The 72,089-nt window shown below is 38.4% G+C and overlaps 3 protein-coding genes across 3 annotated transcripts in view; 1 reads left to right on the top strand and 2 right to left on the bottom strand.

Moving 5' to 3' along the window:
- The window catches only part of plpp2b (phospholipid phosphatase 2b), a 16,057-nt gene extending 11,701 nt beyond the window's left edge, over positions 1-4,356 (bottom strand). The window contains exon 1 of the mRNA XM_079245769.1: positions 3,998-4,356. Coding sequence (XP_079101895.1) covers positions 3,998-4,073 — 76 coding nt within the window. The 5' untranslated portion in view covers positions 4,074-4,356. The remainder of the gene's footprint in view (positions 1-3,997) is intronic.
- A 10,707-nt stretch (positions 4,357-15,063) lies between these two features.
- mier2 (mesoderm induction early response 1, family member 2) lies at positions 15,064-26,045 on the bottom strand. The gene is made up of 11 exons (XM_079244695.1): positions 25,942-26,045; positions 24,532-24,645; positions 24,145-24,244; positions 23,683-23,762; positions 20,481-20,550; positions 19,945-20,090; positions 19,135-19,216; positions 18,414-18,508; positions 18,151-18,281; positions 17,903-18,045; positions 15,064-16,082 (listed from the first exon to the last, which is right to left on the bottom strand). The coding sequence occupies exons 1-11, from the start codon at positions 25,966-25,968 to the stop codon at positions 15,643-15,645; spliced, it is 1,428 nt and encodes a 475-aa protein (XP_079100821.1). The 5' UTR covers positions 25,969-26,045; the 3' UTR covers positions 15,064-15,642.
- A 32,267-nt stretch (positions 26,046-58,312) lies between these two features.
- Positions 58,313-61,441, top strand: s1pr3a (sphingosine-1-phosphate receptor 3a). Its single transcript, XM_079245003.1, has 2 exons — positions 58,313-58,541; positions 59,168-61,441. The coding sequence occupies exon 2, from the start codon at positions 59,286-59,288 to the stop codon at positions 60,483-60,485; it is 1,200 nt and encodes a 399-aa protein (XP_079101129.1). The 5' UTR covers positions 58,313-58,541; positions 59,168-59,285; the 3' UTR covers positions 60,486-61,441.
- Positions 61,442-72,089: the final 10,648 nt, after the last annotated feature.

The following is a 72,089-nucleotide window of genomic DNA, read 5'->3' on the forward strand; positions in this document are numbered from 1 at the left end:
GGTAATAGGCAAAGTAAACAGAAAAGCATGGTAGGAATAACACTGGCAACAAATGGTCTATGTGAATGCAAGGCTACAAATGAAAGAATATTAACAGCCTAAATTATATTCTGGATTATTTTCTATTTTACTCTACATGAGAATACAATCATGCTCTCTAAAAGATAAAGGGGGAAAAAAAAACTTCTTATTTAACTCAATAGGAAGTTCAGCGGATGTCCCCTGTTGGGTTTCCGATAAAATGCAAAGTTCATGCGATCAAACCTTTAAAACCAGAAGCGCCCAAAGTCGGTCCTTGAGGGTCGCTGCCCTGCAGGTTATTTATGTATCCCTGTTCTAACACATCTGGCCTACATTAAAGAGATCCAACAGCCAATGAAGTTCTGCACAATGTGTGATTAGTTTGAGTCAGGTGTGCTGGAACAGGAATACATGGAAAACCAGCAGGATTGTGGCCCTCTAGGACCAGAGCTGGGCACCCCTGTTTAAAACTCACCTGTTATATCTTTGTTGTCAGTTTAATACATTTACAATTATTATTATAACAAACGTTTTGAATACATTGTAGGAATGATCAAACTATGAATAATCATAGATTAAAGCAATATTCTAAATTATACTTGGAATCTTATTTACAGCTACGCATTTAAAATCATCTTTAAATGGCAAGAAAAACGACAAAAACAAAACGGGTTCATTTTTCTCAGAGGGGTGTGCTTGTTTGTTCCCGTAGTTTCCATGACACAAGTCTCCAGAGGAAAACCATTCCCACTATGCATCTTCATAGCTTTTCTCTGAGAACTCAGGACAATGAGTCTTCCCAACATAACCCACATGAGAGGCCCAGCTCCCAGGAGACACTGAAACACGTTTCTACCAACAAGCTCCAACCAGCAAACACTACGCTCACAACAACCAGTCTAATGAGAAGAAAATAGCACACAAACAGCACAAACATTTGAAAGCGCTGGGAGAATACTCAACTATTTTAGGTAAAAATTCAGTCAATATTCAAACAAAACAATGAGAATTACGTTTTTTGATGTAGCAGATGAGAAACAGCTGAAAACAAACCCAACTTTGTTGGTATGCTCCCCCCCTTCCCATGGTATCTTTTATTAAGAGCTGTGACTCTGCAAAGTTAAATAGTAAATAACAGGTATGTCACCGCCTGCGGCGAATAACGGCACAACAAAGAGAGAACAGAGAAAACCCAAAGGTTGCGTGAGTGTGTGCAACACCAGGGTTTCGCCTAAAGGCCATGAGTCACATATAATTGCCATTTATTTTGCCTGCAGCAGCGCTTGAGTCATGCAGTAGTTTGAACTTCCCACTGTTGCCAGTGTGCTTGCTCAGGATGGGAGATTGAGTTGGACTCAACTCAATCTGTTGGTTTCCTTATATAGGCTATTATGAATTGGCCTTCATTATGTTTTCCCCTCTGTCTGTAAAGCGTCTTGAGATGGCATTGCCGTGATTTGACGCTATATAAATAAAGTTGAATTGAATTGAATTGAACTGTGACTCCTCCTACAGCTCCTCCACCTGCAGCGCTGCACCTATGAGCATGAGCTGTGGGCAGGGAAAGGTGCCTGGTGTGTCCTCTCTGCTCACTGGGCAAAAACCCACCATATTTGTGCTGAGTGTTAACTTACACCGACACGGGGAGGGGAGGGGGAGGGAGGACACTGAGAAGAAAAACAGCATTAGAGAAGAGACGCTGAGAACTCACAATGAATGCCAAATTTCAAGACAGCGACGCAGATTTGAAAAACTCAGATGGTGCAAATGTAAGTGGCAACAAAGTCAGACAGGAGACAAGGCCGACAGTACGCCAGGAAGAAAGAGCTAAGCTAACACTTAAGATTTCTACATTAACCTGTTTAGTTAGGTGTCATATGTGGAAAATAAAGGAGAGAAGATTCATTCATTCATAAAATCAACAACTGATAGTTTGACCTGGGCAGGGCAGGGTGTGAGCAGCAGCGCGCAAGCCAAAGAAATCTCTGTATTATTGTGGCTGCTGTTGTAATTAGGTCGTTGGATTTCCAAACAAAAGGAAATCAAAGAGACACTGACACAATCTGCTCACTAAGTACTGTACAGGCCAATAAAATGAAAGTATTAATAATTCCAAAACACAGACAAAACCTTATTCCAAACTGTGTTTCTGTTTATGGTAATGGTCAGCATAATTACAAGCTCTCATGCTGTTATTACATGTCTGGTGCAACCTCACATAAGCTTGGGGTTAGGTCGATGATTATTTAGGTGAATGATGTGGGTGGCAAGAAGGAAGCTGGAGGAAAAAGGGTGGGTTACTGTCATCCAGACACGACCGACCAACCCAACCCAGGCATTAATTCCAGACTTGTGCTGGCAAAATGTCCGTGGATGTTCCACAGATGGAAAAATTCCCCAAGCTTTCTAAAAGTTGGAGGCAGAACCTAATCGGTACCACCGTTCACCTTCCAGCTTCAGCACCATCACCAGCGCAGACACAAGAGACGGACACACCAGCAAACACCAGAACACTGCATAACACAAGCCTGCCGTGGGCTTGTAGCATTACCACAGAAAACCAATATTCCACCACAGTGGTACATTTCACAAACGCACTCCAGCACTGCGGCTGCGCTTCAAAACAACGTCTCGGGGGTGTTGGTGAGAAACCCTTCACACATTTGTTATTTTTTTCCGACATAAAGAGAATTATCATCATCTCTATGAGGGACCATGTTGTCATGTAAACAGTCAGAAACCACTTCGATTTATTTTAGTCATTTAGATAAAATCACACATTCATGGTCATGGTTTAGTTTTTCATGACTTGTCTTTTTGTACTGTCTTGAGTCTTCTCTGTGTTAGAAGTCCTCTTGAATATCTATTGTCACAAAGAAGTAGTTTTCAGTTTCTTTGGAAAAAATACAAAAAAAACCTTCTGTGTTGGGTTATTTGGATTATTTTATGCTTAGTCATTTTTAATCTATTTGAATTAATTTAAGTTGTCTAAGAGATCCTATAGGTTGTTTGGAATACATTTTTCATTGAAAAAATAGTTTTAAGTGTCTATGAAGCTTCGTTGAGTGATTTTAAGTTATTTATTGTAGTGAGTCTCTTTGTAGTGAGCTGTTCAATTTACTAACAATACTGAGAAGCTGATATTCTGGAGGAAGAAGAGAAAGAAATTGTGAATAGTTGCATGTTTTTATGTTTAAAAAATCTGAATAAACAGCACTGGAAAAAAAATTCATGACAATGTGCATAATGTAACCAAAACATATATATTTTTTTTTATAGGTATGGAATCACTTTGTAAAAATGCTTGTCCCTTTGAAAAATGACAGGGGGGTGAAGATACACTCAAAAGAACCTCTGTGAAACACAAGTGGAAGTCATATATGGAAAATCTGCACCGTGTGGCAAGTGGGAACATTCTTCACAAGACTTTTGGCAGACAAAATATTGCAGAAAATGAGGAAAATGCAGGGTGCACACATGCATATCAAATTTCCATAAACAAACATTTTGCTTCCTGAGGATCAGTCAGGTCCTGCAGAGTTGTTGGTGAGTATGTAGGCTGCAGTTTGCAGCGTGTGAGAGCAACAAAAGCGAATCGTGAGGAGGACCACTGGGAGTTTTCCTTGTTTTGACATGCATGCTGCCCTTTAATGTCCCTTTACAGTGTGGATCATTTCCAAAGCGTGACATACTTTTTCCTTTAGTAAACAGGAACAAAGTAAAGAAAAACCTCAAATGGAGGCAAAATGTAGATGTCAGATTAAAGTGCAAAGAAACAAACATCCGCTTTTATTATTAAACTAGTCGCCAAGTTTTTGTTCTCAGTGCCAAACAGAAACACATTTCTTTACGGTCAGAACTGGTGGAAATGAAAATATTGTCACAATGACTTGCTGACAACACTAACACGCAGTCCTTGGATAAAAGAAGCACAAAACGCTGACGCACAGCTCAACACTTAGTGTCCAGAACTTACCAACAAGTACGCACAGCACATCCATCACCACATACAGGGTCTTCTTCCTCGTGTCCTTCATTTTCTTTGTGTTCATTACTTATCAAATCTGACAGAGAAAGAACTACTTTTCGGACAGCGTAAACATGCCCATTGATGTTTTCTCACTTTGGAATAAAAGAACAAGCTATGCAAATGACCTGGCAACCTGCCCGACGTGTTCTTCCGGGATCCCTTCTACCTGTGCTGGCATCGACAATAGAAGTGCGGAAATTTCCTTAAAAAAATAAATAGATAAATATAATAAGTGGAAAAAGATACCACACGTTTTAGCAGATATACGCAACGCCTCTTAATTCTTGCGCCGCTTAGCGCGCATGTCAGCCCAACTTCTCAGCTCCGGAGGCGTCCGGAGAGTCCAGCAAACACTCTTCCCTCTGCTCACTCCACGCCAGGGCTTCTGGTCCCTCCTCCTGACTTCCTCGTCTGCCTCCTCTTTGGCTATCTGATAGTTTGACGCGTTTACGCACAGCCGAGCATCCAGAGAGACGAACACGATCCCCTCAGCGGTTCCCCTCCATTCCTCTCTACAGATCATTGATCCTAAGTTTTGATGACTCAAGCACAATGTGGATGAGAAAAGTGGAAGGAGATGCCAGGGAGCTTTGAAACTAAACTATATTCCTCAACCTTATACAGCATCGTAATGTTATACACAGGATACACAAATAAATAGAAGGAGAAAATGACCATCTGAGCAGACGCATGGAGAGTAAAACAGTGGCTTACTGGTTGGGCATGAAGTCAGTTTTGCATGCGTTAACACCAGTATGACTCGGCTGAGGTGCCTGTGACTCTCAGGCAGTCTGGATGTTTCCCACTAACGGTCACACACAAGGCTACCCACTGCTTGTTGCATTCAGCCATGTGTGTAATACTTTGCCTCATGAGTATGCATTAACACTGAACCCTGTTTGCATGACAAACACCATGCCCCCCCCCCCAATATTAGTTTTGCCCCATGGAGCTAAGTAGGTAATCTTATGTGCACATACCCTGATTTGCAGCTTTATTTGACTTTTGCAAATTTCTAAACAACGCTGAATGCATTAAAAAGCTGGTTGCGTCCAGAAATTCACAAATGTTTTACAACATGTTAATCAAATAGAGAGTATTGCATGGAAAGGGAACAGCAGGGGGACTGCATGGTGAAAGAATCCATTTTAAAGCTGAGACTTCTCTGCCATCTTCTGGTCATAACTAAGATTTTTTTCAACAACCGAAGTTGTTAGGAGCAATTTTGAATATGTTTTATTTATTTATTTATGTTTTACATGTATCATCAAACCTGCCTAAATTATATTCAGTATTGTTGTACTGTAGTTGTTTTGATTAACATGTAAGCTGCTTTGAACACTTTGTAGATTTTTTTCATTTCATGAATGTTTCTGTTTTACTTTTGAGTAGTTTTTCTTTTCCTTTTATTGGAGCTTGATTGAATAATGATTGACTAGCAAGCGAGGTTAAGGAAGGCCTCACCCATCTTTGAAGGCATTATCAACTTTAGATGTTGGTCAACCACCAACATGGTTAAAGCCACCAATAATATGATCAAAAGGAATAATAGGAGTGAAAGAAAGTGCCTTTTTGGGTGTAGTTTTAAAAAGCATAAATTAAAGTTGGTCACCTCATTAAACTGTTCACATCTGTAGTTTTTTTTTTAAAAAAAACAAAAAACATTTTTGTGTCAGTTTTTCTGTGGATGACTTTGCTTGTTTTGTGTTGTGTTATTGTCTCAGCTAGGTTTGATGATTGATTTCTCAGGTCAGCTTGTTTGAAGGGAAACTCCTCAGGGAGCTTCAGCCACATTATTTCACAAGTTCCAAGTTCCAAATGAAAAGTCGGAAATTGGGCAAATTCTTGTGCAAGTTAACATTTAACTCCGTGACCCAAACCCTACTTACAGCATCTTTAAAAGGAAACTCTAAGATGATGAGGGACAGCAGACGTCCAAACTGCAACTGCATATACTGGTGTACTGGTGCCTGGATCTAAAAAAAACATCCAAGAAAGCATCCATGGACTCTAGTAGAGCTGTAAAAGTGGTGTCAGGGAAAAACCCCCATTTAAGTCACACATCACTACATTTCTAGCAATGTTAAATCTTTTTATCTTTATATTCATCTTTTCACTTTTAAATAAGGGGATATTTTAGCTGTTCTCTTCATCTGTGGGTGTTTAGTTTGGATATTAAAGTGTCTCTCTAAAGCAGAAGAGGTTTGTGTTTTTCCAATCAAAGTTGTAGATCCTTTTTAGTCTGTCTGCAGAGTACAAGGTTGGAGCTGGATCGTTATAATCTGGCAACAAGATACAAGGTAGCGTACATTTAGTTCCTGGGTCATTGATAGAGAATACACCCTCTACATTGATTCAGTAAACTGATCTCTTGCTGACCAAATGGTCCCTTTCAATGAAAACTTTGCTTCTTAATGCTTTAGTTAGATGGTCCTTCAAGTGTCTGCTGTGACCTCTTTTCAATGTTTTAATCAAGATAAACTCCACATACAGTTCTGATTTTCTCATTTTTTACATACCTTGTAAATCAAAGAGCAATGCAGCTGGAACTCCACTTTTAGACATAATTAAACGCATTCAATACTCTTCTCCATTTCCACACTCAGTAAAGTGACGACTTGACTGTAATATCACAGTCTCTGTTGTGGCTTGTTGGACAATCAGCTGGTTTAGAGATGTTCAGTTATTTCATAGCAACAAATGAGTTAACAGTTACCATAGTGAAATATGACATAAAGACATATAAAACTGTATGTAAGTTATATTAGCAGTTGCAATAGGATTTGGTCTCTGTTGCACAATACAATTGCCTGTTCATCAACACATAGTCCTTTATTTGTTCTTTTAGATATCCAGCAAGAAGACAATACATACTTGAGAATGCAGATTGTGTCACTTCCTTTCTCAAAATAAAACTGCAAACATTTGGGACTTTAATCACCAACAACATGATATGAAATATGAACAATCAGAGGAAGTCAAACCTTTAATAGTTCTCAGTCATGGTTTGAATAGAGGTCTAAATTTTGTGCTTTATTGTGATACATATGAGACTATATTCGTTTTGTTCATTTAGTTCCTGTAAATATAATAAACAAACTGTTTAAATGAAATATATCAAATTCTGAATTAAAATAGTCACTTCCGTTTATATAAATTCCCAAAAGCAACTAAAATAACACTTGATATCTGTTTTCCTGATCTCATTGAGGCCTTTAAATGGAAAGAAAATCTGTTCCTTCAACAAAAAGAGTCTGTGCCAAATTCTGAATATCAAGCTTTAAAACTTTCACATAATGTAAAGGAAAACTGAAAGAATCACATTTTAATGAGTAAGATGAATTAACCTTAGTCCTAATAAGAGTCTCAGACAAAACATCTTTAAAACTTATTATAATAACCGAGGTATAATAACCATATGTGACCAGTATTTTTATTTAGATTGATGCTAATGACCTGTTGATCATTGAGTTACTGTATGTTGTTCAGTACCAGCTTATTTGTGCTGATGTTGACCAGTTCACTCTTAATTTCTGTTTTAATATCATTGTTTTCTCTTACTGCGATGGACTGGCGAGCTGTCCAGGGTGTACCCTGCCTGTCGCCCAAAGCCGGCTGGGATAGGCTCCAGCTTCCCCGCGACCCTGAATTGGAATAAGCGGCTCGGAAAATGAATGAATGAATGAATGAATGTTTTCTCTTATGTAGCCCCGCCCCCCCTTAGCCTGTACAGGACTGTGGTTTGTAGTGTACTATTATTCACACAATATACAAAACAGGAAACAGGCTACCATCATGCTATCAGCATGTTTTTTTTTTTCTTGTTTTATTATTTTTCTGGGAAAGATGTTTGAGCAATTACAAGTTGACTATAACTTTTTATTTTTTATATTTAATTTTTTTTATCCCAGAAAATAAAGAAGGCAAATCACATTTTTTTTCTTTAACATTATAGAAAAACTTTAATTTTGCTATATTTTCGCCAGAGGAATTCTTAAAGCTTCATGGTTTAATAAACTGATTGCTTTTTGCACAATTACGTTTTTTCTTGCCATGAAGTGAAATTTGTGAAATTAATTTTCCTGTCAAGATAATTTTCAGTCAACAAACTCCACCCTACACCTGAACTAATGAAAATAAGCAGATCTGTTCATGTTTGTGTGCGTGATTTAAGAAATGCTCTCTTTTATGAAATAAATCCGTTTTTGTTTTTGTTTTTTTTGTAAATTTAGTGCTGTGTAAGAGCACAGGAGCGCGACCTGGGTTTCAATTAAAGTAATTGTTCACTCTAAATTCTCCCTAGGAATGAGTGGTTGTTGTTCTTCTGACTAACATGTATCTGATATCTGGCAGGGAGAAGACAGAAAGCAGCACAACTGCAGTTTTTAGACAGCCAACAGTACACTTTAGTTTTAGCCTGTCTACCTTTGTTAGCTGGTTTAACTCCCGTTAGCTGCAGGTTAGCTCGGTTAGTGCTTAGCTACAGGCAACTCAGAGTTTGATTAATGTCATTCATCTACTACCCCTCAACCTTTTAGCCTATTTCGGATTTGCCCACCAAGATTCAATTTAGCTGTCCAGAATCCTACAGGTAATGTGGCATTCCAAATCAGGATCCCTATTGTTTGTTTCTATTATTTTGTCTAAACTGTATTGTATCTACCGCTTCGTGTCAAAGAGAACTGCAGCCGTGAAGGAATGGAAGGTCACTGATTGCATCTGTTATCTAGTTTGTTTCTGTTCTTTGCTCCTTGCTATACCTGGGCTTGGTTTATGAGCTGAAATGCTCAGTTAGTTTCAATGTTTCGTCAGTTTTTCCCACGGTCAAATCTTAATGGTGTTAGAACGCTTCTTATGTATGTAAATTTCCTAAATAAATACATATAATATGAACACTAAAGTATCCATTCTCATTTTATTTATCTGCCCAGATATGGTACTTTACTTCCCATTACAAACTGTTAATGGCACAAATTTGCTCTTTCACCCTTACAAATGTTGGCTCTTGCACTTTTTTCTGATAATGGCCTGCAAGGTTTTTCCTCATCTTTGTCATTTAGACTGGCCTCTTTCCTTATGAACGACAATTTCTGGCAATTTTTTTCAGATGCAGTGACAGTCTGTGTTGATCCAATGGAATCTTTTATGGTACTTTGGATAAGGACTGAAAGGTCATATGTATCCAGCTGTTCTTTCTGGCTGTGACCTTTATGCACTGAGATCTGTGAATATATTCACAACTTTGAACACTGTGACAAACCTGAACGCTTTGGAATTTAAAATTGAGATTTAATTTTCTGTTGTTTTGAGCTTGTCTCCATTTCTCTGATGGAGTTTGGCGTAAAGCTTGATCAGGGAACACTAGCCCTCTTCCTGAATTTTTTTTTCTTTGTTCCAACACACCAGATTCAAATGAATGAATCGCCGTGCAGATCTTGATAAGCTGTTGAATCCATTTGATTTCAATCAAGAGTGCAGGACCAGGAATGGATGGAAAACATGCATGATTCTGGACCTTGAGGACCAGGGTTCTCCACCCCTGGTGAAATGTAATGGGCAACACTCATTTTTTGGAAAGACACCTGACTGGTTGGAAGTCATGATAAGGACAACGATCCACCCTTGCTAGGAAATACTAAGTCCTGGATGAATGTTCCTTTTATACCCAATCTTGACACCCTTATTGCTGACATGTTAATCTGCAGACTGTAGAATGGTGTTGTATAGAGATGAATGATTTCAAAGTATAATAAAATGCTTTTTCTTTTCTTTTTTTTGCTTCCCCAAGCTCCCTTGTTTTTGATGAAGTGCCCACACAACAAGCTAAAACTTATAATGTATTTTGTTTTAAACTTTCTATTTAGAGAAATTCATTCATTCATTCTCTGAATTGCTTAATCCAATCAATGGTCACGGGGGAGCTGGAGTACTCAGAGACATATTCAGGTGAATTATGTGCAAGCAGTGGTGACAGATAACACTGACAGTCTAACTAGAGTACCAAGTGTAGAAGTAAGCCATGTCAACAATATCAAACATATAAGTGAAATCAGCACCATGAAAAGCAGAATGGAGCTTTCTTTGCCTAATTGTTCAACTCAGGCTATGTATACTCTGATACTGGGTTTACTAAAATGCTGAATCCAGCTGGGATAAAAGAGCACACTTCAAGAAACAATGCTGCCACAGAAACGTGAAGCTCCAAGTTTAAATAAATAAATAAAAAAAAGCACAGTTATCTATCATTTAGAAAGTGAAGTTTCTTATTGCTGGGAAGCACTTGAAAAATGCACATACTGATGACAAGTGCATACACACGGAATGATTTCTGTAAAACTTAGTGTAACACATGAAGGGCCACAACAAAGAAAATAAAAGTGGAATGATTGGTAAAGAATTCTCTTATATTTCCTGACTAAAACAGCCAAAGAAATCTGTTGAACCGAAGAGACTAAAAGCAATGTTACTAGATTAACATTGCTTTTACAATGGATGAAATTTTGCAGGCTTTGACAAATAATCCAAAACTTTGGGTGCTTATAACCGAATCAGTAAGATATACTGGGAGATGTCCAGTGTTATTTTAATAGCAATCTTTGGACATTACTGTTTATTGTTCAGTTTACAATTTATATTTCAGTATTCTGACTTTTACAGTGTTTTACACCAACAAGTTTTTTTTTTAGCTGTCTTGGTGGTCTGTGTGTGTAAACATGCTGGCTAATCATTGCCAGCATGTAGCTCATCGGATACAGTGTATGTACAGTCTGTGATTCTGACACAAATGATGTGCCTGTCAAACACATTCTTCTCTGCCTTGTCCTTGGCTGTCCAGCTCACTGGCTCCCTCTATAGACCCCCACCTGCAGGAAAAAGGCACAACCAGCTCTCCTGACATGGAACCTTGTGTTTGTGGAGGAGCAGAATGCAGAAGTGTGCTTGATGATCAATGTTCCTTACAAAAATTAAAAAAAACAAAACAAACAATAACAGACAAAAAACACAAATACAGGAAAGGCCACAACATCATTTTACTGGTCTAAATGTAGTTTGATCCTTAAAGGAAACTGTGGATAGAATACACACTTAGACTGCTAGTTTTTAGTAGATGCTCCTGTTAAATTGTTCACTAACATAAACAGTTAATCAGCTAATGACAGCAGCAACTATATGCATATGTACGCATGGTCAAGATGACCAAATGATCAAACTGAGTAGTTGAATGTGAAAGAAAGTGGATTTAAGTTACTTTGAATGCTGGGTGTGTTGCTAGATGGGTTGTTCTTAGTATTTCAGAGACTCCTGATCACTGGAATTTTCCCATACAACCAGGTTTACAGGGATGCTCTGCAAAAGAGAAACTATCCAATAAGAAGTATTTGTATTCACTAAAATGTGTTGTGGGTGTCACAGGAGAATGGGTGGGCTGGTTTGTTTGATGATAGAAAAACAAAAGTAATTCAAATAACTACATATAAATACTTGTCACAACCAAGTTTTGCATAACACCATCTATGAATGTACAAGTCCAAACTTAAAGGTCTACAGCAGCAGAAGACCAAAGCAGGTACCACTCCTGTCTGCTAAGATCAGGAAACTGAGGTTACAATACAGACTCACCAAAACCAGACAGCAGAAGATCAGAAAACGTTGTTTGGTTTTGAAGTCTCCATTTCAGCCGTGGTGTTCAGTTAGGATCATAAATGGCACAAACGCATGGATCCATCCTGCTTTGTATCAATGTTTCAGGCTGCTGCTGGTGTGTGGAACATTTTCTTGGCAAATTTTGGGACTCTTAGAACCAACTGAGCATCATATTCATGCCACAGCCTTTAGTATTGTTGCCAACCATGTATCCTCTATGGTGTATCCACTTTCTGGTGGCTACTACAAGCAGGAAAACACCCCTTGTTACAAAGTTCAAATCATCATCTGGTTTATTAAACAACGAGTTCACTATACTCCATTGGCCTCCACAGTCACTGTTTCTCCAATAGCACCTTTGGGATGTGATGGAACAAGAAATTGTCAACATGGATGTTCACCTGACAAACCTACAGCAACTGCGTGGGATTTTAGGATAGAATACATGGGCCAAGATTTCTGAGGAAAAAATATTCAACACTTTGTTGAATCCATGCAATAAAGAACTAAGAAAGTTCTGAAGGTAAAAAGGGGTCCAATCCAATGCTAGCAAGGTACTTGTAAATTTCCACTAGTTCATGTTCTTGAGATAAACGGCTGGTCTGAACATATCCATGCCTGATTGGCTGAATAACTTTACAGGATTTGTAGCTTTTGGTGTCATTGGTTTGACCAATTTAGTAAGCTGCTGTGTTAGCCTGTAAATTTAACAATCTTTAAACTACAATTATGGAAACATGTGCAAGAATTATGTGTGCCACCAGACAAAATCCAAATTGGAAAACAAAAACAAGCTTTAAAATGTAAAAAAATCTAGTCCTTCCTCTCAGGAAATCATTGTTTTCAAAAGCTAAAGCTACTATACAAGTTTAGCTCACAGCGTAACAGAGTAGCTACTGACTGTGCATCCCAGCTGCTCCCACAATGCCTTAGTTCTGTACTACACTTGCAATGATCAACTTTTAAATACATTCACATTTTCAAAAAATTGTATTTGACAATTTTCATTAAATTAATTATTTAATGTTTTTTTACATTTCCTTCTTTCATCACATTATCCTTTTGTTAAAAGGACTTAACACACTAGGAACTGAGACTAAAATAGCAGCTTGTGTAGCAAAAGCAGCATTGTTTCTCATTTCTTTGTCATAGTTTTACTTTGCAGGGTGAATGTTTTTCATGCTGTGATTTGCATTTTATTACACAAAATTGTGTGTACTGCTTTTATCATTTTTAATTATGCTAAAGCTTAACTATTTTAAAATTGTTTGGATACTTGAGCTCATCTGTGAAATGTGCCCTTTTTTAAACCAAAGAGGTGACAGTCAATAGAAAAATTACAAGCACCTAAATTGGGCAACAAGTTCTATATTTCAAGAACATGTTTGCGGACACAAACAAAAAGATTCCCAGGTAACTGTCAAAGGTCAATGACCTGTATTATGTTGATAACAGAGATCTAACGTAAAGTGCAAACATCTTTTCTGTGTGTTTAAAGCTTAATTGAAACTGTAACTAGTTTCAGGTAATTTGGAAAATTCAGTGGCACCAGATAAATGAATGAGGAATTTTACAAGGATTCAGAATTACAGACAACACAATATCTACCCAGATTCACCAGGACAGATCAAAATACACAAGCATCTCAGTTCTTATGTACTTTCACTTTCTCCTGGTATGACTTTCACATGAAACTGCCAACATTTTACAATTCACTCCTAACATTAAAAGATGTTATTGTCAGAGGTTTTCCAGCTCATGAGACTGTCCATTTTACAAGTGCTGAAGTTGCAGAAACCATCAAAGTATCTCAGCAACAATACATGTAAGTATTTCCACTGCTTAATTGAATAATTGAATAAACTTAATTTTTTTACTTTAAAAATATACTAATTTCAAATAAACATAAGGGAGGAAGTATGAAATAGAAATATAAGTTAAAATAAAGAATAAACAAAAGGCAGTGAATTTCACTCCTTTACCTGCCTTGGTGGCTTTACCTGGAACACCCTACATGTAAACAAAGTCCATACAAAAACTGATCTGAAATGACTTATATTTTAAAAAGGATTACAGGAAGAGCTGAAGCGTTTACAGAGAAAATGCATGAAAAATACAAGAAAATATGGAAAGCGGATCTAAATCCTCCCCTCTGTTGGACTTTTTCTTCTTCTCATTAGAGATTCACTAAACTTTCGAGACATATGAGTTTAAGCAAATGCATAAATAAATACATAATTTTCACCTCCAATAAGAAGTAAAGAAACAGATATGCATCTCCTTATTTATATATAAATAAGCAACAACAATTCCTGATGGCCACCACCTGTCCCAGTCTGAAATCTTACCACGTTCACTTCAGTCATGACTCACAAGATGTTTCACAGAATCTTGTTACTGTTTTGTTATTGTCATCATTTTCATGTAGACCTTGTTCTAATAAAGCAAACTGGCAATCTGAAATAAGGCGGAATTATCTGAAGCATAATCTGTTCTAACGAAATAAACTTTAGTGCAGCGGTGTCCAGCTCTGGTCCTTGAGGGCCACATTCCTCCAGGTTTTCTATGTCTACCTGTTCCAACACACTTGATTAAAACTAATGAGATAATTTTGTAGAACTTCATAAGCTGGGTGGTCCATTTAATTTAAGTCAGGTGTGTTGGGGCATTAATACATTGAAAACTTGTAAACTAGGATTGTGGCCCCCAAGGACCAACGTTGGACACCCCTACTTTAAAGGCTTGTTAGGAAGCTTGTTTAGTACACCTGTCTTTTCAATAAAATTATGCTATTTACTGTTTTAATAAAGGGCAGGAAGAAACAACAAGTAGTGCTAGTAGGAAGCTGGAACCATGCTGGAAAATTGAGACAAAACAGAAGATGACTAAAGTTCCATTTTATGATAAGATTTAAACGACATCATCATCTCGGGGCCAAAAAAGCTGTAAAAATACAATCATTTTTCTTACTGGATAAACAGGATGATATCTGTTCAGGAAGATGACTGACAAATAAATTATTTTGAAGATCAAAATTTATGCTATGACTGATAAGTTGTACCACTTAACCTTTTTCTTTCTTTTCTGGTTGATATCAATTTAACATACTAAAAATGAGAAGTTATTGCCGAAGCAGGGAATCTTTATACATTTAGAAGTGAAAGTTCCAAGGAAGCGCAAGAATCAATAATTTCTATTAAAAAAAAAAAAAAAAAAAAAAGTGGAATACTGCAAAATAATCCTAGTTGCTCCTACGTGGCTCCACATCCTCATGGGGTGTACACAACACATGTGAAATTTACAGAAAGGCAGCATGGAGAAAGCAGCCACATACAATCAAAGGAGAGCTAGTTACAGATTTAGTTGAGGAGATTCAAAATTTTGATTTGATTTACAAAGCTGATTCTTAAACATATGCAGACTGTCTAATGACACATCTGAAATAACGACAGCAGTATCTGTACTTAGTAAAGGAAAGGGGAAAAAAAAAGGCTCGTTGTAAGAAATTGGGAAAGGTTTTAGTACCTGTCAAACCTTTCATACTTTATAAGAAAACAAAGGAGGAATTGTTACAGTTGTCCTCATTCTGTTTTAGAAAAGTGGACAGTCGCAGTGGACAGTGTGCTTTTACAATTTGATATTCACTGTAGCCAATCAACACCTGCCCTGGTGCAGACTGTAGTAATAAATTGTTAGAGATACAGATGATAAATGCATGACAGTAGTGATTAAAACTGCCACCATACCATATTGGACAGAAGCTTCAAGTGTCAATCATTTGACGGACATGTTGGCCTCAACACAGCAGGTCCATCATTTCTCCAAACGTTCAGTAAATACATATTTTTTCCTGGTTTCTTTGATCCCGGTGTGAAGATCTCCATCCAGAACAACTTATAAAAAAAAAAAAAAAGAGTACCATTCAGTTTTTATTTTTCCAAGTCCCCTCACTGTGTCAAAGAGCGAGGATGCTGGATGGGTGACGGGTGCAGCAGGCTGCCAAATGCCTGGAAGTGTGACGAAAAAACAGACGAAGAAGGTGAGACGGCAGGCAGGCTAAATTCCACCTGCAGCCTATGTGGGGCATCAGCCCCGTCCCCTGCTGTACCACAGTCTGAGCCTTCAGAAGCAAAATGTTCGCCACGCATGTGTAGCTGGTAGAAGCAGGAGCTTTGGAGGCCGTGGTGGGACGGTGAGCTCTGGCAGGCCCACTGAGAGCTCTGAGCCAAAGGTTGGGACTGCAGTTGGACTTGAGATGAGGGACAACAGCTTTCTGAACTTTGATCTCGCAGGTTGTCCATGGACGGGAAAGAAAATGGACATTCAAACAGCTGCTGAGGACATTCATCACCACATAGCTCCGACAGACTCATCACCAACTCATCATCTGGATAGATCAATAAAAGATGAAAGATTAATAGGATCAACGAAATCCCCTTCTGTTCTGTTGGAGTAGTACTCTGTTTTAATTTAGTTCATGTTCACAGCAAAGTAAAATTATTTTAATCAAACTGAGATTTAACTCAGGAAAATTGAACATTTAAAGTAAAAAATTGCAACATTTTTTGACAACTGACTGGACACTGTGACATCACTAGGAAAAGGGAATATAGGCATATGTTAAAGCAGGGGGATATTAGAACTTCTGCACTGGTTTTGTTTGGTCAAACCTCGTATGTTAGAGCTAGGAATCCACAGATAGATTAGCCCAGCATTGTTATTGGTCAAAATTCAGTTTGCTGACTTCCACTGGCCAATCGGGAAATAGGAAAACATCAACCAATGAAAGTAACCAATATTTAGTTGTGTCCCAGTTGAAATGAAATTGCCTGTTTTTTTGTTTTTTTTTACATTTGACTTTGTTGAGTACAACAAATAGCTGTGATATGGTTCCTGGTTCAAATCTGGGCTGGGACATTTTCTAATGCGAAGTTTTCATGTTGTCCAAATGCATGAAAGGATTTTTTCCTGTCTGCTCTGACTCCACCCACAGCCCAAAAACATGCATGCTGGGTTGATTCTAAAATGACACCGATATGAAAGTATGAGTGAGAATGCTGTCTCGTTTGTCTCCTTGATGGACCTGTGGTACACTGGAAACCTGTCTGGATCACTCGCCTTTTCCAAAAAGGTTTTTTTAAACGCCAGAATCGGCATACAATGTGACAATCCATGCATTCCCAGTAAGAGCAGCATGTTTGTTTTTATTCTGTGTAATGGATTTTTTGCCGTTTTACAGTGATCAAAATAGGCTTAAGGCGCCAATATGTACCACAGCTGCTACAACAAATCATTTACAACATCAGCTGTGTGTCTAATTTTCTAAAACCCGGCCATATTTTAATTTAAACTTTTAAATTAGATTTAAAAGTGTTATATTTTAAACAATAATAGTGAATAAGTGATGTTACTACGACCACATTTCCAGAGAAGGCTGTCTGTTTTAGCTTCATTCCTTCAGCTCTGAGCAAACTTTGACAACCCATAACTGACTGAAGTTAATGTGATTTACCCATAATGACCCATTATTGTTTTTAATCCTGTTCTCTTTACCTGCAGGCCCAGCCTGCTTTCTGTGGCCTGTGTGGACTGAAGTCATGGCTTTAAGAGAAAGCGGGGAGTTCGTCTTCGCCTGGGGCGACCCTCCTCTTCTGGAGCACCGTGTCAACATGCACACCATGCACACATACAGACAAACATGCAAACATGCGTGCAAAAACAACAACACAAAACAGATGTGACAAAGTGGAAGGGGGGAAACAAAGGTGGGGAGACAAAGAAATGCTTTTTAAAAAAAAAAACTTAATATGTGATGTCAAACAAATGACAAACCATGTGACCAAAGTAAAAAAATGAAACAAAATAAAAAGCAATTAACTCTGTGTGTAACATGTGTGACATGATGTGTTTGTGGTTTACACACAGACAGATGGGTAGATGTATGTTGTTTTCAACATTTATAAGATAAAATAACAGGCTTAATGATGATGACATTTTGAAGAAGTAATCAATTATCTGCTTTCAGTTCAATTTACCATTAATTTTCTATAGTTTTTCCATTCTTTGTATGAAGAAGTCAACATGTAACTGAACTATGTCTCTAAGCTTTTGAATCAGAACTGCTCGCATGTGGTGATGGCCAGTTGTGTGAAAACATTTCAGTCGTTGGACAAAATGCTCAGCATGTCAACTAACCGTGATTTTTACCATCTTTGTCCAGGTCCAGGTTTGAATGAAGAGGTAATGGGGACTCCAGCTGTGCAGAGCTCATGGTGCTGTGTGACAACAAGCCCGAAGAATTGTTGCGTGCCTCGAGATCCCTGCCCTCCCCATCCTGGTCTGCATTTTCACTGAAATGCAAAACAAAAATTATGTAAGCATGAGTAAGTTATACAAATGTGTTGTGATAAAAGCCACTGTCTATTATAATTTACTGCTGTTTCAGGAGTACTCACATGCTCTCTGACTGCAGGCTGTACTTCTTTCGGCTCAACCTAGTCGCTTGTTGGGTAAAGTAAATGTGCCGGTCAGACTTCTTCCACATGTAGTAATACTCCACACACTCACCCACGGAGCGCGTTCGTACCTGAGGAGGAGATGAAAACATTTTGCTTTGTGGGACAAAAAATAGAAATATTCAACTGACTGAATAAAGCAGGTCAAACATTTCCAGACACTCAAAGCAAAATGATTTGTATTTGGGTCCCTGAGCTCTCACCTTATTAGCCTGAATGAGGTGGAAGTTTTTCCCATAAACCCGATAGCCGTGTTCAAAGTTCCTGCACTCTTCCTCACTCCAAGAACACAGCTCATCTAATGACGGTGGATAAGAAAAACAGGGTTCAAGTGCTACAAGTTATTTTAAATTTAAGACACAGAACTGGATTTTACTGAAATAAAGCACTAGAAATAAGTGAAACAAATGTACATGTTAGAATTAACTATTTAGTATTATATTCTTGTTATTTATAGCACAATTAAACTATAAGGACAGAGCTGGGTCTAAATTCAAGCTTTGATGAGTAGAGGTCACCAGCTTGTGCTGCACACAGACATGAAGTCAAACAGTGGAAATCTGCAGGTTGATATGAAGTATTTTTAGAAAGTATTTGACTTTGAACAGATAAAAGAATTCACCTTTTTACTCACTTCAGTGATTAAGTAATTAACGTCACACTTATGTGGCAGCCAGTTGAGAAACATCTAAATTTTGTTTGCCTTTAAAAGTCCAGTACTGATATTTGGAGACATTGAAGCCAGTCGACATCGTTAGCATATTTCAGCCATATGATCTGATTTTCTGAGATGCACAATGACAAAAATTGTTCATATTTATGATAGTGAAATTTTGTGTTGTAACAGGGACTGTGACTTATAGGATTTTAAAACATTTACAAATACACACAAAATGAAAAACAGTCCATCAAGAAGGGTCTCACCGCTGAAAACTTTCACATTGAAACGTAGTCGCCTCAGTGCCTCCTCTGCATTGAAGTTGCATTTCACCAGCTCATACAGGGCCTGAAAGCAGAGAGAAAAAGGAGGAGCGAAAAAGAAAAGAACTATCAAAACCAAAATAAGCAAATAAAGTATAATAAAAAAAAAGCATGAAAATTTGTGTTTGGTTGATAATTTCTCCCCTTTAGTAATACAAACTGGTGTTTTATTACACATTGTTGGAAAGCCTCATTACCACCCTTCAGACTGAGGTACAACTTGTGAGATAGTACACCTGTGGACTGAGCAGCACAGCTAAATGTGTGGAGAGTAGCCCCCTAGAAATGTGCAAGAATCCCCTGCAATATTCTCCTACTGGTGTCCTGTTTTTAGATTAAGGTGCTGAAAGGTGCATGTAAGTCACAAACTCTTTTAAAAAGCACGACACGAGAGAGAGAGAGATTATGGTGTTGGCAATATTACCAGAAAGAATTTAAAATGACTTTCACCCCTGGGTACCCCACATGTTTAGATGTGTTGCTCCTTCCACAGAAATATAAATCTTTCAAGTTATACCTAGTTCTAAAGTTGACTAATCAGACTTTCCAGTGGTTTATAATACTAAATCAACTAGTATTACTGAAGGTGAGATTTAATAAGTCATTCAATTTCTACTACATTTTGTGCTAAATTTTCACCCAGCTTGTCAAGGCATTTAACACAAAGACAGTGTGTAACATGTGGGAGACTTTTTACACATTTGTATTTTGGTTTGTCTTGTTTGGGATACACTTTTCTTTTAAATCACATACCTGTTCATTGTCTTGAACTGTAGTGCCTTGTGCCCATACTGCCCCCTCCTGGCCACAAGGCCTCTGTGCATTCAGCAAGAACTCTTCCACTTCCTGACTTGACAAAACCCCTGGTTTCCACAGCAGCTGGTCTTCACTGCAGTAGGCTAAAGAACAAAAGAGCAGAAAAAGAGTGAGAAAAGAAATGGATGACAAAGATCAGAAAAATACTGTTTTCCATATCCTTTGGAAGTCTTAGTTTGGGAAATGGAACAACATCAAATCTTAGTTAATTGTGTTCCAGTTGCACATTTGTACAAACAGCAAAATGTTTACTCATACAAGTTGGAATGGATTTATATGTTGCAGTTGGTGAGGTTATATTGACTTTTAAATCAGAGATCCAACTTTTAGTTGATTGTTTTTTCCATACTTCTATTTACTTTCCCTTGGGAGCTTGCAATTATTTTTTTTTTTTAATTTTCCAGAAATGTTTTAATTTTCTCTGATTATAAAGATGCTATGACCCCCCCTCTAAAAAAGAGAAAGGTTCTTACCTCTTTCTTGGTAGCTACATGGGCTTAATGGAGGGATTTTTGCTTGATACATGGAGCCAACCATGATCTCCTGAGGACAAAATCAAAGAAAATGTCATAAAAATATGTGAGATTTATGCTGATATGGAATTAATACTGCATTAAAATCAGTGCTGTGTGCTACAGTTACCATAAAATCTCGTAGTTTGACCAAAACGAGATGAGGTATAAAGCAATAAAACATACGTTTCCAATCTTAAAACTCTGTGTCCCTGACATGCTTGAATGGCACACTGACATTCACTAAGCACAATCATAGCGCTATCATTGCCCTGAAGCATCTCAAGGCTGAAAAATGCCTTCACTACTTTCCCCCCAATCAGGCCATCAGGTTACAGCTGTGTTTCATTTAAAGCATTACATCACACACCATTTACCAAAAATCAACAAAGTGGCCATTTTGAATGTGTTTTATGGCTGATTCAGGAAAGAAACCCAAGAGGACATTATCAGAGGATCTGAGAAACAGAAAGATACCTGACACAAGAAGAGCTCAAATGACGGTCTATATCAGAGAGACTTTTATTGGGTAGACTGAGCTCGGAGAAGAAACAAGATGCAAGACAAATTACTCTGTTAGGGGGTGCAAAAATGTGAAAATCTGTAAAAGCTAGTAGAGCGACTTAAAGCAACAGAGTCACTTATGTGTTTTATATTTGGAACTGGTAGGATTTTCTCCTCCACTTGTCTTTATGGCTTGTCAAACTAAAAACAACAATAAGTAGACTGATGCATTCTTGACCAGTCAAAAATACAGCAACTCTATCAAGAAAAGATCGAGTGTGTGAAGAAGAAGCTGCAGTTCAACAGGTCCAGAAGAGGAGTCCATGGAGTTATGTTTACACTGAATAAGCCTGCAAAGGTCAAGGCTCATTCATAAAATGCAGCACTGTATTTGTGTATAGTTTAGAAATAAGTGACTACACACCCGGGGCCTTATTCCTAAAGCTTCTCGGTGAAAAGAATTGCTCCTTGTGGCCAAACTCTAAGACAATTCTTAGAATCGTGACGTTTTCTTGGAATTTCCCCTGAGAGTGAAGAGTGGATCCTTGTGAAGATAATAGGTATTCCTAGAGAATCTTAGCTCTTAAGACAACTTCTAAAGGGAGATCTGTTAGGAGCAGGGAAGTGGACTTTTAAGAGACTGAAGAGTTCCCTAAGCAGAGGAGAAAATGGCAGACAGACAAGGCATGAGAAATGCTCTCCAAACACTGGGTGACAGTGAATTAAACACTGCAGCTTGGATTGTGCAGGAATCATGCTTGGGGCTGATCTCACTAGAGATGCTCTTACTTCTCAAACCCATGGCCACAATGCAACATCACTGGAAATGATCACACCACTGAGGTGTTTAGAAACAAGTAAAATTCGAAATGTTAATATAAAATAGAGTTGAAACGTTGAAAGTGCAAAAATTACCAGCATGGTAAATAAATGTCAGCATCTGGATACTGTACAAGTGGGACTGAGATTTCAAACATTTTGTAGGATAGTTTTAAATTATAGCTTATTAATTTAACAGAGGTTTTCTTTTTATGCAAAATATTGTTTATAATTACACATTCTTTGTAGAGATTAAATTCCATGATTGAGTCTATTGATTTAACAATCCATTCTATGCCCATTGTCACCAAAAGTGTATTAATATCTAGTTTTTAGGAATAACCAACCACAGTTATTGAGATGATGACTCACATCTATCAATAGAGCCGAACAAACCTCCTCACTAAGATAAGAGTCTCTGTCACTGCTAAGCTAAGACTCCTTGCTAGGAATATTCTCAGATTCTTAAAGGAATACAGCATCTATTCAATATCACTTCAATATGAAATTATTAAAAACACAAACACCTTAGAATAATGCCAACATCTATGGACATAAAAAAGAAAAAGCAATGTTTAAGAAAAGTTGGATGCACAGAAACGTGGTAGAGAAGTCTGATTGTGAGACAACTAAGTAACAGTGGAATAGAGCTTTAACAGCTCAGACAACCCAAAAGATGTTGCATTACATGAAACTCTATGGATATCAAAACTTAACTGGAAAAAATAAAAAGCCTGATGAACACTAAAAACACGTTCCATTGCTTGGATAACTGTATTCTGGTGAAAAGCAGCCCAGCATGTCATTTAAATGATTTTGACCAACAACGTAAATGAATAGTTCCAACAGTGAGACATTGGGGGGAGCGTGATGATATGGGGTTCTATTAGCCCTTTCACCAGCTGGGGTTCTGTGTCAGTGCTGGTTCTCAAAACCTGTTTTGAACTGGTTGGTGCACTAAAATGGTGCTGGATGTGGTGTTACATGTTAAACTGTGGAGTTTCTGGATCTCAATCTATACTGGAGATGGGACATTGACCAGTATACCAGGTAACAGGAATATAGAATTCAGCGCCCACAGCAGTCACAACCCAAGAAGAAGCCAACTAAGTACTTCCCAGCTCTGGGTCATCCTCAAATGAAGATGGTGATTAAACACATGATGAAAGCTTGCAGAGAATCAACATGATGCACAGTTATGGTTCTATCATTTCCTACATGAAGGGAAGTCTGCTCACTTTTATTCCAGTTAAACTGGTGTGAATGGGTGTCTGTCCACCAGAAAGCATCAAGGTTGACTGAGAGGATAAATCCAATCTCAATATTCAACATTTCAGAGTGATAATTCAAAACCCATTTTCTCAACCACAAAGGAGGTATAGAGGCCAAACGTTAAATAAAGTAGGACCCATATGCTGCCCCCCCCCCCCCCCCCCCCCCCCATCCCCATCCTAAAAAACAGTAAAAAGTAAATAAATCAGAATACTATGACTTGTATATCTCATAAAATAATATTTAAGTCCCAAAAGATAATATTTTTAAGCAAGTTTTCAAAGTAAGGCATTTTACCATTACTGTGTGTTAATGCTGTCCATTCAAAAATACAATTTAAACGTCTATCAAATATGAGAAAGCCATAATTAGCAGAATGAGATTACTTTGGTTGGACATGCGACCAAAAACTTGTTACTGTAATAATACTGTAAAGCATTAAAATTTATTTTCTCTCTAATAAAAACTTGCACACTGCAACTTACAAGCAAACCCATTTTAACTTGAAGTGGCTCAGAAACTATTGAGACAAAGTGAAATGAAATGGTGATTGGCTGTAGTGACCTACCTTGTGCTCTTCATTGGAGGGAATAGAGGCATCATCAGAGTCCTCATCTGATGAGCTGACTGATGTGGCTTTATCTCCACCTTGGAGAGACAGAACACCAGAGGTTAAGACAATGAGAAAAATGGCAATCAAGTTTGATAGACAATTCATCTAATTGTTTAGAGGGGGCTGGTAAAAACGATTAGATGATGTTTTTGTGTGTGTGTGTGTGTGTGTGTGTGTGTGTGTGTGTGTGTGTGTGTGTGTGAGCATTTACATGATGGGAATTTTAAGTGATATAATAAAAAATGCTCCTGAAAAATATCTCCTAGCCTTTAACTAGAAAAAGGTCTGAACAGTTCAAATTAATCTAAAGTAACTAAACCAACCATTCATTTATAAAACTCTCTTTAGCTGTAAGAACTGTGATCTTTTGAAAATATTATGCAGTTGTGTCTTAATGCACATCTCTTTGTGTGTTACCCTGGAGGCGACGCAGCAAATCTGAAGTGTTTGAGGAGGTGAGATCATAAGCCAGTGCGTCTTTCGCTTCTCCATGAAAAAGATCATCAGTTATTTGTCCCTGGACATTAATAAAATGAAACAACAGAAAGCAGAGTGAAGCAAAGTCAGCAGAACAAAAACCTTATATTCTAAAAAAACAAAAAACCCCAAAAAACACTTATGTGTAATAAATAAAATGTAGTGCAAACATTTATTGGCTTATTCTAAAAAATGACAAATAAACAAACAAACAAAAAAATCAGTCTATAATAATTTAGTCAATAAAAACAAAAAAAAAAAAGCAAGTAATATGAAATATCCAAGAGGTGACCAGTATATATTTGTATGCTTTGGGATGAATCATACCTTGCTCAGTGTCATGTCTGGCATGCTGGCAGCCATAAGGCAGGTCTCCTTCTCTGGATCTGGAACTGTATATCCATACAAAGCCAGCAGCTCCTCCAAAGGAAGCTCACTGGCCTAAAACAATTCATGGAGGGAACATTGATAGAGGGAGGGAGATAATTGAGTGAAAAGGGTATACAAAGTACACAAATGCTTCAATTGTTTATACATTTGTAAAACAAAATGAACATCCTTGCATCATCAGCTAAGAATCAATTTAATGATCTCAGAGATGACCTGTTAGTTAACAAGTCAGTGCTACCTTGTATAAAAATTCCTAAACTTTCTGTAAATAATGAAATATGTCAAACTGTAAGGTAAGCTACTCATTAGATGTTTAAAAACAATAAATATTAATGGTAAATGATGCCATATTATGCATTCTTGCATTTCGTTGAATTAAACTTTGAGATATTAAGAAATCATCTGCACCGCATTGAAATCTTGTATGAAACTGAAGTTATGGTGGTCATATCAATATGAAACCAAGAAAATTATTACCTATTCAAATATAGAGAATAGGACAAAAGACCGGGCTTCAGAAACTTCAATGCATTATAAAGTTTAGGGATGAAAGTTGCTGTAGAGCAGAGATGTCCAAAGTCAGACCTCGAGGGCATCAGTCCTGCAGGATTTCCACGTTTCCCTGCTCCAACACACCTGACTCAAATTTAATTAATCCCAAAACATGTGAAGTTCTGCATAATGAATTCATTTTGAGTAAGGTGTGATGCAACGTGGAAATATGGAAAATCTGCAGGATCATAGCCTTAAGGGAGCAGCTAGACAGCCCTGCTGTAGAGAACCTTTAACGTTCTGCCATTCATTTCAGTGAGAGAAAGCATCATTTGCATTTACAAGAACTCTAATATTTGCCTAATTTAAATGAATGTTTCTGCATAAAGTCATATTAGGCAGTGGAAAAGTTCAGGTTGTGTATGAATTCTTTTGAGTTTTAAATCAAAGCCTGAGTGCCTCACAGTGCATTAAGAATTAAGTACGACAACAACATTGATTTCATACCCTTCAAAAAGTAAACATTACTATTTGGTATCATTAGAACTATAGTATAAAAATGCTACAATGTACCCATTCAGACTTAAAGTTATATTTTTAATTGGTTTTACCTTTTGAATCTGATGCGATAAAATGCTAAACCAGCATATTTACTAACACACAGTGATCTGCTTCAATGTTTTCTTATGTTTAGAGCATTTTGTGAAGATGAGACACAGCTTTTCTGGAGACCCTCAGATTATATGAAGCTCTTATTAAACATTACACGGCTTCTGGAAAGTTATTTTTCATGAGAACTTAAGTCCCCATATTCACATAATGCCATTTGGTTAAAAACACAGAACTTAACCTTACAGTGTGGGACTTTGCTGTCATCTTCATGGAGCAAGGACTCTTCTTCTCCGATTCCGCTAAGACTTGTTACATCTGTAGCATCCTCTGCAGAGGGCCTTCATCACTGCACTTTGCCCACACTTCACTAGGCTGCAACTTTTGCGCTCCTGTTCAGGTGCTTTTCTCTCACCTAAACAAACACAAACCACAGTATGTTTATGTGTAGTTTACAGAGTCATGTGAAAACATGGCAGTGCAGCTTACGAGCACACAATGAATCGGAGGGACACAGTACACATGCACACACAAACATGTGAGCAAACGGCTGATCCTAGCTCATCCCATTACAGATAGCCGACTGCTGACTTTTAAGTTATGAGACTTACTACTTTTGGGACTCAGGTTTTTTTGAAGGCATAGCTGTAGTTTTAATGGGTATTACCATTTTGCTAAAAAAAATAATACAGCTGTATTATTACTGTTAGAAAGAACAATCCCTCGCAGGGATGGGTCCTTGTGATCACAGGATTTTATCCTTTTCATAATATTTAGTCCCAAAAGTTCTAGCAATTATTCAGTGTTTCATAGTTAACTATCGTCAAAGTGAACACACAAAACAAACATACATAAATAAACAAATTAAATAAATTGCACAAAACATCACATTTTCATTTACTAGTTTACCGCAAATAAACTAGATTGTGCATAGTTGGCTGAGAGAGGCAGAACAAGTTATGTTGCTACTGGCTATACAGACGTCTGAACTAAAACTTCTTGCCTAACACTGCAGTGAACACCAACCATAGAAAAATGGAAAGAAGTTTTCTTTGTTTCTCTCCCATTTAAAAAAAAAAAAAAAAAAAATCATTTTAAGACACAAATAACTAAATAACAAAACCAATAAAATAAACAAAAAACGAAAGTAGAACTAATGTAATGATGATGTTTAACATGCGCGTAAAGGTACAGGAAAAAAGGTCCCAACTTATTTCTTCCAATCCCTTTTCTAGCTTAACCATTTTCATTGAGCTAATTTTAGTCACATCTTCTGCGAAAAAAGGGGGAAAAAGCTATTGAATTCAAGCAATTTACAATTAAAACTCCCTAATGAGACACTTGTGTTTAGTGTTTACCACTGCCTCTTTCCTTTCAGTACCCACATTTCTTATAATGTTTTAACAATTGCATTTAATTTAAGATACTCCCCTAACTGGTAGTTATGACCAGAACTTGAAAGTTGACACAATACCTTTGTTGGTACAATATTGCAAAAATGTGACATAAAAAGTTTAATACTTTGATAAAGATGGAACTTGTCATTTATAAACAAATACTCTGATATATGGTCTTGATATTGTATATTAACAGCAGAACTTTCACTAAGTGAAATGCAGCTGTCAGTAACACACCTGTACATGTTCATATTGCAATTATGATAAAGTTTCAACACATTGTGCAGCTCTACCTGTTAGCATATCAGTGTTTTTTATTTTATTTTATTTTATTTTATTTATTTATTTTTAGCTTGGACTTAATTTGAGTTTCTGTAGCAGTGCAAGGTTTCTTCATGTGCATGACACGGCCCAATCATTGCCAGGCCGCTGGTGAAGTTTCATCTATTTAGTCTTCAGTTTGACTGATAGCAAAAGGATAACACTTCATCAACATATAAGGCCACTGGAGAGTTTTCAAAGGAAAAGTTTTTTTTTTCTTAACTTCCAAAGGGTGACACTACCCAGAGGTTGTACAGTTATATAAACAGCAGGTACTCATCCAAGTTGATCTAAAGTGATAATAGCTGCTTAATCACAGCTTTTTTTTAAATACAGACATTAAAAGTCCACAGTCAAATAGCATATTTTGCTTTTTCTCCCAGCCCATCGGGCGCTGTGTGTCTGACCAGGGGCGCTTTCCTGTGACTTGGTGCTGAACGTCTCTTCCTCTCCCCGGCTCGCGAGAGGCACGAGAAGGAAATAACTTGTTTTCAATATTTCCGAGAAAGACGGTCAGAGTTTGCCGCCGCAATCATGTCATGTCTCTAAACTTTTAAACTCAACCCACCTCGTCGGAAAGACACACCTGAAATAGTTCAGCACCACCGTGTTAGACACCGCGAGCACCCTATTGTTTTCTACGGCTGTACTATCAAGGCAGAGGGAATGGCTCTTTAAAGCCAAGAACGCGGAGAGAGACGATACGCCGGAGAGGATCTCCATTTCTCCTCCCCGCTTCCCGACTCTAAATGCCCTTATAGCTCTCTTTCAGCCATCGCTGACAGCCGAAGAAACCGTCGGCAGTGTTGTGTGCCGTACATGGTGACACAGCTCCTAAATTTGGCTCAGTTTCGCTAACATTTGCCTCATTACAGTCCTCGTTTTCGCTCACTTACCTCCGCCATTCCGTTTCTGCGCAAGCTTACTATTGCCCGGATGTTGTAGGTCTACTCTTCTGTACAGCTCCGTTTATTGCCGCAACGATTCAGCAACAGCAGCTCTGCCACAACTCAGTTCAAAGTTACACCGACTTCTCACTTATCTGTCCTTTATTTTCCGCTCTGCTGGCATTGAGTATTTCCCACATGTTTTGTAAAAGCATTTTTAAAAGCACATTTATTTTTAATAAATTTTTAACCCCCCATCTTCGGCATCACATACGGACACCGTAGCACACAGCGATAGATATTTTAAAACTATTTAAATATAATAATAGTAATTTAAAGAAGTTAAGTTACACACTTCGCTGTTTCATAAACTCCAGACTACACGGTTTGTACTGATTATGCGCATGAAGGAGGGGACAGGACATGGTGAAAGCAGATAATGAGAGTACATGGCTTCTTTCTCAGTCCACAATGCTTTACATTCCATAGGAGAAGCAACATCAGTAGATATGTATGTTGACCCGCACGTGACAAACAAAATGATGGCATTTCATTTGCTGCCTCAGCCAAATTAAAGACAAAAAAGATGCATATTAACAAGATATTCAAAGCAAAAATGAAAAATAAAAATCTGATTCACCCTCTTTGCTAAGTCTAGCTGGCAGAACTGAACTTTTAAGTAAAGTTATTCAAGAAATTAGATGTTTTGCGTTAGACAAAACTTGCCATCTAATTCAGACCAGCTGGAACTACTTGATTTCTCAGCTTTCAATTCTTTATTATCATCTTACAGAACCAAACATGAGTTTAAAAAAATACTCAAAGAAGAGGACTTGGGTATGTAAGCAGAAAAATAGTCTAAACTGCTTGTAGAAAAGCATTTTGCTTGGTAGAAGAGTGTGACTGCATGCTCTGGGCTTTCTGTTTGTAAGAAATTGGTGCTAAATGACATTTCTATGAGCATAAAGTGAGGTCATGCAAACATGCATATATGCTTTCTTCAATAACTCTTCTCAATTGATTTACTTTTTTACATTAGCCTTGCTGGACACTGTAATGTTTATTGTCCTTTTCTCTTTTTTGCAGTGCATGAGGGAGTCTTAAGCATAAATAATGACAGGACATAAATACATTAACAGACAGCCCTGTAAAAGACATCTTCAACAGCACCCAGTGAAAAGGCACGTGCTATGTATTCTGTTTCTTCACAGCTTGAAGGATGTGTGTGCTTTGTTTAAAGAAGAAAGAAGCTTTTCACTATGAGAACAAGTGATGGGTTTTGTAAAGCTCTATGGAAGGTTTGATTTAGAGGTTTGTAAAACTATGAAAATTCAGTTGTATTACAAGATCACAAGGCTGAAATGACTATATAATTTTGTTTCATACTTGTATTTTTAACAGTGATGTATCCAAGAAATTTTTAATAAGATGGACAAGATATGTCTGAGGTTAGTGTGGGGCAGCCACTTAGTTATGTCCAGTAGGATCATTGTTAACTTGAGTTACCAGAGTATGAAATACAAGGGTTTGTGGATGTCTCAAATTCCTAACAGTTTTGAGCCCTGTCCGATGCAAAAAAATAAAACAAAACTTTGTTTACTTGTTTATTTTTTATTGTTATTATTTTTTTTTTATTTCAATTTCTAATAGCATCATAACTTTCATTATAATAGGAGTTTGTTCATTCATTATGAAAAATGTTCTCCTGAAATGCAGCTTAGGGGATTTTACAACTATACTTGCATACATTTTATTTTACATAATTTCTTTTGTGTTGGTCTATAATTATAGCCATTTGATATTGTTACAACATATAACTAGATATAAATTTAAAAAATCTTTCATTTTCTAAAATACACATACAGGTTCTAGCAAATATTGTGAGCCTTTTTTGTGTGTGATAAATGCCAATGTCCATCAAGTTTTGGGGTTTTTTTTTAGCTGTCACTGAAAGTATTTTGTTTATTTATCACCTTCAGAATATTCCTTTGGTGCACAGGCAAGAGATTAACTGGCCATATGCCATATGAGGCCAACATGTTTTTTGGGCTGACAAAATTTATATACTGGTCCAGCTGGTCCAACTGGTCTCTGAGCCATCATCTTATTGTTGTGGAGGGGTTTGTGTGTCCCGGAGATCCTTGCAGCTATGTTGTCGGGGGCTTTACGCCCCTGGTAGGGTTACCGGGACCCTCCTCTGGAGCCAGGCCTGGGGGTGGGGCACAAGAGTGAGCATCTGATGGTCGGGCCTTTGCCCGTGGGGCCCGGTTGGGCTCAGCCCAAAAGAGTTATATGGGCCCTACCTCCCGTGGGCTCACCAACTTGGGTGCAATGTGAGCTGGGTGGAAGCAAGGGGCGGGGACCCTGGTGGTCCGATCACCGGCTGCAGAAGCTGGCTCTAGGGATGTGGAATGTCTCCTCTCTGGTGGGGAAGGAGCCTGAACATGTGCGCGAGGTTGAGCGGTTCCAGCTAGATATAGTTGGACTCACCTCAATGCATGGCTTTCAACTCTGGAACCAGTTCCCCTTGAGAGGGGCTGGACCTTCTTCCACTCTGGAGTTGCTCATGGTGAGAGGCGCCAAGCAGGTGTAGGCATTCTCATCGGCCCCCGACTTGGTGCCTGCACATTGGGGTTTACCCCGGTGGACAAAAGGGTAGTTTCCCTCTGCCTTCGGGTGGGGGGACGGGTTCTGACTGTTGTCTTTGCTTATGCATCGAACAGCAGTTCAGAGTACCCACCCTTTCTGGAAGCCTTGGAGGGAGTGCTGAAGGGTGTTCCTTCTGCGGACTCCATTGTTCTGCTAGGGAACTTCAATGCTCACGTGGGCAATGACAGTGAGACCTGGAGTGGAGTGATTGGGAGGCATAGTTCCCCCCCCAAACCCAAATGGTGTTTTGTTATTGGACTTCTGTGCTCGTCATAGACTGTCCATAATGAACACCATGTTCCAACATAAGAGTGTCCATATGTACACCTGGCCAGGACTCCCTGGGCCGCAGTTCGATGATCGATTTTGTAGTCGTATCATCAGACCTGCGGCCACATGCCTTGGACACTCGGGTGAAGAGGGGGGCGGAGCTGTCAACTGATCACCACTCTGTGGTGAGTTGGCTCAGATGATGGGGGAGGAAGCTGGTCAGATCTGGCAGGCCCAAATGTGTTGTGAGGGTCTGCTGGGAACATCTGGCTGACTCCTCCGTCAGAGCGAGCTTCAACTCCCACCTTCAGCAGAGCTTCAACCATGTCCCGAGTGAGGTGGGGGACATTGAGTCCGAATGGGCTGTGTTCCATGCCTCTATTGTTGAGGTGGCCAGCCGGAGCTGTGGCTGTCAGGTCGTTGGTGCCTGTCGTGGCAGTAATCCCAGAACTTGTTGGTGGACACCAGCAGTGAGGGATGCCGTCAAGCTGAAGAAGGAGTCCTATCGGGCCTTCTTGGCCTGTGTGACTCTGGAGGCAGCTGATGGGTACCAACAGGCATGCGGCTTCGACTGTCACCAAGGCAAAAACTCAGGCATGGGAGGAGTTCGGTGAGGCCATGGAGAAAGACTTCCGAACGGCTTTGAGGTGATTCTGGTCCACCATCTGGCAGCTCACGAGGGGGAAGCAGTGCTCTGTCAACACTGTGTAGAGTGGAAATGGGGAGCTGCTGACCTCAACTCGGGACATTGTGGGTTGCTAGAGGGAATACTTCGAAGACCTCCTCAATCCTACCAACACGTCTTCCGATGAGGAAGCAGCACTGGGGGATTCAGGGGTGGACTTTCCTATCTCTGGGACTGAAGTCCCAGAGGTGGTTAAAAGGCTCTTTGGCTGCAAGGCCCCGGGGGTGGATGAGATCTGCCTGGAGTTCCTTAAGGCTCTGGATGCTGTGAGACTGTCCTGGCTGACACACCTCTGCAGCATCGTGTGGACATCGGGGACAGTGCCGCTGGACTGGCAGACTGGGGTGGTGGTTGCCCTTTTTAGGAAGGGGGACCAGAGGGTGTGTTCCAATTTCAGGGGAATCACACTCCTTAGCCTCCCTGGTAAGGTCTATTTAGGGGGTCCTGGAGAGGAGGGTCCGTCGGATAGTCAAATCTTGGACTGAGGAGGAGCAGTGGGGTTTTTGTCCTGGTCGCGGAACACTGGACCAGCTTTATACCCTCTTTGGGGTCCAGTAGGGGCCAAGGGAGTTTGCTCAACCAATCTACATGTGCTTTGTGGACCTGGAGACCATGTCCCCTGGGGCCTCCTGTGGGGGTTACCCTGGGAGTATGGGATACCTGACCTACTTGTACGAGCTGTCCAGTCCCTGTACGACAGGTGTCAGAGCTTGGTCCGCATTGCCGGTCGTAAGTTGGATTAGTTTCCAGTGAGGGTTGGACTCCGCCAAGGCTGTCCTTTATCGCAGATTCTGTTCCTAACTTATATGGACAGAATTTCTAGGTGCAGCCGAGGTGTTGAGGGGATCCGGCTTGGTGGTCTCAGGATTGGGTCCCTACTTTTTGCAGATGACGTGGTCCTGTTGGCTTCATCTGGTTGTGATCTCCGGCTCTCACTTGAGCGATGTGTGGCCGAGTGTGAAGCGGCTGGTATGAGAATCAGCACCTCCAAATCTGAGACCATGGTCCTCAGCCAGAATAGGGTGGATTGCCCTCTCCGGGTCAGGAGTGAGGTCCTGCCTCAAGTGGAGGAGTTTAAATATCTTGGGGTCTTATTCACAAGTGAGGGAAGGATGGAGCGTGAGATCAACAGACGAATCGGTGCGGCGTCTGCAGTAATGCGGACTCTGCGTCAGTCAGTCGTGGTGAAGAAGGAGCTGAGCCAGAAGGCGAATTTCTAGATTTACCAGTTGATCTATGGTCCTACCCTCACCTATGGTCATGAGCTGTGAGTCATGACTGAAAGAACAAGATCTCATATACAGGCGACTGAAAAGAGTTCCCTCCGCAGGGTGGTTGGGCTTTCCCTTAGAGATAGGATGAGGAGCTTGGTCATCCGGGAGGGCTCAGAGTAGAGCCGCTGCTCCTCCGCATCGAGAAGAACCAATTTAGGTGGTTCGAGCATCTGCTCAGGATGCCTCCTGGACGCCTCCCTGGTGAGGTGTTCCAGGCACGTCCCTCTGGGAGGAGACCCCGGGAAGACCCAGGACACGTTGGTAGGATTATATCTCTAGGCTGGCCTGGGAATGCCTCTGGATCCCCCCCCACAGAGTTGGCAAATGTGGCTGGGGAGAGGGAAGTCTGGGCTTCCCTGCTTAAGCTGCTGCCCCTGCAACCCAACCCCGGATAAGTGGCAGAAGATGGATGGATGGTCCATCTGGTCCACAAAACTCAGTATATTAATGGCTGAATTAACAATGGACTGGACCACTCAAATGAATTTATCCAAATAGTGAGTAATTCCAAACTTTCTTTCCTGACCACTGGCCATTAAAAATGTTGACCTGCAACCCATTGGTGTTTTTCCTAACTGACACTGCTGAAGAACAGTTGTATCAGTTGTTAACTGATTGTGTTCAGTGAAATTTCGTGAAATAATGTCTTTCTAAAGTAATTGATCCTGATCATTCATCAACACTGACAGTGAATCAGCAACTGTTTTTTTTTCAGTAGCCCATTTGTTTTTGGTTGTTGGCTTGTAGTCGGAGACTTTATCTTCAAAATATGTTAGAGCAGTGGTTTCTAAACTTTTTCTGCAGGGCTCCCTTTTCATCGACAACAGTAATGTCGAGGCCCCCCTCCCGTCACATGAACTGAAGAAACATACCAAGAAATGCATCTTTAGTTTTAGTGGCTGCATTGTAGGTAACTGTAATTAAAACCATGTCGGTATTACTATCCATTCTTCTGCTTTAGTGTGAAACATTTTAAACCAAGAGTCTCTGCAAACAACTTTAGGTGAGTGGAGTTTTCTATGAGACAATACTGCTTTAGTAAAACAACTGTACTATATATGATAGTTGGATGGTAATTTTCTAAAGTAACCTGCAGGCTTTTCTTTGTGTTGAGGATGAAAACTACCCAAGTGGTGTTGTAACTTGTTTGACTTCAGATAATATTTTGGTACATGCAAACGACTATGGTCTCATTATTACCCACCATTGGTTATTACTATTACTGGTCAAGCAGGGACAGTTATGCTCCATCACAGTTTGTTATCTTTTTTATTACTTGAAGTCTCTCTTGCTGATTTATCACCACTTCCTATGAGTACTTTTACAAGTTTATCCAGTGTAAAAATTCTCAAGTTTTATTTAGCCTTGCTGCTCCTTGCCCCTGTGATAACTCTGGGCCCCCCCTGGGGGTCTGCCCCCCAGTTTGGGAACAACTGAGTTAGAGGCAGCTTCTGTGTAGGTGTCCTAATGGATATTTACAAACAATGATTAAAGTTGCAAGATGGACTTATCAGAGAACCCGAGCCTGAAGGTCACCGCATCTGTATGATCCTTTATTGAATTCTTCTTAAAAGGACAGTGTAGCACATCTAAGTGAAAAATTACATTGTTCAGCTGGATAAATGCTTGATGGTATGCAGGAATGTGGATACATTTGGGTAGATGTGTGTATGTGAGTGTAGTTTGCTCTGAAGAAGGCACAAAACATGCAAAACCAGCAGAACTTATAGTGTTCCACTATAAAACAGACAGGATGAGAATGGATGTGGAAAAAACAATCTCCATTTAGTTTTTAGTTGAACCTGCTTGAGATAACATCTCTACAAGTGAAGAAAAGAGCTGCCAGCAGAGACATTTTTTCTGAACAGTTTTCATCTGAGCCATTGTTCCACTGTCTATTCTTTTCTGTGTTCTTTCTCTCTGAAACACAAAATAGGATGGATGCTGTTCTATCTTAAGACCCTTTTTGAAAGTATGCAACATGTCTTCTCTCACTGATTCTACCTAACTCATTGAATGGTTTATGTGGTTTTAAGAAACATTTATGGGGGTACAAAAACTTGTGATCTGTATGATAGAACAGACCAAAATGCCAGGACAACTTTTTTATGTTCCAGTCCACCACTTGCACACACAATACTGTGAGTGCAAGATTATGTCCAATATCTGTACATATTACAACAGCATGGCTCTGTCCAGACCTGTCAACTAAAAAAAATTGCTCGCTCACAATGTAATCCCGGAACATTTCACAATGAGATAAAACATTATATTTTCACAGCCTTTCTGTTCTCTGTTGCCAAACACTGTCAGAGTGCTACGAGAAGAGATGATGCAATACACTAGTGAGTACACTGCTGTTCTAACTTTTAAAAAAAAAAAAAAAAAAAAAAAAAAAAAAAAAAATATATATATATATATATATATATATATATATATATATATATATACATATACACATATACATATGTGTATATATATATATATATATATATACATATACACATATACATATGTGTATATATATATATATATATATATATACATATACACATATACATATGTGTATATATATATATATATATATATATATACACATATACATATGTGTATATATATATATATATATATATACATGTATATATATATATATATATATATATATATATATATATATATATATATATATATATATATATATATATATATATATATATATATATATCTACACATATACATATGTGTATATGTATACATATATATAGATATGTAGATATATATAAATAGTTATACTAAAAATTGAAATGTAAAAACACACTGCAGGCTGATCCAACTTTGATGTAATGGTCTTTAAACGAGTCAAAATGAGGCTCAGTAGTGTGTCTGGCCTCCGCATGTTTGTATTACCTCCCTACAACGCCTGGGCATGCTCCTGATGAGGCAGTGGATTTTCTTCTGAGGGATCTCTACCCAGACGTGGACTAAAGCAGCCGCCAATTCCTGGACAGTCTGTGGTGCAACTTGGCATTGGTGGATGGAGCGGGACATGATGTCCCAGATGTGCTCAATTGGATTCAAGTCTGGGGAATGAGCGGGCCACTTCATAACATCAATACCTTCTTGTTGCAGGAACAGCTGACGCACTCCAGCCACATGAGGCCTAGCATTGTCTTGCATTAGGAGGAAACCCAGGGCTTGAAGATTCTTGAAGTGATATCTTTTTAAAAATCGTCCATTTCTTTTAATCCTGAAACCGCATTGGTGCATTTCCAAGAAATGAGTTGGACTTTTTGATGTTCAATAACAGACAAAAATGTCTGTTAAAAAAACGTGTGATTTTCTTTTTTCCCCCCCAGAACAATACTAAAATGTGAACGTGTTCTCTTTTTGTGGCATGCTTTCTCAGTTTCATATTGTACATATTGTAGCTTTGATTAGCTGTGGAGCTATTGTAAAGTGCTATGGAAAAGCTCTATAAATACCGTAGATGATTTCCTCGTGGTTGTTGTCATGAGTTAAAGTTTCATGTGTCAAGATTTTGTTTCAGTTTCTGTTTATCAGCAAGCCTTGCAAACTTGTCATACTTCTGTCATTTCTGGGAATTTAACTCCCTTCCTGTCAGTGTTACCACCTGAGCTGCCAACCCTCCTTGCCTATACCCAGATCCACTTCTACACATAGTTTCCTCACAATCCTACAGTAGAAAGCTCATTACCTTTATAGGTGTTTTATCTAATTTGTTTCCCCTCGTATTAAAATTTTCTGAAATTCTAAGCATTTCATTTGAGTGCAGAGTGTCACACCTTGAGGTTGTATGCATGTTACTGACCTATATGCACCTTCTATGGTTCTGGACATCATTCCAGTGACTTATTGGGGTGTTTGCCCATCATATGATCTGTTTTAATCACGTGAATGAAAACAGTTCTGGAAGCGTCATTTGACTGGTGATGCCAAAGTTTTAAAGATGGGTTTTCTAAATATTGATGGGTACACATAACATTAGGATTAAGCGAGGCAGATATTTGTGTTTTCCTGTAAAGAATGCATGAATTATTGTTGTCAAAAAAATGTAGCAAATCCTTTATGCATTCCTTAGATACATAGGAGCTTGATTTCCTGTGTTGAACCATGCGCTTCAGGACATGATCTTTGCTTATATAGAGGACTCTGCCACTTGCTGTAGTGAACCTCACAGTTTAAAACCACTTGGGTCAGGCTGGGCTAATTCAGTTTGAGGAATTTTTATTTAAGAAAATCTTCTTTTTAATGCGGAAATGTCAGCCACGTGTGAAATGACTGTATACTTAAGCCAGTTTTTTACAGTCTGATGTAGAGGATGGTAGTGCCTATTAATTAAAACACAAAGTTAAAACACTATATAAAAAATACAAGAAAAATGCAAGTTAAAAATATGCTTTAAAATTTGCAAGGAGACTATTGAGCAGCTAAATTGTACCCAAGTAACCAGTTATGATTGCTTTCAATCCAGTTTGCATGGGTACTGTGCAGTGATTTTTATGTTCACTGTTCCCAGTTTTGACTCATACTTAAATATTTTGTAATCCATTAAAACCATGAGGTGTGTCATCATCACGACTGCGTTTGATGCCCTGTAGAACCTGTACAATATGACCAAAAACATGGTTTAACTGGAGAGAAAACACATTATTGTTGTTCCATTTGTAAGAGGTGACAGTGAGGACCTAGAAATTCAGATTTCTTGTACAAGAGGATGGTGATGCGTGCAGGGCTTCAGGGTGGTGACCTGCTCTTAGGACAGAAGCGAGTAGAAAGAAATGGAGGACCAACTCATGGAGCTCTGCCAATTTGTCCTCAGTGTTGTGTTTCTGGTTGTTGCTATGTATCTTCTTCTTTGTTTCTGATCATGTTTGATCATGCCAGATTTCTTGCCTGGACAACTAGATTCTAGATCAGCTGCGGGACAGAATCATTTTGTGGGTGGTGTGATGTGCTGTGCTGAGATTATCTGAGCACACAGTATGAACAAAACTGTTCAATTCCTGATTTTTTATCTTCTTGTGTGGGGTCTGAAAAAGTCTCTGCATTTAAAAAAAACCCAAAAAAAAACCATGTGTGTACCTAACTTTACACACACATCTAATGCTGATTAAGTTTATGCAGGTGTGACATCACCTTTCCACAACCCCACACACAACTATCAGAGATCAAAGTTCAAACATTATCACATACAGTCATCAAAAAAATCGTTTGCTACAGATGGTCTGAAAGAAATTGGAAAAATTACAAACTTCAGATGTATGAAATGACTGCAAAGATGGCTTTTTTCTGTCCAACACAGTTATCAGCAGCAACCTCAAACCTCAGGTTTTCTTTTATGTTTTTTAAGTCAATTGTAAATTTGCATTTTCACAATTATTCTATAGTATCCTCTGCTTTGTTTGAGAAGTTTTTACAGTTCTTTGTTAAAATAATTTCTGCTCTCAGAGTCCCATCATCTCATCACATTATTTACCACATGCTCAGCTGTTCTTCAGCAGTTTGAGCCTGTGACATTTGCTGCATTGACCCTTTAGGCTTCAGAGATTTTGAAAGTAAATTTGAAACTTTAATATCAAGAATTAAAAAGGCCATAGCTTGGAAGTGGTTAGAGATAAAGGCTTACGATAAATGAGTAAAAGTGTTTAAAATGAACCTGAGTTTATGATGATGATGATAAATTTAGTCATCTGTTTTGCAAACTAAAGAAGAAGCTGAGAAAGTACTTCAATAACAGTTAAAAAATATTTGCTTCCTGTGTAAACTGGTTTGTATTGCTTACATCCTCATCAGCTCAGTAGAATGTCCCCTTGCAGAGGTACTACAGTGGGTATTTCTGAGAAAGGAAGGGGGAAATCATGAATGACTAAACTTTCTAAAATGTTACAGTAAAACCCGCAGTTAGATAGATCTGTTTGGGTGTCACTAATTTAATCTTATCGTATGTTATATTCTTTAAATAAGAATAATAATGATAGTTATATAATACATTAAGCTGCAGCTTTTTGTTGCAATTTTCAGGCAAAACGTATTGGAATATGATCTTGACTTATTTTGATAAGTGAAAAGACTGTTGTGTGCATTGTAACCTATATGATTTAATGATATTGACATGTTTTGAAGCAAACAACCATTAGACCCAGAATCAAAAACATCTATTCACTTGGGAATTGTGCTACCTGCAGGCTAACTGTGCTGGCTGTAGGCTTCCTATATTTTCTCATTTGAAAAAAAATGTACTGAGACACTGAGACGTGTACTGAGGCATTTGCAATTTCATGAAATGAATGGGATATTCAACTATACTGTGAATAATTGCCAAGTTGTTTGAAGGTTTATCCGTGTTATTTTGAGAATGTGATTTTTATCTCGATATATGAGCCAGTTCAATGGAGGAAAAAATGTAATTCCTGTCAATACAAGTAGTTGTGTGTTCTATAATTTCATTCTTCTGCAGTTGTGCTATGTGTGGCTATTAGCTATAGGCTCAATGTCACTATTTCAGATGCAGCCCTGGTGAAGCTAAATGAATTTGGGAACAAGTCCAGGCAAAAACATATTTCAAAGTGGACAGTGATCAGGCTTCATGTCTTCATCAACATGATTGTGTCTATCTCTGCAAAATGTCCCCTAAGGTCCTCTCAAGATTCTCGCACAATGTCGACAGAATTGGCAGTTCATTTTTATAAGAGAACTGATTGGACAGGAGGTGATGCATTTATACTCATTGTTTCTGATCCAGAACATAACCTGCTCTGGAAGAGGGTAACTGTTCAGTGCAAGTTATAGCCATTTAATCCTGACAAAAAACAAATTAATGTTTACAGAAAATTCGTAGTTAACTCTGAAGTTACCTCATTAACACAAAATCTTCATACTGCAGGCCTCAGGAGTCCACCATCAGGAAACTACAGGACAACAATTATGTATAAACTATACCATCATCCCAAAGCTGAAGCTTTTCTTTAAGTTATGTTGTACCCTAGAAATAGACAGGACTCCATCTCGATTTTGGCAACGTCATTCATCTTGTGCTGCATGCATCTTTTCAATCTTTGGATTTTTTTGAGGCAGCTACAACATGTGACATTACCACAATACACATAGCAACCACAAACATGCGTTGCACAAACACCATGCGCAGGCTGATGACGTACTTTTGTCCACCAGTCCAGCATGTCCCAGCAGTAATAACTAAACAAAATAATAACTCCTCACATGACATGAAGGGGAAAAAAAATTCCGTAAGACTTCTGTACAATATCTGAAATAGACGTTAAAAAGGCCTTGTTATTTCCAGGCTGCAACATCAGAATCTGCTAAATTTTTTTCAGGTTGATATTCTCTTCATGTGATTGTGTGAAAATCTGGTTCTGGTACTTTTTAGCTCCTGTTTAGCACCACTGTACACCAAATATTTCTTTTATTAAATGGGTTTTGTGTCCACCCATGACTGCTGTCATGCAGATTTGTTACTGTGTGAGTCACCACGGTAACCACTGGGCTGTCACAAGAATCTGCCACAAGCTGAAAGGTCATCCACATGCCACCAAAAGTCCAGGAAAATGTGATAATGGTTAACCTACACCACCGTGTGATACATGTCTAAGCAATGTACAGTGGAACAAATACAGTATCTCTTGTATTTTATATAACCAGACTGTGTTGTAGGGTACAGAATAAGAAATTTACTAGGAAATTATTGACGAAATTTGGATTAATTAAATTTAGTGTTGCATATTCAAATGGGTTAAAGGAAAATCTTACAAATAAGGTGTCAAAAGCTTTTGCTGGAATTTTAATGACTTTTACTGGCAATATACAAAACAGAAAAGTTGGAGAAATGTTCTTTTTTTTTACTTGTAGGAAAATATGACTTCAAACAAATGAAGAGGGAAAAGGATAAAATGCAATAAAATACAACTATGTAACAGAAAAGAGAAGAACATGAACTTTTGGGGCAAGTTCATATTTTGTAATCCAGATTACTCCTTTCTAATATTCACTCATAATAAAATACAAAAAGTTTAACGTAAAAAAAAAAGAGAGAGAGAGAGAAAGAAAGAGTGAAAAGAGGGAGTTATTTCCTGTCTCCTCAAGTCATTTCCTGGGAATGACTTTGTGTTTATGTATTCAAAGTGTCTGTCAATCCACCACAATCTACCCTAATTTGAACAAATATAGAATTCTTCACTTTTTTTTGTCAATTTTATTCTGTGAGGTTGATGAAATACATTCAGATCGATGGAGTCAAAACAAAACAAAAATATCTTCAACAACAGCACTAATACTGTCAGTTCATTTAGTCATGTTACAATATGACAGTGACCATGTGAGCTTGAATATCAGTCTGTAGCACATGTGTTCGCATGCCATCGGCATATGGGTCATATTGCAACATATCTCTGTCACACATTCTGTTTTCATGTTTCTGGGTCTGTGGTTGTAACAAAAACAAACCATGAAGAAGTATTAGCATACAAATTTGATGTCAAAACCCCTGTTTGCAAAAAAAGTTATTCTTTAAAATGCTACAAAAATAATGTGTTTAACCTACTGGGAGTAATCTTTTTACTTATGCATTTGTTTCATTGGTCACGATAGAGAACTGAAAACAGTACCAAACTGCATATTTCTCAATCTGCTCTAATGTCAGACTGGGTTATTTTTCTTTCCCTTTCAAGCTGCTAAAAATTTGGATGATTTGATATGCATATTTATTTCTGAATCATCAAAAGATTTTAATAAACTAAAGTAGATTGAATCACCAAATATGACTGTGATGTTTTGACGAGATAACAACTATTCCACAAGGAGGCAGTGCTGTTCTCTGCATAGGTCAACAGGAGCTGAAAACTTCTACATGGCAGTACGCTGTGGTCTACACTGATTTAGCAATGCTAAATCACACTTGTATATAAAGTCTGTGTCTATAAAGCAGAGAGTTTCATGGTGCTGGAATTCAGAGTCAGCCATCAGTCTTTTGCTTGGCCCTCACTTACTGCACAAAACATGTGCCTCACTCTCTCACTGTAGGCAGAAGATTACCAGTTAACCAGTGTTTCAATGGAGTCATAATTGGGTTTATTTTCAGTCTGCTTGCTGCTCTGTTTGTTCAGGCTTTCCTGCACGCATTACTAATATGATTCAGTCACATAAAGGCAACATTCTTAAAGATTTATACTATTTCACAAAGGATCTCAACACACATGGAGAGTTCTTGGAGTACTCATGAACCTCCTGTTGCACATTTGTAAAATGCTGACATCCTGGTAAGTTGCCTGAACTCATTTACGCCTTTTCTTTCTCTTTTTCCCACTCCCTCTATAAACAGGATGTTTATGTCTCAGTGGGGCAGCAGTAGACAGCAGATCAGTGGAAAGCCGATGATCAGATAGGATGGCTGTGGAGTGCCCAATTCTCTCAGTGATGTGACAGATTAACTGAGATTTAGGGCTTCCATGTGGATTCACCCACTAAACCAACACACTGCAAGAGACAGCAAAACACAAGAGGTCATGCAGCTGACAGCATGGTCCACCAACTGCCCCCCCCTCCCACCACCACTGTTGGGAGACTCAATGGTAGAAGACTCAGTAGAACACTTGCCAAATAGGTCTGAGTCTGGGCAGTCACAAAGTCCCACTTCTTATCTGAAGCAAACAGCAACAAGTATGAGTACTGATGCACTGATTGTCAGCCAAGAGCAAGAAAGCAAGCTGCGTTTCCATGTTGTGTGGAGTAATTCAGGGTACAAAGATGGTTACGCTCAAAGGTGATATCATGAGACTCAGGAGACTTGCGTTTCCTTGTATTGTACTGCTGTGCGTGTGAACACACCACAGTTAATATTAGACGCCTGGCTGGGCAGTAGTTTGTACAGCACAGGATCTGAATCATAAGTACAAGCTGGTTCATGGCAAAACAATGCTACTCCAGTGTAAGTGGTTGAAGCATAACTTAGAACATAAAGAAAAGTTACACATAGAGGTAAAAGCATAGCAAATCAAACACTTTTTCCTATTGTCTTGACAAGAAACTTATTTAATTCATTACAGTGACAAATGAAGACTGTTTTCTTGAAATTAGGAACAGTACAAAAGAGGGTAAAAATGAACTTTAAGAAATATTCTACAGTTACACTGAACTGCAAACAATTTGTTCTGTTTTCCTATATCAGTGACAGACAATATAGACTTCTTTTATTGAAGAAGAAAAGTGGAAAAGGTGGGGGCATTTCCTGTGAGACACAACAAGCTCAAATAAAACTATAGGAGTGGAAAGATGTGTGAAGCCCTGCCCTGTCCCGTTTTAGTCTCCCTCCACCTTCCAATCACTGCAGTTTTCTAGCTAAACCACTGTTGCCTTACATTTACCATGTTTGGTTATGATTCCCTTCAGAAACTAGAGTCAAGATGGCTTTTAAAAAAACTCAGAAAAAAACTCAGTTTATTCAAAGAAAATATGTCAAATGGTGTCTGTTAGCGCAAGGGACAGATTTTTTTTTTAATTTTTTTTTTTAACTTTGACTAAGATCACAGGAAGCTGAACAAGAACCCTAAAAGTGTTTACTTTCCAATCTGACTGACACAACCGATTCTCTGTTGGTAGGATTTCCTTGCATGATGTTTTTTTCCTTTTTAAAAAAAAAAAATATGTACAAGAGCCTGAGTGTGAATTGGACCAGTAAGTGGTGTCATTAAGTTACTGACGCCCAAACACATAGGTCTTTCACACCGAAGACTCACTGGGTGTGTAAACACATGTGCCTTAGATACTGCACACAACCGCTCCACTGTTCAAATCCACAGTTAACCTGCGATCACAACCAGCGGCCAGCCCCGTTTTGCCCCCCATGCCATCACATAAGCCGAGACTGGATACAAGCTGTTTGAAATATTACATCACTACTTAACGGTTGCTGGTTTCTAATGCTTTGACTCTCCTACATTTTATGCTGCTTTAAATCTGATGTGGGGTGGGGGTGGGGGGTGGGCTGTTGTTTACGTGATTTATGCCTGGTTTCTTAACAGCACAGTGGAGGAAAAATCTGACCCTGTTAGCTTATTCTAAACAAATTCATTCATTTTCCATAAAGAAAAGCTTCTTATTCAATCCCTAAAAGCTATATTTGAGCTCAAATGTTCCATTTCAGCGTGCCAAGAAGGCCCGGCGTACCCTTGTGATGACAATCTTGTTCAGCTGGCACTGCTGAGAAGCCATGTCTTTATCTTTTGGTCTTCAGCCACAAAAAACAGCCCTTCATGATGAGGGCTGCATGGAAAACATTAGGTCTAACACGCTCTGAACACTGAGAAATACAAGTTTCAGAATGTTTTTGTTCACTCCATCTCCATTAGACTTTGCTCTGCTAGACTACATCAATCTGATGATGGGGTGCAGAACCAAACAGTACGTGAGCTTGGAAATGAAGCTGCCAGTGTGTGTGTTCCTAGTTCAGAGATCTTTTATCAAGGTTGGACTATGTCTAAGAAATGATGTGTGTTTCAGAATGATAGCTGTGTTATGTTCACTTTCTTGTGTCAGTGGTTTGATTGTTTTGGTTTAGATTTCTGGAAAAATAGCCCAGAAATCCAAGGCAAGGGCAAGGCTGTGTGTGTGTGTAAATGTGAAGTTTACTTTAGCTCTGACAGAGATGCTGTGGAGATATTAGGTTTGTGGTAGACCACTGTTAATGCTAACCTGTTGGAAAAGATTGTCTCACAGACAATTCTTTAGTGTTTATAGAGAAGGCACACACACCTCAGCTGGACCAGATTCTCAACCCCTACTACACTGTTTGCAGCCATCTTTATTTATTTTCACACCACATTCCCCTTGTTTAACCCAAGACTACCTTTTCCATCTCCTGTCCTCGTGCTGGTTCACTTTACTCTCCATCAATAAACAAACCATGACCATCGCAGCCACCCTTTCACATAAGCCATCGAAGCATGATGAACCAACCAGAGACCTTACAGTATACTCACAAGTGCAGGACAGATGTGGGATGAGGGGTTGGCTGGGTGGGAGGTGGAGGGCACTGCCACGAGTAATGAATGAGCCATCATTGTTTTGGGCTCATAAACACAACCTGGCTATAGTTTCTGTTTGTTTGCCTTCTTTTATATGCATAAGTCACTTGATAAAATGTTTCCCAGCAGATGCCCAATATATATATATAAATATTATATATATAAATATTATATATATATATATATATATATATATATATATATATATATATATATATATATATATATATATATATATATATATATATATATATATATACACATGTAATACATAGACTGTATTGAAGACAATGTCTTCTTCTAGGAAAGTTGATTTTTATTTCAGCGAAACAATGCCAAGACACACTCTGCACATAAATAAAAGAGACTTAAAAAATACTTGCCTGCCTTCAGTCGACACAGATTCCTGCTCATGCTGATCAGCAGCTGGAGACGTTCTGTCAGTCCTATTTATTTAGTTGTAATCTGAGTATAAATAAATACAAACACATATATATATATATCTATATATATATCTATATCTATCTATCTATCTATATATATATATATATATATATATATATATATATATATATATATATATATATATATATATATGTATATATATATATATGTATATATATATATATGTATATATATATATATATATATATATATATATATATATATATATATATATATATATATATATATATATATATATATATATATGTATATATATATATATATGTATATATATATATATATATATATATATATATATATATATATATATATATATATATATATATATATATATATATATATATATATATATATGAGCAGGAATCTGTGTCGACTGAAGGCAGGCAAGTATTTTTTAAGTCTCTTTTATTTATGTGCAGAGTGTGTCTTGGCATTGTTTCGCTGAAATAAAAATCAACTTTCCTAGAAGAAGACATTGTCTTTAATACAGTCTATGTTGCTCCATATACTGCATATATTTATCTGCATTATTGCGGCCTTTGGTGTTCTGCTCATTGCTCAAGTCATATGCAATAATCCTTTATTTAAAGTGTGTGCTGGTAACAAATAGGATGAGCCCTACTCCAAAAGTCAATAATCCTAAAAGCTAAAATTAAAAACTCACTAAAAATTGGCTCTATGTGATAAACTTTATTGGTAAATATGATTGACTGATACATGCACAATATGTTTTAGTGGATTTATAGGACATGAACTATTCTGGTCCTTTAGTCAGCCGTCAAAGTGGCTAATGAGATGTGAAGTGTGTGTTTTTAGCATTTAGGTTGTCCTGCATGTCTCTGGAGCCAGGGAGCTTTAGAATGGCCATGCCTAATGGCTGGCCTGTCTCACTATTGTTGCTGGTTGAGTGGTCACCACACAAGCCTTTACTACCTCTGCAGATCTTTATCAAACTTCTCTTTATGTGGAGTATTGCTGTGTAACACAGACGACATAACTCAATGTCAGTCTGAGGCTGGTAGTCCAGATGATTGCCATTCACACAGTAATTCATTCACAAACATACACCATTCATTTTCACCAGTCCCAATGCTGAGAAAATGCCTCAGGACCAACAGCACACATGAAGTTATCCACATATTTTATCTACCTGGGAACATTTTGTAAAAGCCCTAAAAATGTCAAATGAACTGTGGGAATAAAGCACCGTGCAATCTTTTTAACCATATTCAAAATCGCTTGGCCAGTAAAAATGTTTTAATGAAGTTATCCGATCCTTTTACACGCATGTCTATCTATCTATCTATCTATCTATCTATCTATCTATCTATCTATCTATCTATCTATCTATCTATCTATCTATCTATAGCGAAAATATTTATGTATTTGTGGAATGCATCATTCCCAAGACAGTTATTTCCAAAACTCGAAGCCATCTCCATCACAGTACATATTGTTGCACAACATTAATGAAAATAACATCACCATAATAATATTCTCACACTGTAATCGATATAATACATATTCTTAAAAGTAACCAGTTCAATGACTGTGAGAAAACCAACAGTTTATTAAATTTAGCATTAAACAGTGACTTGTGCAACATTTTTTTTAAACAAGATGTCCATTTGCAATACTCCACCATTTACCATACTCCACTATTTACCATACTCCACTATTTACCATATTTCACTATTTACCATATTTCACTATTTACCATACTTCACTGTTTACCATACTTCACTATTTACCATACTCCACCATTTACCATACTCCACTATTTACCATACTCCACTATTTACCATATTTCACTATTTACCATATTTCACTATTTACCATACTTCACTATTTACCATACTTCACTATTTACCATACTCCACTATTTACCATACTCCACCATTTACCATACTCCACTATTTACATACTTCACTATTTACCATACTCCACCATTTACCATACTCCACTATTTACCATACTTCACCATTTACCATACTCCACCATTTACCATACTCCACTATTTACCATACTCCACTATTTACAATACTTCACTATTTACCATACTTCACTATTTACCATACTCCACCATTTACCATACTCCACTATTTACCATACTCCACTATTTACCATACTTCACTATTTACCATACTTCACCATTTACCATACTCCACCATTTACCATACTCCACTATTTACATACTTCACTATTTACCATACTCCACCATTTACCATACTCCACCATTTACCATACTCCACTATTTACATACTTCACTATTTACCATACTCCACTATTTACCATACTTCACTATTTACCATACTTCACTATTTACCATACTCCACCATTTACCATACTCCACCATTTACCATACTCCACTATTTACCATACTTCACTATTTACCATACTCCACCATTTACCATACTCCACCATTTACCATACTCCACTATTTACATACTTCACTATTTACCATACTCCACCATTTACCATACTCCACCATTTACCATACTCCACTATTTACATACTTCACTATTTACCATACTCCACCATTTACCATACTCCACCATTTACCATACTCCACCATTTACCATACTCCACTATTTACCATACTTCACTATTTACCATACGCCACCATTTACCATACTCCACCATTTACCATACTCCACTATTTACCATACTTCACTATTTACCATACTCCACCATTTACCATACTCCACCATTTACCATACTCCACCATTTACCATACTCCACTATTTACCATACTTCACTATAAAAACTTGGAAACAGAAACTTAAGAGAAACAAGGGAGATGAAAGCATTTTTTTTTTACAGATTAAATGGATTCTTAATCTGTGCTGAATGCATAATAAGATAGAGTGTAGTGTGTTTAAGTCACTTGGTAAATTCATTCTCACGCTCCAGGTGCATTTTCCCCCTTTACCTTAAGAAACTGATCATATGGGGTTTGGGGCAAAACTTTTCTCAGGATTTAAAAAAAAATGCTCACAAGGAGAATTTTGTGGCTGGGGAATGGTGTTCGATTGGGGTCTACGAGACATAAGTGGAGCGTAATACACTGGACTTCCACCTCCTTAATCCTTGTTTTGAGATAAATATATCTTTGACATCAACATACATAACAGCAGGCAAACAAATCACTTGGCCAAGTTACACAAACTCACTACAATGTTTGTCCTCCATAATTGTAAAGCATGCACATATTTTCTGTCTGTGTGGCAAAAATCTTGATGTTTGTGTTTTGTAAATGGAATTAAATGTGTCATGTGAAGAGAACATGAGAATACAAACACAGATATATAAAATGCAACTTTATTTATACGGCACTTTTAAAAACAAAGTGCTTCCACATGTGACATTACATTACAGTTTTTCTCAGTCGCTTTGGTGCATTTCTCACATCACTATTTACATTTGCACAACAGTTAATGCCTTTCTCAAAACTATCAGTGCAAACTGCAAAACCTAGTTGATAACCAGCAAAAGCATTTTTGCTGGTTGTGGAGGTTGAACAGTTAGTTCAACCTCCACAACATTTAGTCATTTGTGCACATCTTAGTAGCAGTTTCTCATTCCTTCCAAAAAATTGCAAATGCTTTAATCAGTTGCTTTAATAGAACTCTCTGCTGTTTTATAACATTATCATTTGCTAAGGTCATGTCAGTCAAAATTAACTATACTTGTGAATGCTGAATAGTCATTCCATATAAAACTAATAGTCCTCATTTCATTGCTTGAGTCATTACATACAAAAATGTTTAACTAGTTGCCAAAATCTGTCAAGCAAATTGTATAAATACTTTTAAATTGTTTTTTTTCCTGAAAATGTTTCCTAAATTGAACAATTTCTCTCAGGTGAACCTCAACTTTCAGGGATGAGAGGAGGTGTGTCAAGCATTAGTTGCAATCAAGGATAAGCCACTCCACAACAATCACTCAGAGCTAAATCCCATAAATCCCAATTTACAGGCATATATGGACCAAGCTGAACATAGTGTGTACCATTTCTACAATACTGTGACACAGAAATGGAAGGACACCCTCTGGAAGAGCGGTGAGGGTGCAGGAAGGAATGGGAAGAGTACAAAACAGGGGAAGAGGAAGAAGAGGCCAAGTACATAGGTGGATTCCTGATAAAATCAGGGCTACAATTGTGGATCATGTTGTCAATCACAGCCTCATAATGGCTGAGGCTGGTTGAAGGGTTCAACCAAAGGTTGGGAGAAGCACCGTAAATTCAATTATTCAAACATTTCGTTGGGAAATGTTGCTGCATTGCAAGAGATGATATTCGCTGTGATGTAGATGAAAATATGTGGCCAAACAGAGAGAAACGTCTGGATGTGCATGAATAATTTACATTTCTATTTATGTTGTATGTTCAGTTCCAATATATGTGTACTGCAATATTGTTTACAGTTGTGCACAACTCTACCCAAATAGAGTTTACGTTTGTTGTAAATAAGGGTGTGTTTTTTTTTTTCTTTTGCACAATGTTGTTAACAATTTAGAATAGCAAAGAGCATAGTAAAAGTTGAATCCTCAAACTCCATCTGTTGGTTTCCTTATATAGGCTATTATGAATTGGCTTTCATTATGTTATATTCTCTGTCTGTAAAGCATCTTGAGATGGCATTGCCGTGATTTGACGCTATATAAATAAAGTTGAATTGAATTGAATTGAATTAAAAATGTGAAGCATACATTTTCTGTGTCTGGACTCAGTTACCTCACTAAATACAGTAATGTCTAACTTTACTGTAGTTTTCAAATGGCTGTGCAAATTGTATATACATTTTCAGGCAGTGTCACAAAGATCTGACTTTTGTGCATCGGAAAACATTTACAGAGTAAACTGTCATAATGGAAACGTGACAAAGCCACTTGATTATGTTGTTCATAAACAATAGTGTCAGGACTTTTCATTTTGATGACACTGACACTTTCATTTAAATGATAACTTGCTTTTGAGGAATGAACTATCTATTTTGAGCAAATGACATGCTTTTGCTGGTTATCAACTAGGTTTTGCAGTTTGCACTGATAGTTTTGAGAAAGGCATTAACTGTTGTGCAAATGTATTTAGTGATGTGAAAAATGCACCAAAGCAACTGAGAAAAACTGTAAAATGAAAAAGCAGGGAATTGAAAGCTCGTACTTATTACCTTCCACCCTCGCCACACTCCACCATAAGCAACCACAGCTTGTACCTTGAAATACATTTGAGCGTTAAAATTTTGTGATATGACCGGCGAACTAATTTTGGTCCCCACAAGACAAGTTATACCTTGACCACACAAACACGCGCACGCGCGTACAGACACACACGCGCGTGGACACACATACACAGTATTAAATGCGCACACACATATTTGTCTTGCGTTCTTTCCCAGACATCAGTGGAGCAGTTCTGAGGAAAAATCTGGGCATGACTGTTTACATAAGTCTGCTCCAAGTTATTTTTGACATATTTTGGCAAAGCGCTGGGTTTCAGACCCCCGTTCATAAAGAAAACAAATAAAGCCATAGAGATGTTTAAGTATTGCGTTCCACACTGATTGTGTGAAGGGATGGTGACGGTACAAAGATAAGGATGATGATATCTGATGAGTTCAGATACAGGACATTTCTTTAAAATCACTTCATGTATTAATGAGATGCAGAGTGTTTGATTGTTTTAATCTTAACTTTTAGATTCCAGCTCCCAATGCACGTCTAAGCATGAACTTTCTGCCTCAGATTTTCCAAAGCAGCTCTATTAAAAAGTGTGTTTCAGATTCACAAATGAGACTATTCTTTCAGAACTGCAACTGATTGATACAGCCTAAAGGTCCTGCTGATGATATCGCTGTCTTTTCCCCTCCTGACAACCAGTTACAACCAGGATGCAGTCTCTGTTAAATAACCCCTTTATCCATCAGTATCTTCCCCTCCTTGTTTCCTACATCTACAGCACATTTGCTCATATACCGAACTGAGCGAAAGTGAATTAATTACCATGCCGATACACTGCATCCATCTGCCTTCTACTTGTTGTTCCATCTGTGCATCCTTTGATGGTATTTTTGAGCTGAATGCAGATAAAAAATGTTATCTAGAAGCCACAGCAAAGCCGTTAGACAAGCAGTCACCTCCTGCCCTAAAAGATTTTGGACTATCACTGATAACCCACCAACAGGCATAGCTCCAGATAAGCTTTCGTTCTTCGGAAGACCTCCTACAGTGGCGTCCTCTGTGCAAGGAAATATGATTGTACTGGAGATACAGATAATGCTGCCATGGTCTGGGGTTAGGTATTTGTTGTAATATCTTGCCGGTATTTGCTCAGTGAAAGTACATTTATTGTTCAACATTAAAAAAAAATTTTTTTTAAAATTGTCCTGATTTAGTTCATGTGCAAAAGTGAGGACTGAAGCCCAAATGCAGGCAAAGCAAGATGTGGGAAAACATGACAACAAAAAAATGGATAAACAGATAAAGAAATGAAGAATGTTTCAATAAATCCAAAGTAAGGTCTTGTTCACAGGTAGACATTTAATTTGACAGGCATATGTTTTTTTGTTTTTTTGTTTTTTTTTAATGTGTGCGCCTTTTGTTCACATGTAAACACAGTTCATGGCACTGACATCTACCTGTAATGACAACCCTTCACCCATCCTGGTGCGAAAGTCTTAAAGCAAGATAAGTGGTGGTGTTCTTTGCTTGCAGCATCAGATTTTGTGCTGGTATTTCTGTGGAATGAGCCACAACATGCACTTTTAACTTCTTTCTTTTGTTTCTAGTAGACTGAATACAGATTGTGCTTGTGCCAATCTTTTTAGCAGGGCTCATCTATTGCAAAATGGGTGATACTCATACATATTATCAATTTTGCAAACACTTTTTGTATTGACTTGTTGGGCCTGTCTATAGAAGAATCCAGAGCTGGGCCGCTTAGTAACTTAGTTACTAAGCAAGTAAGGTTTACAGATTTAGTTTGAAACAGCTAGTAATTTAGCAAACTCATTCGATTCTGCTGCAGCAGAAGGTCTACATGATAGTGATGATACTGCTATAGCAATGCAAAAAAATAGTAAAGGACAGAATGAAACAAAGGAATTACAAGTTTTAAATAAAGTGAAAACCAGTGACAATTAACACACTGCAGTAAACAGATTGTTTACTTTTTTCCATCTGTCAGGGCATTAAATCTTCACAATATCAATGTGAATCCATGTTGCTCCTAATGGTTTAAGCCTCCAATGATTCAGCAGCTATCAACATTGTACAGTATGCACACATTAAATATCATGTGATAACTGGAATCATCAGATGCCTGACGCACAGTGTGGCTTGCAGTGAACTCATGGCCTGGCTAAACTCACAGCGCGTAGTTCCCTTAGGCAACATGAGAAGGAAACTCTTTCAAATAAAGATAAAGCCCAACAACAAACCAGAACCCAAACTAAACTAAAATCCAACACAAAACCACAAAAAGCCAAGAATTATAAGATAACACAAGTGAGTGGAGGCACATTTGAAAAAGTAGAGCTTTTCAATCATTTCCTGTCAAATGAACGTGCCATTTTTTCTTCAGGTATGGGGGCATCTGAACTAACTAAAGCATCAATCATTCACCAAAGAACACTAAATGTGATTGGGACTGATGCTGGATGAGATTAGAAGTAATTAGAAATAATCAATTTTATAGCTTATATGCAGCCAGTGGCTTCATTATTCAATGAATGAATAGATGTCTGTGCTCAACTTACTTCTAATATATTAGTACATTCTTGTAAACACTGTTGTACAATATTTTGGATAAGTGTGACCGAAATAATAAATGAGTATTTCTGGCAGTTATGTGAAGGCATTCTCTGACTGGTAAAAGGAAACCATAAAAGGAAATACAATGTGTGTTGCATTATAGTTAAATTAAGTTTTACTCTTATTGCACTTTATGCCAATGCAAGATATCTGGCATGCTCCTATGTAACATTACCACTTCCTGAAATATCATTCCTGAAATACAATGAGCTCAGATTGTATCGGACGGCAAGTATACAGACCAGTCCCAGTAAAATGGGGTTGCGTAACCAGTAACGCTAAGGAAATTCATCCACACACAAGCATGAGTGGTTAAGAAGAGAGTAGATTTATTGACAGGAGTAAAGCAAAGAAACTCTGGGAAGGCAGCCTGGTCCAGTGGAGAGTGGAGAGGAGGTGTAATCCAGAACAGCTTGAATTGGGGATCTGAAAAAAGCTTTGTGGTATTAATCCAAAATCCAGATGTATGGTTTAAAACAGGGGTGTCAAACTTCAGTCCTCGAGGGCCGGTATCTGGCAGGTTTTTGTTGTTTCCCTCTACCAACGCAGCTGATTAGAATCAAATGCATCCAGCAGCTTCTTGTCAACCTTAAGTTTTGGTCAGGTGTGTTGGAACATGGAGACAACAAAAACCTTCAGGATAAAGGACCTCGAGGACTGGAGTTTGACACCTGTGGTTTAAAACAAATCAAAACAAAACAAAAACAGAAACAAGCAATGGTTAGATGTCAGAATACTTCAGTGGGTAGTCGAGAACTGGTGGTCTTGGATCAGAACATGAGTCAATGTCCAGATTATCACAATAGGGAGAAGCTCTTCTTATAGGTAAGGAGAGGGTAGTTGTTGTAACATGATCAGCAACTGGAAAACAGTTGGATGAAGAAACTGTTGGACCTCAGCTGACACAACGCTGCCAATAATCTGGCAGAAAAGCAGAGACTGGAGAGGGTGTAAGTGGTGCTATGTACAGGTGAGACAGGGAATAATTAGAAAAGCCCAGGTGGGCTGAGAGGGGCTGATTCCTGCACAAATCACCACAGGCAGAAACGAGAACCACTACGGCCATGTCTGCAGTTTGGTTTGCTCCACATTTGGTCTTGACTTGTAGAATTGACTTCTTGTTAATGTGGCTGTCAGAACTTCATTACATTACCACCACAAGTATCCCTCCAGTAACCCCATAGAAATAGCTATACATACATTTGGACCACATGTGGGTCACACAATGCTTTCCCAGGAAACAACTGAGCCATAAGTGGCAAAAGTAGTCCAGATTAAGTCCAAATGTGCCTGCTATCTGGGGTGTGTCTTGTAATGTAATGGCAATATGTACCCTTTCCCTGCAGGGTAAATGTGTTAAACAGTTGGGCTGGTGTTCAACAAGGTCAAATAGAAATCTGCAGAAAAATCTGAAACAAATATTCAATCCATCAGAAATTGAAGAGACAGAACAATCCCCATACCCTCAACATGCCATTATTCTAGTTTCTTATGCTTTAGCTTTTATTAGAAGTAACAAATCAAAACCAATATTTCTTGGTGTTTTAGCTTAATGTGCAAAATATCTATTTGGTTTTGCACTACCTGGACACAAAGTATTTCATCTCCTTCAAGACAGAGTTCATTTGTGTATGTGTGCAACCATTTCATAAAGTTAAAATAGCAAACACATGCAAAAAAAAAATTTAAAATAAAAAAAAAAACTCATCTAAAGGTAACATGTTGTCAGTTACATGATTTATCTTTTTTTCCATCATAAGGAAGTAATTATTCAAATTTAACCTCAGATAATGTCATGCTCTTTGCCTTTTTGTTCTGCTTCTGGTTTTAACTCTTCTCAGGTTTCAGTTTGTTGTTATATTCTCATGTTTGTCTGTAATTTGTTCTTTTTTTTTTTATTTCAAATGAAAAAATTTTAAACAAAGTAAATATTTGTTACAATGATAAAGCAAAACAAGCTTTTGAAGTTCGAAAAGGGTTTTGGAAGAAGTTGAGCACTTTTCTAGTCCAAAACCCTTTTTATCAATAACATATTAAATAATTACATTTCACAGCATCTACAGATTCAGTGTTCATATTTAATTTGTAGTCTGGCTAATTTTACTTTCTGTTTCTCTTGACTTGAGTCTGGCCCTTTTTGAATTTTGTTGACTTTACTTCCTGCTCCACTGCTGCATCTAGCTTCCGTTTCACTCCTTATTAATAATTATATTCCTCTGTATAAATACTCCTGAATAGTCTGGTTTGTCACTGTGTCTCTTGGCAAATATCTGTTGTGTAAATCAGTCTCACGTTTATTTTTAACAAAAAATAATTCTTAAGTGCATCTGTGTCTGAATAAAACATGGCAGTATGAATCTGTGTGAGTAAACAGCAGGAGCTGAACAAAGGTCGAGGCCTTCCTTTTCCATGGCGAAAACTCCTGCTTCGTTCCCACTACACTTAGCATTCCTAAACTTCTGTCTCACCACCAGAGTCTGCGTCAGTGTGCCCTGACTCACAATGCTGCTGCACACACCAGCCACACACAGATCAAGAAACAGGCACCAATGTCACAGCTGTTCCAAAACCTTTCCTATGAGGCCAGTTTTTCATGTGACCTGCAGCTACTTTCCTCTTTCCAACACAGCACCAAACATCCAGGAAGTCTGCGCCCTGCTTGCGGCAGCACAGAGCCAAGGCTTGGGGGCGTTACCATGCAGTTATTAATGGGTTGTCACAGTGTCGGTACATCTCTTGCTACTCAGGGTAAAGTCAACAACTCTGGGGGTCATTCATTAATTTACACTGACTGGGCTGACATTTGCAAGAGGCCCAAACTGCCTGTAACTCCTCACAATCAGCATTTTACCACAGGGAGTGTAAGAGAGATGGGATAAGTAAACTCTGCCTGCTCGGTCACTCTTCCATCCTTTGCTCTTTCCAGTCTTCTTCTTTTTTTTTTTTTTTATCAATATTTATCACGCTGTCTGTCTGCTTTGGCCAGGACTGTCACTGTCATCCATCACAGTCTCTTTCTGGCCTTTCCAATGTTTTCTTTTTAATCCAGTAAAAACAAAGAATACCAAACAAAACTAAAGGAGAAGAAAAAAAAGTGAGCTGTCACCACAATGGACAGATGAAAAAAGAAAATAAAACTGCTATTTTATGTTCTCCAATCATATCAGAAATGGATTTTTTGCCTTGCTTTGGCTTTGTTTCTCACGCTGTAACACAAGCTGAACAAATGCAACCCTTTGTGATTGTGTAAAAAAAGTTACTTTATTTTTTTAATCTCATATTTGGCTGCCCTGTGATGGACTGAGGACCTGCAGGGTCTACCCTGCCTCTCGCCCAGTAGTTACTGGGATAGGCTCCAGTTTCCCCACAACCCTTAATTGGACACAGGGTTTAAGAAAAGGAATGAATGAATGGCTTAAATGTCTGCAGCCTTATTGGTTTTAAATCCAAATCTGTTCAGATGAATTGTTTCAGCCTTAATGACATGAACAAACGGCCTATTAGCAGCTACTCGAGATTGTCCTTCGGAAATGGATTCTTTCATCGCCATGGAACATGGAAACAAACACTCAAATGCACATGGACTTTTGGTCCATGTGCATTTGAGACTTAAGAGTTCCTTATTGACTTATAAAGTGATGTTATGGCAGGATGATAGGAAAAGTTGGGATGGTGGGGATGTACGTACTTAGTGATAGTGCCGGTTATTTTCAGAACATGTAGTCCTTTGCAAAGAGACACAGTTTTAGACCATCTCCACCATTGTTACTCTTAATACTGCACTAAACCGCCAGTCTTGCAGTAACCCATGCAGCTGAAACAGTGATGTAACCTTCTCTTTGCAAATGGACATGCAACTCTGTGGCTTGCACATGGCATAGTGTCTTGTCTTTTAGTCACCAAAAAAAGTACAAAAAAGGAGAAAAGAAATGTTTTCCATTCTCATCTACTGCACTTGATTCCAATGGGAGAGGTCTGACCTATCTCACAGACTTCAGGACCAAAGGGACCCTGATCCTTAATCTGAACATGAAAAAACAATGACTCATCACATCACCAATATAAATTCCAACCTCTTGGCCTGTCAGCAGAGAAGATTAATCCTAAAGAAGAGCCAATAAAAACATGTGAAACATCAGCTTTTTAAAATGTGGCCAACTATTAAATAGATGGAATATGCCTTTTTTTTTTTTTTTTTTTTTTTTTTTTTTTTTAGTTGTTGGTTTTTTGTTTTTTGTTTTTTTTTTTAGCTTTGGCTAGCTTTTGGAAAATGACTGAGAGAATATTTCATGTATGCAGGGACAATAATGAAGAATCTAAACAAGAGGCTGATCCTGCAGGGTTCCAAACAAAATCAAAATGTTAGGCCATTTAACAGTGATGCAGTGAACAGTGAAAAAAACAGAGGGGGCTTCAGGGCAAAAGACTAACCTGCTGCTACAAGTAAGGGCAGCAATTATCCTATGACACACTGAAACTAATTGGATCAGTCAGAGGCGCTCCTTCCTCACTGAGAACACAAACACAACTCTGACATGCGCTTTAAAAACCATAAAAAAATTTTTAAACTCCTGCCTTTGAGAATCCAGATGCTTAAATGGGATTTTACTCATCAGTGTACAACAGTTTAGATTCTGGCAAAGAGACGCGCTCGCGCTCCCGACAGGACCTCTGACTTGATTCATCATTAATGGTATGAAAAAAAAGGCGGGGGGGGGAGGATCCCGCCCCACCGCCTGGGAGGGCTGACTGGGAGCGGAACAGTCTGAGCTGGAAAGCACTGGGCGAAAAGGACTTAGAAAAGTGTGGGACTGAAGTCACTGTGGATTCTTTTGGGGAAAATACAAACTTTTGACATTTTTTTTTGTGGACTAAATATGGACTTTTAGTTTTACTTTGGATTTAGGCTATTCAACCCTTTTTGGTTGCAGCTATTTATTCTTTCAGCACAGGAGAGAAGAATATGCTCTAAATTGCGGAAAAGTCGCCACGCAAGGATGTTTAGATGAATCCAACGACGCAAAAAGGTAAGGACAACCAACTGCACGTGAAGTCTGCAGAACAATGACGTCAGATAAAAAACTGAATAGCGGGATTTTTTCCAGAAGGTCAGATAACGGGAAAGTTATTAGACTCAGATCATCATTAGAAGGCGTCCTGTTTAAGTGTAAAAAAAAAAAAAAAAAAAAAAGCAGTGATGGAAGACACTATTTATTCTGGGGTTTTTTTGTTTTTTTTTTTGTAAATAAAAATGTAAGCAGCTAAGCGTAAATACTCTGAATGTAACAATATGAGACATAGCTCGAGAACAGGAGAATAGTTCTTCATCTCCAAAACACCATTCTTTTCCTTTAAACTGATTTTGGCCAACATTTGATTACTGAACTCTTTTTTATTCGTTTTGTTGCTGACAATCTGTGTTTGTTTCAACTGTTTCTTTAAGTTGTTTTTCACAGTGTTGATTTTATTTTATTCTTTTAAAAGATATATTTTTTGTTTTCATCAAAACATTGGAATAAAAGATATTTATGTATTATTTACTGTATATTTGATTTTGATTATATCAAATATACAGTCTGTTTTCCTCTAGGTTGCTTGTTTTAATGTTTCATTTAAAATGACATTTTATCAGTGAAGTTCTTTTGATTGGCAGGTGCTTGAAGAGGCTTTAAGATGGCAGCTGTGACGCTGCCAGGCTGAGCAGCTTCTCTCTCCAGTGCTGTGGCGCCCTCTGCTGTGTGGCCCTGGAAGGTCAGGACAGGCCAGGCAGCATGGGGAACGTATTCGAGGAAGGGATGAACACTGTCATAGTCAGCCACTACAACCACTCTGGGAAATGGGACCGGCCCCGCAGTGGTGGGGCCTGTAAGACGGCCGTGCTGCTTTTCATCTGCGTGCTGATCGTTCTGGAGAACATCACCGTTCTGCTCGCTCTGTGGAGGAACAAGCGCTTCCACAGTCGCATGTACTTTCTCATTGGAAATCTGGCACTGTCAGACTTGCTGGCTGGTGTGGCTTATGTGGTAAACATCTTTACCTCGGGACGTAACACCTTTTTCCTGACGCCAGTTCAGTGGCTGGCCAGAGAGGGAAGCATGTTTGTCGCTCTCAGTGCTTCCACTTTCAGCCTCTTGGCCATTGGCATAGAGAGACACATGACAATGGTGCGTCTGCGTCCCTGTGAGACAGCAGGTCGAGGCAGACTTCTTGCACTGTTGGCAGCCTGCTGGTTCGTGTCAGTGCTGCTCAGTGCTCTTCCCAGCCTCGGCTGGAACTGCCTAAATAATCTGGCTTCCTGCTCTACGGTGCTGCCGCTCTATGCTAAGAGTTACATTGCCTTCTGCATCAGTGTATTCAGTGCCCTTTTGGTGGCTATTGTCATTCTCTACATCAGGATCTACCGCCTGGTGACCTCCAGCGGCCGCAGAGTGAGCAGCCGGCCCTCTGAGCGCTCTCTGGCTCTCCTTCGGACGGTGGTGATTGTTCTTGGGGTATTTATCATGTGCTGGGCCCCCTTGTTCCTCTTACTCTTGTTAGATGTTGGTTGCAGCCCAGATCAGTGCCCAGTCCTCTACCAGGTGGACTGGTTCATCGCTCTGGCTGTGCTCAACTCTGCCCTCAATCCTTTAATATACACTCTATCCAGCAGGGAGATGAGAGCCGCCTTCTTTCGTTTGCTGTGTTGCTGTCAGACCAGCATGGAGTCCACAGGGACTCCTGCAGTGGGCAACCCCCACCTGGGGACAGTCATCCCCACAGCAGAAAACAGTAAAACCAGTTTGGGTGGATGTGGAAGCAGTGGAGCTGGCAAGTCCACATTAAATCGAGTAAAGCTTTCCATGCCTGCGAACTGTGATCATAAGCACGGAGATCCGTCTGCCACCGCTGTGTCTCACCCCTCCGGACCTGCAGACCTGCTCTCAGCTGTGCTTGTGAAGGCAGGGGCACTGCCCCCCCTAGGCAAGTTCTGAAACACTTCACACAGAGGCAAACATAAAGACACTGTCCTGCTATCAGCCACTTTTTGTATGTGCACTATGGCTTGTGCCACATAAGAAGGATGTCATATCAGTAAAAACTGCTCAGACACTCAGCTGGAACAAAAAAAACAAAAAAAACCCCAAGATTGCGAACAATCAAAATCACGTAATCATAATTATTTGAAACACTAAAGTCATTTAATTTAAATTTTAACGCCATTCAACACACAGTGGCGTTATAATAGTTAACCATGTGTTCAGATGACTAAAGCCTGTAATTAACTTCTAAATGTTGTTTTATTTGTTTATTTTTTTTCATTATGTGGAGAAAATCAAATTGTGGCACTTTTTGTATTTTGCATGTGGATATGCAGGAATTCCTAGATTACCTATGTGTTCCATCACGGCTAGATTTGATAATTATTTATTTTCTGTGAAAACATTTGCCACCTTAATAGTATATAGTTATATGTTTTTCTTTGCATAAAAAACCATCAAGGTACTCTGACTTTATTATTGACTGTATCGTGAATTATACAAAATATCTGTGACACACTATGAGGATAAAAAAAAGAGTATTGCAAGACTAGCAGCCTCATGAGGTTGTGATGTTTATTACACACCGTAAAACAAAACTTAAATGGGATAAAAATGGCACTGTTATTATCAGATTCTTACCACTAGTGGGCAAGAGCTTTAAGTTTGTCCTGATGGTGGTGCAGCAGGAGTAATGATGTTTTTATCTTAAATCAGTAAGACTTGATTCCTGCATGGCTCAGCTCTTCATTACCCCTTCTGGTTTACTTTTAATCAGTCTAACTACTTAGCAACACTACAAGCTGAATTAGTACAGCTAATAACTTCCATTCATAAAAAAATTAAAAAATGTCAACGTCTTATCAGCACATGTAGAAACCACTTGCACATTAACTAACCACTAGGGAATAAGAGTGTTGGATGTTAATTATTTGATGGTGGTAGACTGTAAAATGAGTTTTCTGCCAAGGGTGATGTTGTTCTTGATATGGTTGAATAGCAAATAAAATTTTATTCCCTTTGATCACATTCCTATGTGTGACACGTTTCTTACATGAAATCAGTCACTGACTTACTTTAAGTTGTTTTTTTTATCACGGCTGCTTCTTTGTTTTCACTGCCTTGTTTTTGATTGAGCTGCAACTTATCACCATGTTAGCTTATAGCTTACAAATCTGTTGTCAAGATGTTTATGAAAGCCTAATGCGAGCATACATCATATCACCGTGAAAATGAGCTAAATCGGTCACTATATGAATTGCTTTCGAGACAAGAGAAGAGAAATGTCATCTTGCTTTAACCTGCTGCAATCATTTATAAAATATCCTGTTGCAAAAGCGATTGATGCGCTCATATTACGGTTCACAGGCAGACATGGGTCAGACAATTATGAATTATGCAAAGAAATTCCTGATATTATTACTAAGGGATTCCAGTCAGTGAGGTCACTTATCAATTAGTTATGAATGATATATTGAATGAAAGTGCTGTCAAGAAAATATGTCTCATCTCCCTTTAAATCATCTGTCATTCATTTAGAAGGTTAAAAAGATGGATTTGTTTGGCCAAATGGAAAGAATTTCAAGAAATTTTTAGTTCATGCTTTTGTCCCCATGAAACTGTCTCACTGACAGGTAGCTTAAGCTCAACTGATAAATGGACTTATTAAAGCAGTCTAATCCCCATACTGTGTTGCGCAGCTGAGACCAGACAGGAGCTGACAGACTGGCATTTCATACTCACCTCTGCAAAAAAGATGTGTCTCTGCTCTGCACCTCCAGTTATGATGGAAAAAGACAGCAAGGCCGCAACACCAGTCGAGCATTTCCAGCTTAAAGGTCACCGATTTCTATGTGTCAGAAATGCTTGAACATTTTTTTCCCCTGAATTAGCTGTGGAAGACGGTGGCCTTACGCCAGGTGAAACATTTGAAAAGGCTGAAGTATTGGCAGAGGGAGAGTGTAGTTGGTCAACAAATCTGTCTCCATTTCCCTCCTGTTCGTTCAAGACAAAACAGGAAATTTATCTCAGAATGTTTAGTATACGGATGGGCATAATTAATAGAGAATCTATTATTCAATCAGTAAGAATTTTATTGATGACTTTATGTTTTAATCAATAAAATTAAGGCGTCTTTAGAATGGTGTTGAACTTGTATGTGAGTGCATATTTTCCACTGCAACCATTGAATGAATCCCATTTAACTGCCACCACAGTTGTTCATCTTTTAACAAAGATCTAAATGAGGAAACACTGTTTATACTGCTTTCACTGCATTTTAATATAGTGTGTAATTCTCCCAATGATAGATTAACACTATTTGATAAAATGTCCATCCCAAATTCAGTTAAAACATTAAAAATCACTGTTGGCTGTGAGGTACGGAGCCTCTAAGAGGACATGAACATAAAAAAATTAACAATGGTTTCTCATGCGCACGGGAAACCATTGTTAATTTGTTTTTTAATCTTCAGTGTCCCCTTAGGGGCTCACTAGGAATGATTAGAAAAACATACTCAAAGATTGTACAAGCTCACTTCCAAAGTATTTGAGATGTGATTCAATACCAGAATGCAACAATTTAGTAATCTCAAATAAATACTTTATTCACAAAAGAGCCTTCAAAGCTAATTATATCATGAAAAGACATTTTATGGCATGACAAATATCTGCTTACTAGATTTTTAAATGGCCGCAAAACTTTGGACAGGGTCATGTCTACCGTTGCGTTGCATCTTTTCCTTTTTTTTTTAACAACAGTATGTAAACATATGTGGCATGAGGAGACCAGATGCTGGTACTTTGTGAGAGGAATGTTGTATCGTTCTTGTCTGATGAAGAATACTAGATACTCAGTAGTCCCGACCGCTATTGTCATATCCAATATTTCACAGTGCTCTAAATGATTTCAGTCGGTGAAAGGTTGGCATCTGGGCTGTTCTACGGCAAAGCCATGCTGCTGAAATAGATGCAATACATGATTTAGCATTGTCTTGCTGAAATATGCAAGGTTTTTCACAGACACCAATACACCCCATCAAAGATGCAGAGGTTTGAACTGAGAACTGACAACAAGCTGCATGGCCCTTTTACTCTGTAGTACAGATAATATGGCTTCCATGAATTCCCAGGTTTAATTCATTTGACCACATAACAGTTTCCCCACTTTGCTTTGTTTATTTTGATCAACCATGGTTCAGAAAAGATGGCAGCATTTCTGGATTGTGTTCACAAATGACAGATCTTTAAGCCGCAACTGAGGATGACACAGTGATGTATGACATTGATTTCTGGAGGTATTTCTGAGTTCACACGGTGATTTTCAGGACAGAATTGTTTGTGTTATTAATGCCGCGGTGCCTAATGAGTGGTCAGGCATCCATTGTGGGCAATGAATGATTTTTTGCTGTCTCCTTTGACCACAAAGCTGTCTCCGAAGTCTTTGAATTTTTCATTGCTATTAATTATAGCAGACAATGGAATATTTAGTCTTCAGGACCATCATTCTTAAACTGATCAAAGATTTGATGCAGTTTTTTTTTTTATCCTTTTTTAAAATATTGCTGAAATTGTCCATCTGTATTTATTAGAGACTTAAAAGTGCTCGTCATATGTCCATTCATGTTTATGACCTATAATAAATTAACTAAATTATTTGTAACCTGTTCCTCCAGCTATTTCTATTTAGTACTGCCTGCTTTCCTTAGAACTTTTCAAAGATGTTTTTAAGGTGATAACCACCAAAAAATTCCCTCATGGTACCTGACAGAAAGAAGTATAGTCATATTATCATTTCATTCAGAATGGGAATGTTTTGGGTTTTTTTTTTTTTTTTTTAATTAAAACTTTCCTTTAGGAAAACAGTTTGACCCAAATTGACCAGCAACATGCTCCCCATAAGACACGTAATCACCAGATGCCCCTGCATGGATGAAGCCTTGAGACCAATGCTCTCCTCTTGCTGTGCCCTTTTTATACAGCCTTCTGACCGTTTTTTGTACCATGAACTTTCAAGTAGTCTGATCACATTTGCAGTGATATTATATATGGTATCATATATGATATCATAGCAGCTTAACCTATAGGTTGTACTCTTCTTAAAATTCTTCTTTAGAAGAATGTCAGCAATATTTTTAAAAAAAGAATAATAAAAAAAAACTGCATCAAAAATTCTTCTTTAGAAGAGTCTGTCCTTAAATACTATCTAGTGATGTCTTTCCCATACACCTGAAGTGACATTGCAGTAGTCATTTGGAAATTCTTACTTTGACATGGAAATCATGTCATTTCTTTTCAAAATCCAGTGTGATTAGATAACATTTTTCTACTGGTTGTGTCTATAGTGAAATTTTGTGGAATCAAAAATGAAATGTGAAGAGTTAATTACTGGAATTGTTGCAGTTGCTGTTGTCCCTAAAGATTTGAACATTTCCTGGACATTCCTGATGTTGCTAGTGTTGTTAAGCTTTAATGAACATCCCTGCAATCAAGTCAAAAGTTAGTTTTACTGTTTTGGTTTTTTAAGGTAAAGGTGGAGTATATAACATTTTCAATATTTAATTAAAAAATTAACTAAAAAATAACTACAGTCATAATTAGATAGTTTTTTTAAGACATGTAGGTTCCATGTCTGTCCATATTTGATGCGTTATTAAATTACAAGTTTAATTAATGACAAAGACCCTTCTTGAATGTTTTCCTACCAGTAAAAAAAATGTGGTTTTTGTCATTTGTCAATAATCAAACTTGTAATTTAATAACACATCAAAAATGAACAGACTGGAACCTACATGTTCAAAAAAAACTTTCTAATTATGATTGTAGTTATTTTATTAGTTAATCTATTTTGAAAATATTGAAAATCTTACATACTCCACCTTTAAGTAAATAATCCCCAACATGCTGCATTTTAGGACAATGTGTAAGCATTACTGACATCTAGTGGTAAAGATGGGCATAGGAAATAATTCAAATACCAAATAAAGTTGTGAATAGATGGTGGCCATTCACAACCAAAACTCTTCCAACCATCATATTTTCATCAACTACTGGATCCAGTGGCCTCAGGCCACAGCAATGGCTGCCTCACAGGTAACTCCTTCAAAACTGTGTAAATGGTAATGTCGCACCTATCAAACAAAGCCAGGCTGCAATTCTAAAGGTCAATGCATTCTCAGTTCACACCCAGGATTATTTGTCTATTCAGAGACACCATAGTAAAAACAGCGGTAAAAAAAAAGTAGCAACTGCATCGTAATTATAAGAAGATAATAGCATAAGTTGTTTTACTTGAGTGATTGCATACCAGTATTCACGCATTTTTTATTAATATATTTAAGTTTTCTCTCATTGACCTTCTTGTGTTTGTGATCCACAAATTTTGTGAATCAAATGAAACTCCAGTTTATGAATATGCATACATACATATCGATATATTTCCATATTGAGGCTAAAAAGACATAATTTATTCTTTACAGGCTTTGTAATTAATCTCAATTTATTATATTTTAATCATGTAACAATATTTTACCCCAAAGGGAACATTTTTTAAATCTAAAAAGATTTTAGAGGATGGCTAAATCAACTAATAAACACAGATATTAACATTGTAAACTCAAGCTCTATTATTGTCTGGAAAAAATTCATTTAATTTTAAAACAGTAAAAAAAAAAAAAAATTGAAAATCTCCCTGAACTGAGCAGACCTAGAAATAAAGTGTAATTTCAACTTGAACTAACAGCTCCAGCTGTTCTCTAATTAACAGTCAGCATGTTACAGTAATTTTAACTTTTTAAATGTTTTCATTCACACTCTTTATTTAATAGACATTAATGTCTGACAGTAAACCAAGGCGTGATCAATCAGTGTCAACTTCAGTCTTGTCATGCAGCAGAGGTGATCACCTCCTGCTCTGACAACAGCTTAAAGCTGGCCGCAGCGACAAAGCCTGTTGTGCTTCTTCTGGACGGGGAGGGGCTTATGCAGCTGCTGCTGTTAAAAGTGAGTAAACTACACGTTCTTTCACATTACTCATCAAAAGTCTCCAATATAACCAAAGAAATCACCTGATTTGTTGATTGTCGCTTTTTCTTTGAATGAGCTATAACTTTTCGGTAATGGTCTTGAGGGTTTCTGAAATTGTCACTGAAGCTGACAATGCCTGCAAATTGTGAGAGGGTCTTGGCAGCAGACTGGAGAATGAGGCGGGGCTAGATGTCCAACCCCGCCCCTCAACATTTTGATTGGATCATGTTTCTCCTTTCCTCTATATGGCCACTGCTAACCCTAACCCTAACCACGTCCGTTTGACATCCAACTCCGCCCAATATCCAGCCCCGCCCCGTTCTCCAGGCTGCAGCTGGGGGTTATTGGCAAATTGCTGCATCCATTTAACAGTACATCTCATTTTGTGAACTCAGTTAAATATGACTACTAATGGACTAAAATGATTACTAATAGCTCCATTTACACAGCCAAATTTCCATGCTGGTGCTGGACTTCCAACCTAACTTTGAACTGTCTGGTGCATTCAGACCGAAAAAAGTTGGAGCTCGTCATGGTGTTATGTATCCATTTCTTCAGCTGCTGGACAGCTCCCAGAGACCACAACTCAGGAAGAACTTGGCAACATACCACATCACACCCATAAAGACAACATACCATTCATTCATTTTTTTAATGACCACTTAGTCCAATTCAGGGTCACAGGGAAGCTGGAGTCTATCCCAGCAACCATTAGGCAAGGGGCAGGGTACACCCTGGACAGGTCGCCAGTTCTTCACAGTGCCAAACAACTTAGGTAGATGAAACACTGGGTAATTAATTTTCTGGAAAACTTAAAATTTCCCTGTCATGTTCCCTGGCAACCAGTTCTAGTTGGCTAGATCTATAAGAACTCAACCTAAGATCTTAAGAAATTCCCTCAATCAGTTGCATGTTGGGAAACTGTGTGTCAAACCTGAGCATGGCCACCTCCATTCATGATTTATGCGTACATCCATGACGTGAAGTCCTCCTACTTTAATCTTAATTTAAGTGGTGTGAATGTGGGCTGGTTCCATTGAAAGCTCCAAAGGTTCTGAGACTCTAGAATGGAGCCGGAGCCAAAATTCAAGTCCGAACAAAACCGGTCTGGAAGCACTAAAAGTGCAAAAGGGGTTAATGTAAAAATGACACCACCTAACATGTCATACGTAGATGCCTGTAATTTAAATGAACATAACTTCAGCTAGGAGGCCTAAATTTAAGAGCTTATTAAGTGAGAGCAACATTCCTTTTCCTTGAAATGTTCTTAATGTCCTTAAGCTGATTCATTTCTCCAGCCACATGAAACAAACATCATAAATGGTCCATGTACTAACTGGGTCAAACACCTTAATAAATCATGTTAACTAAATAGCCGTCACCAGTCCTCTTTGAGGACTTAGACATGGTGGATTTGTGTCATTCTCTGTGCACAATGCCTATTTGCATATGACTAATGTGAACATGACAGAGGACAAGAGAATCACACCCCCTCCCATCATCATGATCCTTGCTTTATTCTGCGGGGTTCTGAGGCAGCGGCCATGCATGCATGTGTGTGCATTTGCATGCGTCATGTTTTTGTGCGCAGCCATGTTCAAGCCATGTGTGTTTGAGGGAAAGAACAAAGGCTCCATCTGGTTCGAGCTACTGAACGTGCCAGTACAAAACACTTCTGCCATTCTCAGGTCCCTTTTTGATGCAGCTCAAAGCTGGAGTAGGGCCAGGCTGAGAGCAGCACGGGGTCTCATTTGATTCGGCCGCCCTTGCAGGGAGCCCCTGAGTTAAAGCCATTCCCTCCTCTACAGCTGAATTGTGCCACTCTCACCAGAGGAGACAGGCTCATTCATCGTCCCTACCTTCACCTCTACTGCACTCCGATTCAATACAGTGTAATTACATGTCGAACAAAGAAAGCAAAGAGCCCGGCAGACTTTGGTGATAAGCTCCCCAGGATCAGAGGACTTTATCCATGGAGCAGCTGGGAAGAAGCTGAGGGAGCCGAGGCAAAGGTCACTTCATAGGAGGATATCTAAGGGAGCTAGCTGAGCTTTGGATTGGTGGACAGTCCTCCCAGCATTCCCTTCAACACCCCACTGGCATTAAATCTCCTGTCGTGTGCTGATTAAGCAGGCAAGTAGAGTGAAAACAGGATATTTTCCTTTGACTGCTGTTTTACCATCTAACCCAAGTCAATTTTCCTATTTTACTCACAACACCAAAAACACTCCTTCATACGGGACACCCTGGGATAACATGTTATTAAATGGATAACCAGAGCTTTGTGTGGCTGATTCTTTTTTTGTTAATTAATGCCCAAAACACTCTTACACTTACAACTTAGTGGCTCACAGTTTTCATTCATTCATTCATTTTCCTAACTGCTTCATCCAATTCAGGCTCACAGGAAAGCTGGAGCCTATCCCAGTAGTGTTTGGGCGAAAGACAGGGTACACCCTGGGCAGCTCGCCAGTCCATCGCAGGGCGGCTCACAGTTTTATCAACAAAATATTTCAGCAGCCATCTTAAATCATGATAGACTATAATATGATCATTTTCACATTAAAAGGAGATAAATACTAACTCACTTGAACAGCAACAACAGCCGAAATGCGGGAACAGTGTGGTTCACATGATTCATGGCTTCCAGTTAACTTATCAGTATTATATAATTCTTTTTTTTAAGTTTTAGCTGTCTTTTAAACGTCTGAAGCAGTGAAAGAAATATGTCTGCCATGATCCTAAACAAGGTGGAAAATACTCATGATGGTCGAGAGCTACCTCTTAGACTGAATCAAATCAAATCAAACTTTATTTATGAAGCGCTTTTCCAACATAAAATAAGTAACTCAAAGCGCTTCACAGTTTAAAATCAGTCATAAAGGAAACACACAGACAGACAGGAGGTTGTTACATGGCAACACGGCTTGCAAAACTGAATTTCAAAAACAAAATGAAAAAAAACAATACAATACAGTTTTTAAGACAACTTTGGCTATGACGCAAAGCATAGAGTTAGGAGCAATCAAACAGTGTGTCAGCATAAACACCTCATAATAATTGTCAGACATGGTGGAGCTATGACTCTACGCTTGTGTTGTAGCTGTAGTTATAGACTCATTTATGAACTCTGTGATGAGTATTCTGCAAAATAGAGACCTAAAGCATCAAATGATAGTTACACGTTATCATCATGCAGAGAGCCAAGCTGTCCACATGTAGGAGAAACCCTGCATTGTTTATAGACATGAAGCCTATCGTGTCATTTGACCCACTTTACAGAACAGAATGTGAAAACAGTCTTGACAAAAGCATCATATCTTATCAAGGTTTATCACAGTACAAACACTCCTTAGAGGCAGTACAAAAACACAAAGTACAGCATCAAGTACTAAACACAGAAAAATGACAGAAATATTGAGAAAGTATCCTGGTCAAAAACAGAGCAGAATGATAGCAACAAGGCAGCATAACTTAGCTTTGCAAGTCTGCATCTAAACAAACCACTAGAGTTGTGGAACAATGTCCTTTAGACAGACGAGACCAGATTGGAGATGCTTACTAATACACGCACAGCATCATGTTTGAAGAGACCCCAACACTGCATATCAAGTGTCAAGTATGGTGATGGAGGGGTGATGATTGGGGTTTGTTTGCAGCCACAGGACCAAGACAACCTGTAGCAATTGAGTTGACCACAAACTGCTCTGTGTACAAAATATTTTAGAGTCAGCCTTGAGGCCATCTGTGTGCTAAAGCTAAAGCTTGGTAGGAACTGGGTCATATAACAAGACAATGGTCCGGACAACACTAGTACCTGGAACAGAATGGCTGTTTCTTTTTTTCTACATGCCTATCAATACAAATCTTGATTTGTCACGGTGTTTGTGCCTGCTTGGGTGAGACATTGCCTTATCTGTATTTTTTCTCTTGTTTTTTGTTGTGTTTTTTTCTCAAGCAAATGATAAAGCTGAATGTTTGATTAAATAAGCACATATTACACTCAGTCTCTGTCAGTTTAACCAACCAGTTTAACATAACACATAGGTGGCGGGGCTAAGTAAGCAATCTTGTCCAAATTCTTCCTCCCCCTGAATTCCCCAAAACAACAGCTGCCTCGTTCTCTAAGTCCTCTCTGATTGCAGTCCTCTGGCAGGGCCTGGCAGCATGCACACACCTGCTCACTCTGACCTCCAATCTATCTCCTCCACGCCTGCCTGCCACAACTGTAGGGATTACTCTGTCTGGGATAGGGGGATAAATGAGACGGAGGACGGCAGCCTCTAGTCTGACATGAATGCCCTGTGCCTCACTTGTGGCACTGAGAGTGTGCACAGCTGGCTAATTCCCTGCTTCTGTGTTTACAAACAACCCAAAGTTATGTGTGCCTCCTTTGCAAAGGAGGATATGGAGGTGGAGACGCTCATTATTGTCTGAAATTTGTGGGGTTTTTTCATTCATTTCTTTCTTTTTTAACTTCTGCTACATGCTTCTTTCAATAAAATACAGCAAATGTTCAAGCAGATACAGCATTAGATACTTACATGAGGTCATTAATGCCAATAACAAGACATGGCTGCAGTCTTTTTATACTTCAGTCCTGAAGTCATAATCAAATCAACCCAAGCCAAAGGTGTACACGCATACACTCTGAAAGATAAAACCATGATAAACCTCTCAAAGCATCATTAATGCAGCTTGTTCCTCATATAAACAGAAATGTTTTATGGATTCAGTTTGCAAAGAGGCAGAATATGTTGAAGGGACATTTGGAGTTTGGTTTAGCTGTGAAGAAGAGAGCAAATAACTTGAAGGGGTCATAACCATCATTGTCTTATTAGAGGAGTTATTTTTGTGTTGAAAAGGTGTATGTAGTTTCTGAAATGTGAAAATCCAAACCTGAAGTTCACGCAGTACTTCTGCTGATTTGATGCTGGCCATTTATTTACTAGTCAGACTTCATGGAAGTGTAATCCTAAATAAACTCAACCAGAAAAGTCTGAATGTTTTTGGCAGTGGTAGATCTGAGATGAGCTTGTAGATTAAGATAGCTGTCAAATAAGATGTGTATGTGCGAGTAAATTGTATCCATACTCATCTGAGGCTGTACATAAATAGAATAAAAAATGTCTGTTTTATGTGTTTTTTTTTTAAAAAGAATATAATCACAAATGTAAAGTTTATGAAGAGTCAATTATACCTAAATGACTTGTTCTAACATCTACCCAGACAAGAGCATTGCCATTATTTAATTCTTGTAGATATCTATTCTTTCTGTCAAATGTATGATGATTTTGGAATTTATTTAATCATTTTTTACGTTTATGAGTCTTCACTCCAACTTACATTGAAGAGGCTTTCATAGAGAAGCAGTGCAGTTATTAATAACTTTATTAAAAACTATTCTTTCAAGTGGACCCGCATTCATAACAGCAGGACCCTTAAACTAAATCAGATTAATGGAACTCTTCTATGATTAATTTCATTGTTAACACCAGCGTTCCTCCTACTGTGAAACTTATCAAAATGAGCTCT

Source organism: Telmatherina bonti (genome assembly GCF_933228915.1).
Source record: "Telmatherina bonti genome assembly, chromosome: 8".
Taxonomy (NCBI): Eukaryota; Metazoa; Chordata; class Actinopteri; order Atheriniformes; family Telmatherinidae; genus Telmatherina; species Telmatherina bonti.

What these genes read in the sequence shown, in the direction of transcription:
- mier2 (XM_079244695.1), bottom strand. Translation starts at nt 25,968, where the DNA reads ATGAAGATGACAGCAAAGTCCCACACT. An exon ending in TGACAGCAAAGTCCCACACT is followed by an intron (nt 24,646 to 25,941) that starts GTAAGGTTAAGT and finishes GAATTGTTTTAG; the next exon opens with GCCAGTGAGCTTCCTTTGGA. An exon ending in CAGACATGACACTGAGCAAG is followed by an intron (nt 24,245 to 24,531) that starts GTATGATTCATC and finishes ATTAATGTCCAG; the next exon opens with GGACAAATAACTGATGATCT.
- s1pr3a (XM_079245003.1), top strand. Translation starts at nt 59,286, where the DNA reads ATGGGGAACGTATTCGAGGAAGGGATGAACACTGTCATAGTCAGCCAC.